Genomic DNA, 65,773 nt, shown 5'->3' with positions numbered 1-65,773 from the left:
CCCCGCTCCAGCCTCACGCCGGTAGCGGGGCAGGGGGCGGAGGGAGGGAGGGAGGGAGGGGGAGCGGGCTCGTTCGGTTTGAATTTGCGGTAATTCAATCCGCTCGCACGCCGCGGGAGCAGCTGCCATGCAGACCCGGCAGCCTGAGGGTTTGTCCCCTCCCCGGCGTCCCAGCGCATCCCTCTCCCGGGAATTAACCCGGCGCTCCCGGGCACGGCAGCCCCTCGCTCTGCGAGTGGCTCTGCCTCGCCGCTGCTCGGGAGCAGCTTTTGTGTTGCTTTTCCCCACCTCCCTCCTCGCCGCCGTGCTCGGAAAGGCGCGGTGGCCGCCGCCGCTCCGGCGGCTCCGTTGCGCTCCCTCCCCGCTCCTTTCACCGCCGCTTCTCCATCTGATCCCTCCCGGAGCTCGGGGTGCCCCCATCCCGCTGCCTGCGTCCCGCGGCACGGCCCGAGCGTCCTTCCCCGGGGACGGAGGAGGAACGGGCGAGCACACCGCCACGCTGCCATTGTCCCCGCGCAGCCCCCTGCCAGCCGGCTGGGAAACGGGAGCGGAGGAGAGCAGGCACGGCAGAGGGGACAGAGCCGCCCAAGCCACGCCGCTCTGAGTTTCCCATGGCCAGCGATGCTCTGCCCTCCTCTTTGTCTCTGCCGGTCTGTGATGTGCTGGCCGCCTTCTGCTCGCGCTGAGGAATTCCTCATAAATTAAACGCCTCATAAGGATTTTGACCTCCAACCCCTCTTCAGTTGTATCAGCCAGAAAGTCGTGAAGGGCTCCAATTTGTCTTTAAGCATAATTTGCATTTTTAAGTTTTGCCTGCGTGCTTGTGTTAGGGAATACTTTCAAATCTGAAAGGAACCACGTACGCCCTAACGGATGTGAGTTGTGTCAGCAGAACCTCCCTCTGAGGGGCAGCTGTGCCTGGCACCATCCCATCCCATCCCGTCCCGTCCCGTCCCGTCCCGTCCCATCTTGCCACATGCAGAGCTCCTGCTCCCACCAGAGGGTTAGTGAACACACCTCTGCCTGCTTTTTAAGCTCTTCTTTGACTCCTTAAAAATGTAAATCTGATTTTGCATCACACTGCTGTCCATTTAACCTGGTTGTTTGGTTTTTTTTTTGTTTTTTTGTTTTGTTTTGTTTTTTTTTTTTTGGTTTTTTTTTTTGGTTCTTTTTTTGCCTGACTCCCCTTCCACCGCTTGCCTGGGTGCACCATCCCTCTCCAGCCGCTGCTGCTGGAGGAGCCTCCCTGCACGGCTCGCAGGATTTTGGCTGGCACGGGTGCTGATGAGCCACGTGCTCCTTCCACACCACCTTTCCCTGCCATCGCTGCTTTGCTCGCCCTCCCCAGAGCTGAGCAGCGCCCTGCTTCCCCCACGATCTCCTCGCAGGGGGAAGAAAGGTCCTGCTGGGAAGAGGAGGAGACGGTTTAGGGTTAGGGTTAGGGGCAGGGTTAGGGGCAGGTGGGGCAGATATCTGCAGGGCAGCTCACCAGCAAGGAGAGCTGTGCAGAACCACCCTGCAGCTTCCCGGAGCTCAGCTGGCCACCTTCCACCATCCGAATCGCTCACTGACCTCTCCGAACTGTTCCCAGTGCCTAAATACACTCTCAGGGCTGGGAACCCTGGAGCTGGCTCCGCACCACCGTGCTCCACTGAAATACATGTTTTCAGATGAAATTTCAAACAAAACACAAATCCGGCACTGTCCCAGTAGGCAGAAACTGGAGAAGGGAAAGCTTCAAAGCCCATAAATTATAGCTTGGGCTGGAAATCTGCACTCACTGCGTGTCCTGGGTACATTTACAAGCGCTACAGCACACGGCCGCCTAAAGCAAGAGTGTGCACGTCCTCTGACCTAACGCTGTCCTGGGAGTGGTTTGGTGCCTTGTGGGAAGGTGTAGGGATAGGTGATGGCTCCCTGGCCAGCCTGGGTCTGTGTCACGCTTCCTCTGGCCAGCATGACAAATGCGAGGGTTTGCAAGGGAAAAAAAGGGGGTAAAAAAGCTGTACTGCAGACAGTTACGTCGGGAGACCGCAAAGTACAGCTTGCTTTCTGGTCGGGAAGAGGCTACATCCCGTCTTATTTCAGTATGTGGCTGTGCTGAGAGGGTTTGGAGCCAGGCTCTTTCCCTGCCTAGAGGAATATCCCTTCAGAGAGGCAGGCAGGCAGAGCTGGGTGCCTTTGTTTGGGCTCCGCTAACATGGTTTGGCCACTTGGAGGATTAAGCAGACATTAATGGGTGTGTTTTCCAGGCAAACACCTGAAAACCAGCCTCTTTTGAAAAATAAAACTGGCGAGAAATGTCCATTGCAGCAAACGCGGGGAGAGTTCTGAAAGAACCCAGTGAATGTATATATTTTTTTTAATTGCCTCAACTCGAGGACTTAATGAGTTGATAGTACCCTTTTACCAGGCGAGAGACTGCTGCCTTCTCACGATTCCCATTCTGTCCAGCTGTGCCCATCAGGGTGCAGTCTGGATGAAAAGGGGATCAAAGGCTGCATTCATTTCGGTCCGTGCTTTAATTTAAATCTGACTCCAGTGTGCTCTATTTTGAGCTTCAGATTTTCTAGGTAACGACATTTTCTGATTAACTGTTGAAATTACTAATGAATTAAAGGCAGCAGTCTGTCTTCGGGTTGCAAAAGCTGTAATAACAAGCTACTAGAAACAATATAGAGCTTGATTTATACCCACAGAAGCAAAGAAATTCCGAGTTACCCTGACAGTACTGTCCTTTGCCATCTCCAGCCTTTTAAAATACTGCAGTAAAGTGGATTATTGGCTCGTGGGCTGGGAGTTATCCAGCCACGAGGGAGGAGGCTGCGACCCCTGGGCCAAATCCCCAGGGTGGAGGTCTACCTGGGCTGAATCCTTAGTGGGAACTCTAACTGTGCTGCAGGAGGGCACCGAGTACATCCTGTCCTGGTCACATTAAAGGTGGTAATTCAACATTTCCCTGCCACATCAGCAGGGCTTTTTCAGCCAGTGGTTAACTGCTGACTTCAGTCAGGTCACAGGAGATAGCCTGACTTAGTGCTGATAGGCTAAAAAAAAAGAGAAAGTCAGGCCATTATTGCTTATGCTGTATCTCATCCTGCTTTAAAATAATCGGGGATTTTTTGCAGCTTTTGGTTTGAGGGTTTTTTTTTTGGGGGGGGGAGGGAGGCTTGTTTTGACAGCTGTTTAATTTTGTGATATTTGGGGTTCAGATATTACAGATTAAAAGAGTTTAAATTAATTGAACGGACATTTTTGGAAGTGAGAATATATTTGTTCCTAGATCATTTTTAAGGGGTTTGCGGTGTCTGAATCCCTGAGTTCAGGCAGAGAAGGTCCTGTGTTTGCTGGCACTGCCACAATAACAGGAACGAGCCAAAACAGGGACAGCAGTGGAGGAGAGAACCCTCTCCATATGCCAGGGATGTCCAGCTGAGGACGTTGTGACTTCTGTGCCTGGGTTTTGTAGGTGACAGGGACCTTCCTAAACCCAGGATGGAGAATGAATGTATTTCACTTTTCCATGGCTGCAGGATCCTGCACCTGAGCATTCATCAGCTTAAAACTTGTATTTGGGCACAGGTTGTCCTCATAGATATTCAGAATATAGTTATATACACTATATATATGCAAATTTATCTGAGTAAGCATTGAGGGTGATCTGGCACTGCCCCTCCAAAACCTCTGCTGGACCTGCGCTCCCAGAAAAATCTCCAGTTTGCTCTCTGCAGCTTCTGTCCTGCAGCTCTCCACAGCCAACACATAAACCGAGCACTTGGAGGTATCATAAAGGAAATGGAATTTAATATCGAAGTGACTGGCGGGGAGCGGGGCGGAGGGGGGGGGTTTGCTGTATCGGTGCTGTTATTCTTTTTCACCTTCCATCAATCAAGAAGCTCAGTTTCTGAATTTCAGCTAAACTGCTGTGCAGCCCTCCTTGCGGCGCGCGCTCTTGTGCGGTTTAGCACCTGGGATTTAAGTTTTATTTGCGCGTGAGAGAGCACCGGAGGGCTGTGTGGGAAACGCTCCGTATTTTCAAAAAAGCTGCTAGGCATCGGTGAGGGATGAGACGTGAAGAACAAGGAGACCAGAGCGTTGTGAATCCCTGGATTTTGTGTACCCTGCAGGAAAATGGGTGAGGTGAGGGGAATGCTGACAGAGCCCCCGCAGCGGCCCCCTTGGGTCAGTCCTGGTGTTCCTGTGCCCCGGGAGCCGCTTCAGTGCATGGTGAGCACAGAGATGGGGTTGGAATGAAGCTCTGCACCCCAGGAGGGGCTGCTGCTGCTGCTCCAAGCCCTCCTGCCTCTGCCATCCCACGGTGACAATTCGGAACCAAGACGCCCCCAAAATGTACGGTTGTATCTCCTTGATCTCCTCCTTTTTCTTGGCAACAGGTCAGAAAATATCCCAGAGCCTCAGAGCACAGTCCAGGACTGGCTGTGTGCTTGCACCTCCACAAAAGGGTGAGTTTTTCTTCAGTCAGATAGTCAAACGCTTCCTTGCAAGCAATACTCCAAACACCTTGTTAAAATGTGACCAGAACAGCGATTCCCTCCTGAACAAAGACCTCCGTGTTGTGTTTAAACATGAGAGAGTTTTTGGATGGCTGGATGAACTGCTGGAAAGCAGCAAAAGAATCAGTTTAAAAAAAAAAAATCTTCAAATGAATGCGATCTCGTCCCAAGCTATGGAAATTCACCTTGGTGCTTTGCAGCTGAAAACATTCATGTTCCAAGCGTTCTCCTTTGTGTCCAGGGCAGACTTGCTGCGTGGAGACTCTTGCAAGGCTCACTTGCAAGTCACAGGTACCTTGCTGCAGTCGGGTCTCTGGATGCACCTTCCCGAGCTATGGAAACTGCATCAAAGGCTCAGGGCTGGCAATCCCAGTTGTAGAGTGTGCAATTTTTTACAGGTGAATACCCTGGCCTATGTCCAGTGCCTGAAATGTCTCCGAAGAGACACCGGCTTAAAATAAACAGATTGCATTTAAAATCATGAATCCCTGGGAGGGTGGGGAAGCCCTGGCACAGGGTGCCCCTGGATCCCTGGAAGTGTCCAAGGCCAGGTTGGAGAGGATAGCGGAATGTGTCCCTGCCCTCGGCATTGTTCTGCACATATTCCAGCCAAGGGGTATTCCAGCTCGAGGCCAGGCTTCCAGGTTTTTCCTTGGCATGCTTAGAAGGAGGACTAACTGGGCTGAACCACCCCCCCCACCCCCCACCCCCCCAAAAAAAAGTGTTTCTTTGCTGCACTGAGATCCTTTCTGCCACCCGCGCCCGCCGGTTCCATGTAAAAATCGAGTCTGGGTTTGTTCCCGAGAGTGGGACACGTGCCATTCTGCTGTCCCGGGGGCGCTTGGGATGCACTTCCCTCGCAGGACCAAGAAGGGGTGTCCTGGCAGAGGTCTCTTGCTCACTCAGGCATGAAGAGCCACCAGAATCTGAGGGGTTTATTTATTTCGGTGGCTTTATTTGCTGTAAAACGCCCGGAGAGGGCGGAATGGCTCTGTTCCGTTTGCTTAACAGCCTGGACCGACGGCCGCGGTTTAAAAACCAGCTCCGTCCCAGGCCAGCGCTCATCCCACACGGACTCCCATGGGATGAGCTATCCATGAGTTATCCCTGTGCCCCGGGGTCAGTGCATGTGGCTGCAGGAGGCCACTGGGAGGAGAGGATTCCTGAGCTGAGGATGTTTCGCAGGGAAAGCAGAGCTTACGCTCTCCAGATGTTCCAGTTCAGGGCGTGTCAGCAAAAGCTCTCTGGCTGCTCTGGGCTGTCAAGGCAGTTCCCAGAGGAGGGGAGCAGCAAATTCCTGGGGCAGCCTCTGCCCGAGCCGTGCTGTCCCACTGCTCCAGAGTGGGGGCCTTGGGCTCACAGCCCCACAGCCACACCTGGGAGCAAACACGGAATGCTGCGTGTTCCGCAAGGTGTTGGTTTTTCCTCCCCAGAACCCGGGGCTGCGCTGCACAGAGCCTCCCTCCTTTGCACCCCACCGTGTTCCAGCCCAGGAAAGATTCCCTTTCCACACACCTACGCTGTCCCCCCCTCTGGTCCCTGCTCCTGCCTTGGGTGAAGCTCCAGAGTCCCCTCCCCATGCTCCCCTGGGATCCCTGGCCCAAGCCAGCCTGTCTCAACTCAACAATGCTTGATGTGCTGAGCTCCCACTTAGTTCCCATTTCCCCCCAGGTTATTTTTCCTTTCCTGCTTATTTTTCAGTCTCAAGCCCCCTGTCATGTTGGTTCAAGGAACACAAACCAGGGACCATTTGTCCGTGACTCCAACCTCACCCTTCAACAGAAAAAAAAAAAAAAACCAAAACAAAAAAAACCCCAACACTTGGTGAAATAATATTTCCCATGAGATTTTATTGCTCTTTCTCCTACTGGTGCCCTGGGTACAGAGATGGGTTTCTTGCCCCCGGCTTCCACCGTGGCTGCTGCTGCTGCTGCTGCAGACACTTGGGCTGTGATCCCAGGGGCTCCAGGGGGGGAATTGCTTCAAACGCTCGGGGGGAGAATGGTTCCAGTCAACACATCCTTGTAAATCCTTCAGTGGAAAATGGGAAGACAGTTCCTGAACGATCCAAATAAAACTCCTGAATATTTTACTGACAGACTTCCTAGAAAAAGAAAAAAAAGGAAGGAAAAAACCCCCAAACATAGATAAAAACACAGTTCTGGTTTTGCGTATTTGCACGAGTACAGAATCACTCGCAGACGTGTTTGGATATCAGGTTGATCATTACAAAACCCAGTGGGTTATTCATTCCTGCACCTGTTTCTGCAGCAAGCACATTCTCTCTCGAATCAGCACCGATCCACCTGGCTGATGAACACTAAGTACCGTGAAATGTTTGGCAGGGAAGAGGAATTACTCGTGAAGACTCTGGCTTTGACAGCACTTTCAGATCCTGCTATTCCCTGTCTGCTCTGAAGTGGCCAAAAGAGATAGCATGACTCAGGCACTGGGCTGGCTTTCCTGCCTGTCAAAAAATAACATCTTAGTCCATGAAAAAGGATTTTTCTTCTCGTTTTCCCTTAAGGAAAGGGAAAGAAGGAAAAAGGAAGGAAAAAAAAGGCTGCTAAATGATCCTGCACTCCCGCAACCCCAGCTGGAAAACTGCACCTCCACAAGTGAAGGAGCTGGTAAGCCGAAGAAAATTCAGAAAAGTGCTCTGAGAGTGAAAAAAAAAAATCGATAAATAAATAAATAATACACTTTCCAGCGGAGGAACTTGGTCCTTTTAAAGCCTAGCAAAGGGGGGGGGCTCCTGCTCCCAGTCTGAGTGCCTGAGTACGAACACAGGCTCGCAGACAAGGCTGTAATGAGATCCAGGGCTTGGGAGCTGAATCCAGACAAATTCAGGCTATAAAACAAGACACATATTTTTAACAGTGAGGGTAATTAACCAGCACAGCGACCCAGCAAGGCATTATGGCAAAGTCTCCTTCTCTGGGAACGTTTAAATCAAACTCAGATGTGTTTTGTGCTGTACTCCAGGCAGGAAGGAGCCTGGTGCTGGGTGTCAGGCAGGAAGGTGGCCCAGGGGATCACAGTGGCCCATCTGGCAGGACAAACCAGCAGCTCCAGTTATTCTGCTGGAGCCAACCAGATCCTGCAGGGAGAACCAAGTCAAAGTTTTGCCGTAGGAACTGGGAGTTGTTGGAACAGAGAGAGCGGGAAGCTCCAGCAAAGCACATGGGGAGAGGCACTGAGCTTTGTTCCATCGCCTGATAGAGTCTGGTCAGCTCTCACGAGCCCCTCTGGAGCTTTTTCCATTTCTACCTGTTCATCTAACAGAGCGTTTCAGCTCCTGCCAAAGCTGGCTTCACTTGTCGTGGAAAGGTGATGGAAGGAACAATGCAAGCTTGGCACCAGGAAATGCAAAGGGACAGAGGGGCAGACTCACAACGGAGAGGAAGCTGAAACACGTGGAAGGGTGAGGGACAAAGGGGACCAAGCTGTTTTATGGGATGAATCCAGGGGTGTGTTTAAACACCTAGGGATTAGGCATTTCTGTGGCTGCAGGATTTTCACTCGTGGCTAGGATGCAAGAACTCCTTTAGTCTGTCCCCTAACACACATTAATGCAGGGTAAGATACGAGACAGGTGAGGAAAGTGGACGTGAACCTCCAAGCAAATAAAGTATGTTTTAAGCAGAGCAAAGCCACACAAAAATAAATTTAGACCATAATATTTATAATCAGTCCATTTTTACAGAAGTTCACTTTGAGAAGTAACCCCGTAATATCACGGGATGACTTTTCCACATGAGCATCGCTAACTGAAATATTTGGACAATCAATAACCAGGGTTTGATCCAATCCAGTCACCAATAACAACACGGATAAATCAGTCATCCCCTTACCAGATTAAGGCCTCGTTTCCCCAAAAGACAAAAAATGTGTACAAAAAGCATAATTACATGAGCTGCATCTTCTGAATATTCTGAATAAAATGCTATCAGACCTCAGGGTCACTCAGAGCAGAACACGCATCTTCCCAGCCCGTGCCAAACATGCCTCATTGCCAGCTGGTTGCTTTCCAAACATATCAAAAATACGGAAAAGCTTTGAGAATCTTCCCAAAATGTTGGCAGTATTTACTTCTGAAGTATGCCCCAATCCCTACATTGAGTAAAAATATCTAAAGAAAATATCTTCCTTACGAGCACGTGTATTCAACAGTAATATATTTCCAGCCGTACTTGTATATTTAGAGCAAGGTATTTTTCCTAGAATCCACTCTAGGCTTACCCATATTTCTCTAATATGACCCTCATTTGTGGATATAGAGGAATTACAGGAAAACAGAACACAGAAATGCATGTATCTGAAAAAAAAACCCAAAAAACCCCCCAAAAAACAAACAAAAAAAAAAGCCCCAAACAAACCATAAAACCCCAACCAAAATCCCGTCAGAGCCGAAGCAGCCGGTTTTGCAAACGGAGCATTTCACGTTTCATGGTGACAGAAGGAACAGGATTAGTCGAGCACCACGAGTGCCAGAAGCTGCCTGTGACCGGTGCAGGAGCAGGGGGCACACGGGGCTCCTGAGCCTGCTGCCCACATGAAAGGGAATTCCATGGAAGCATGCACGCCCACAGCCACAGCCAGCCCTCCCTGGTGCTCCTGGTGTCCTTCCTCCTTTCTCAGCTCCTGGGCTTTTATCTCCTGCCAGCCAGTGGGCAAGTGTTTGATGCTGGCACACAATCAACACCTGGAGGTGTTTTCCGACTGCTTTCCCTTCCCAGACTCCAGGGCTCAGACCTTTGGATTGCTTAGGAACTTGGCATTAGGGACTTTCTTTCCAGGAGCTGAGGGGAGCCTTCAAGAGAGATGGAGAGGGACTGGGGACCAGGGATGGAGGGACAGGACACAGGGAATGGCTCCCAGTGCCAGAGGGCAGGGATGGACGGGATATCCGGGACGAATCCATCCCTGTGCACAGGGTGGAATTCCCAAAGCAGCTGTGGCTGCCCCTGGATCCCTGGCAGTGCCCAAGGCCAGGCTGGACACTGGGGCTGGGAGCAGCCTGGGACAGTGGGAAGGTGTCCCTGCCCGTGGCAGGAGGTGGCACTGGATGGGATTTAAAGGTCCCTTCCCACCCAGGCCATTCCACGATTTGGATGGAGTTTTGTATGGTTTAATTCAGTCCTGAATCACAAAAATGATCATCCTCTGCAAGGATCCTTCTGCACACAAAGTGGAAAACAATCTGCCTAGCGGCCATGGCACAGTCTGCATGTGTGGGGGTGTGTTTATATATATATATATGTGTGTGTGTGTGTGTGTATACATATATATAAAATGATGTTTTTATTAAGAAACTGAAGCAGGTTTTTGTGTTCTCACACTTGGTATTCTGACTGAAAAGAACGCCGGCTGGGGAATTTTGGATGCCAGCAGGGCTGGCTGCTTTTGTTGAGAGCAAAGCAAGAGGTCTGAAAGTGAATCCTGAAAACAACTCGGTGATAAAAACTGGCACAGGAAAGAAGGCTGCGGGCAGGGGCAGGTGAAGGGGACAGGAGGTGACAAGGAGCAGTGGCCTTGGGGAGTTCAGAGCTCCTTCCCTTCCAGATCCGACTACAGGGATCTTGCTGGGACAGGACCGGCTTGGGATAATGGCTGGCCCTGATGTTTGGACAAAGTTTTACCAGGATAAAAAGGTTCTCGTTGGGGTGGCTTGTCCCCAGTGGGTTGTGCTGGAGAACAGAACAACGCAGGCTCCGTGAAGGATATAGACCCCGTAACTTGGGGAGGAAGGGAAGGTAGAAATACAAAACAAAACAAAACAAAACCAAAAAACACAAACAAACAAACAAAAAAAAAAGAAAAAGAAAACAGAAGAGATAAAGCCTTTCTCAGGGGAAAATAATCTTTAGACCTGACCTCAACACCTCAGAGCAAAGCGCTGGAAGAAGCTGCCTTTAGATTATTCTTGCTTTAAAAACAAACAACCCCCCAGCAACACCCGGGAATTCTGTTTGATGGCCGCCCCCTGAATTCAGGGACACCTCAGATCCTCCGTGCTGAGCGAGGAAACAGAGCTCTTTTGTGAAGGAACAAGTTCCTGGACTTTGTTCTTGAATCTGCGTCCCTCATGTGCTACGAGATCAAAGTGATCTTTTATCCTGCGAATTCGCACTGGCCCAAGGTATCTGCTGACGTTCCTCAGACACAGTTTCAGGGAGAGCTACTCGTGTTTTCCTGGGTTTTCCTTGGTTTTCCTGGGTTTTCCTTGGTTTTCCTGGGTTTTCCTTGGTTTTCCGCTCTTAGTGCGGACATCAGGGCCATCTCCTGGCCGCTGCAGGCACTGGCGGAGCAGCACTAAACCGCAAAAAATAAAATAAAAAATGAAATAAAATAAAAAAAAAAATGAACTCGGAAGGAGTGAAACCCTTCAGGAATGATTTGCTCCCCGACACCCGGAAAGTTTAATAGAAGCCACAAGTTAGGATTTGACCACCGCTTCTCCAGAGTACCAAGGAAAACTATGATCAACTTTGACCTAAGAATTGTCTCTTGCATAGGAATCCTTTCTCCTCCCTCAAATATAATACAGCTAGAAATTTAAGTTATTATTATTATGATTATTATTATTTTTAACCAGTGTATTGCAAATCCAAAAATGCTTCCAAGTTAATTAGTCACACATTCCTTCTCGGGCTTAAATACTCCGTGTTTACGGCCCATAGAAAAGCGCAAGTACGGCACAAAATTTTATTGGACCAATTTTATTGGAGCCACTGCGCCGCCCCAAACCCCTTCTTCCGAACCGAGCCGAGCCCAGCCGAACCAAACCGAGATGGGCCGAACTCACGAGCTAAGCCGAAACCGGCCGAGTTCAGCCGAGCCGAGCCGAGCCGAGCCGAGCCGAGCCGAGCCGAGCCGAGCCGAGCCGAGCTCAGCCGGACCCTGCGGAGCCCGGCCGCAGCACGGCAGCTGCGGCGCGCTCTGAGGGGCCGAGCCGCGGCGCCTGCGGGGCGTATCGGGACGGCAGTGCGGTGCCAGGGGCTGGGGCAGTGTCGGTGACAGTGACAGCGGCTGAGGGCACCGGCGCTGCCGCCGCCATTCCTCGCCCCCTCCACCCCGCGCCCCAGGCAGCGGGGCTGACTACGCTGACATGGCGCTGGCGCGCGCGCGGAGCGGGTCGGTCACGTGGTCCCGCCATCGCTGCCACCCAACCTCTCGCGTGGGCCGGGAGGAGGCCCGGCCGATCCCGGCGTGCACCGCGCCTCCCCCCAGATTCCCCCCCCCCCCCCCCCCTCCCCCCCCGCCCGTCGCGCGGTCGGCCCGGGCCGCGCGCTGCCCGCGAGCCCCGCCATGGCCGCCGCCATCATGGCCGCGCCCTGAGGGCACCGACCGGCCCTGCCGCGCCGCCCGCCCGCCCCGCCCGCCGCCTTCCCGCCGCCTCCCGCCGCCAGCGCCGACATGGAGGCCGTGAACGCCTTCAACCAAGAGGTGGGAGCCGGGGGGTGGGAGGCGAAGCGCGGGCCGCGGCGCGGGGGGGGGGGAACATACGGAGGCCGCCATCGCGTCCCCCAGCTCCCGGCGCTTCCGGCCGGGCCCGGCCCCGCGGCCTGCGCGGGGAGCACCGGCCCGGGCCTGCCGCCGGGCGGAGAGCGGTGCTCCGGGGGAAAATGGAGGCGAGCACGGCCGGGCCGTTCAGCCGCCGCTCCGCGAGGCCCTGCGCGGGCCGGGCCGGGCCGGGCCGGGCCGGGCCTGAAGGGGGGGAGGCGTTGAAGGGACCTTTGGGCCTCCCCGGCCGCCTCGGTCCTCTCGCTGCTCCCCTCGGTTTCCTCCTGGTAGCGCCGAAGAGCGGGGTCCCGGGATCCTGGGCCGGATCGCTGTTCGCAGGGGCTCCAGGAGGCCTCGACACCCGGCCGTGTGTGTTGTTCGGGGGCTGGGGAAGCCGCGTTTCGGGACTTGTCTTTCCCGGTAGTGGCTTGGCCAGAGAGCCGCGGTGCGAGGCGGCGGCACGGGCAGAGGCTGCAGAGGGAGGGAGAGCTGGAAGGGGGCTCGTCCCTCTGTGGGAACGGCGCCTGGGATGGGACTCGGGGATCGATCCCAGTTCCGGGGACAGGACAGGTCGGAAAGCGGTTTTGCTCGCCATTCCTACCGCAAAGAAGGTCCCTCTCTGTTTTCTTCTGGTTTTGTATTTTTTTTTATTTTTTTTTTAATTATTTCTTAGCCGAGAGGAGTTGGAAGCAAAGCGGACCGTGGTTGTTTTTTGCATAATACATAGCAAGTCAATGCGGTCTCTGCTGTATAAAGTTTTTGACACGTGACTTTAAGATGATTGTTAATTACTATTAGTTATACTTCTGCCTCAGTTGGACGGTGTGGCTTTGCAGACCCTCCGTGGACAGAAAGTCGCTTAAAACTGAGCCAGAGTGGTGCTGGAGGCCGGGTAGGCTGTTGAACAGAGACAGGAGAAATGGCAGCTGCTCCCCTGTGATGCACTCAGGCCGTGTAAGGCTCACTCTCTGCAAGGGTTTGTCACACACGCACCTGCGAGTGCCCTCATCATTACCAGAGCTGTGCAAGTGCAAAGGGAAAAGCTCCTGTCAGTGGTCTGTTTATTTGCCAGTGTCTTGCGGGTTTTGTGCAGCCCTGAACCAGGGGAATGGCGGGGTGCAAAGCCACCTTCCTGAATAAGTTAAAACAGCACACGTGTGCCATTTTCAGTGTTGATGGGAAGAGGGAGCAGCAATGTTCTTAATTAGCTGCCTCGATGTGAGCGGTGGTCCTGGCAGGGCACTGCTGCCTGACAAACCTGAGTGGTGCCTGTCAAACAATAACCCCGCTGCTTGTGCTGAATGGTGACTGCAGAGCAAAAGCGGTGTTTCTGGGGATCCCGTGACTAATCCGTGTCTTGGAAACGGGCATGTTTGGATCTGTACCTCTTCGTCTCCCGTTCAGGAATGGTGGGATGCTTTGCCTCCGTGCAGTTGGAAATGCCGATTGAAATCCTGATGTGTTTGTTGGCTTTCAGTCGGATCTCGGTTCCGGGGGAGAGAACTGTACTTGCTAAACTCCACGTTCTGCCGTCCTTTGTACGCCCGAGTGCTTCTGCAGAGCTGCTGGTGTGTAAAGCAGCACATGAACAACTTGAGGGGCTGTGTGGTTCCTGCCCTGCTCCCTCTCGGGAGCTGTGTTTGTGCTGGTGCGCAGGGCATAAGGTCCAGTTGTCAGACTGATCCCTTCCCTTTTCTGGCTGTGTTGCCTGGAGCTGGTCACACAGAGCAAGGAAGGCAGACGTGAAATGTGAGGAGGGTCAGATTTACGGGCAGGTATTGTTCATTTCTGGCCTCTCTCGGGGGGACAGTGCTCGTACCAAAGGTCTGGATAGCGTTCTTGGGGTGGTGGGGATAGCAGGGGCTGCTCAGCCTGGGAGGGCTCGGTTGTGAGGCCTTCAGGGGCGCCACTCCCAGGTCGCTGAAGATTTTAATTCTTTGGCTGGGAGGGGGAGCAGCTTCAGCAATGAAGATGGGGCAGCTACAGAGTACCCCACAGGCCCGGAATTGCTGCTCTTGCTGGCTGTGCAGTGCCACTCGCCGTTCGTGCTAGAGGTGATTCCCTGCTGGCTTTGCTTCCCTGGAGGTGGCACCTGCCAGCTCTTTGCCCCTCTGCCTGAGAGAGGAGATCGTGCTTATTCCTTCAGGTGGTCCCATCATTTTTTGGGTTTTTGGGTGGGTTTGGCATTTGTGGTGATTTTTTTGGGTGGTGGGAGGCCCGAGTTCAAAGCGTGGCTGTAAACCTGGTGTCCTCTGAGCTGTGGGGTTGGTGTCCCCTCTCGGCAGAAGAGCTCGGGGAGGGAGGGGAGTGAGTTTGGCTCTGGCAAGGGGTGGGAACTCCTGGGTTGCGTAATTCCATCGCGATGGGTTGTGTGCCATTCCCAATCCTGTTCTTTGGACCTGCGTTTTGTGTGCAACTTTACCACTAAATGTCCCCTTCCAGCTGCTTGGGTTTCTGCAGGAGCAAGCAGGGTTTTTTTTTTACTGGCTGCTTTTTTTTTTTTTTTTTTTTTTAACCCAGCTGTAGTCTGAGCAGGTGCTGCCAGCTGAATAGGTGGGATTTGACAGGTCTGTAGTGGAATGTGTTTTCTCTGAGGAGTTGACTTTCACGAGGTGGAATTCATGTGCTGCTAGGTGTATGTGTTATGTTACAGTAATGGTGCTGTATAAATAAATCAGAAAAGGTAACTGGATAATGGGACAGAACTTCTTATAGTTTCAAGGAAACAAGAAAACATTTTTCTTAAAAAATGAAAAAAAAAATTAAAAATCACACTCCCAAAACACAAGCGAACAAAAATCCCCCACCAAACCCACAGATCTGCCATATTATTAGTCCTTGGCATGTTTTAGTTTAGGGGATGTCTCTCCTTTCATCTGGAAAACTTGAAGCATAGTTTACTGGTTATAAAAGTTAGGAATAAAGTTTTTTTATATTATTTTTTTTTTCACAATCTTGCTGCTGGAAGTAGAATAAAGTCAGCTTTCCTGTTTTGTAATCCCTTATTTGTGTTGAGTAATGCATATCACTCACTTAGCGCTGTGTCTCAGTAGTTAATATGTATCCCTGAAACAATTGATACCCCACCTAAATGTGCCCAGAGACAAACAGATGAGAGGTCCTGGGGCTGTTTATTTATGGCTGGAACTGCACATTCCTTCTTTGCTGTTTGCCCATCCTCAGGGCACTGGGCAGCTGAAGTTTGGATCTAGTGTGGCTGTTTTCTGCCAAAGGCAAGACTTCATTTTGGCCATTCTGTGACAACCTTCCCCTCCATCCTGAGGAGCTATAAATAGAGGTTGGCAGGATATCCTTCCCAGTGGTTCTCCAGCAGTTCCTGGAGCTCAGGATCCCCAGTGAGTCTCTATGTGCACAGAAGAGGAGAAGGACACGACCACCAGCATCTGGCTGGAGTCTCTTGTCTCTGCCCTGAACTTGTTTCCGGGAATATTGGAAGCTGTGGGGTTCTGGTAGAGGTTCCTGGTAAGAGAAGTAGTGAGACAAGCAGCTTTCCAGGAGATGTGTTGGACAAAGAGCCCTGCCCTGACCCCGAAAGCTGCATTTCCAAAGCACATGAGTGGAAAACAAAACTCTGTTCTGTGCGCTCGCGTGACGTCATTTTCGTACGAGTGTCTTTTGTGAAGATGTTTCTCCCCAGCGATTCGGGATTTGTGAATGGTCTTTCTAGGCCACAGAAGTAGCTTAGATGATGAAGTGCTGCTGAGCTTCATTGCCTTGGGGTCATATCTGGACAAATTCAAATCTCACTTTATTTTCCAAAGAATGCAGCCTGACAGCTCTGGGTGTTACTGTGATCTCTTACCTTCAGCAGCACCTAATTCTCACTGTGCTTCCCAGCTGGTGGTCAAGCGTTTAAAACTTGCATTGGTCCTCTGAGGTATACATCTTAGCAACAGATCCTTCTCCTTCCCTTCAGGAAGAACGGGGGACCTGGGGAGGAAAGGAAGCAGTGACTTTTGTAGGGGAAGGCGAATGAATAGAGCTGACAGAATTCCTTTTAGAGATGTGGTCGTGCATTAACGATCAAGGTGTTTTGTTAACAAAACAGTGCAGTATCTGTGCCCCTTGGTTGTGTCCTCCACCATCCCTTTGTTTCTGTATGGGAACAAGTAACCGCAGTTATGTCTGGGTCGGGTGGTTTCTAAATTCGTGAATAAAATACATTCCAGAGGACAGAGAATGTATGTACAGAGTGCTGACTGTGCGTGGACCCTGCTTGGGGAAGGGTTGCTGGACACCTGAGGTATGTTGGAATGGTTGGGGGCGTGTTGGGCTGCTCTGCAAACTGGAGAAGGGGAGGTTGAACGAGGTGTCCTGACAACGACCTGGGTGCCTGATACCCACACTAATCACCAACCACGGTCTGGTTCAGTAGCTCCTGCTCCTCTGTGTGCAGCTGCTGTGCTCTGGGGTTTGTCTAGCGAGTGTGTAAAATAGGCTCGTAGCTCTTCATTTGTAAATAAAGACACCTTTTTATGGCACAGACACGTGAGCAAGAGGGCAAAGCCAAGGAAGTCACTTGGAGTCCTAAGAGGTACTTTTACTGTGTTTCCTCACACTGAAAACAGACAGACTTAGATACTTCACCATGTAGTTCTGTCCTGCTGGAAAAAGCACCCGGAAATACTCTCAAATATTTTGAATTGTGGCTTGAGTTTAATACCCTTGAGCACTTCTACTTCTTTTGTATCGACATCCTGTAAATGTGCAATTAGGGGCAGTAAAAGCAGAAAGCCATTTCTAGCAGGTCATGGGCTCCTGTTGGGAGGCAGGACTTTGGAAACCTCTCAAGCCTTAAATTTGCTTTGCATTTGTTTACATCCATCACTTTTTTTTCCCTTGCAAATACAAGTGTGAGTTTTTGTGTGCAAGTTGTTCCTTGAGCTAATCGTGGTGTCCTTTGAGAAACTGGATGCATTATTGTGAAACAGCCCTCTAAAAATAGTGGTCGGGTGACTTTTTTGTGTATCGGTTTGGGAAATGTGTGTGAAAGATGATCCAGGTCTAATTGAACAAATGCAAGTGGAGGTACTTGGGTGTCTTCTGAGCAGCTCCCCTTCCTGAAAGGGAGAAGCTACGAGGAACTAGGAAGGGAGCTGAATTTTAGCTGCACCCGTGTCTAAACCATGGTGTTGACACATGTAACTGATACCAAGGATTGCATAAAAATTGGCTATCGATAGTTATTTGGTGTTCTAAGATCTTAAAAAAAAGAAGAGGAGCAAAATTCTGAGGTAAAATTCCAAGGGATGGTTTGGAGGGGGATAGATAGAGCAGGATGGATAGGTAGGTGGATATGCACACTCATGTGTATGTGCCTTCGTTCTCCCTGGCAGTTTACTTGTCTTTGGGTTTTTATTTTTTTTCTGTGTTTCCCCCAGTTGCTATGTCCTGCTTGGGATACTTTAAAGACACTTGTTTTTATTTTTTTGCTGCGCTCATTTCTTGTCACCTTGGGCCCTGCTCTGAGCTCTCCCAGTTTCTTGGAGGTGTTGCCTTGTGTTCCTGAAATACAAATGCCAAAACAGTGCTTCCACACCAGCTCCTTTGTTCTTCTTCTGTGGAACTGGATCCTTTCCTGGAGGACCAGTTGCTTCTTCCTGGGCGATAGGAGAGGATATGGAGTGCCTGTTGTAATGCTGGCTCTTTTTCTTCCTCCCCCATCTCAGTTTTTGAGCCTTCTGGTGGTTTGTCTATGGGTGTTGGGGGTTTGGATTCCCCCCCCCCTTTTGTTACCTCTTAAAACAGATTTTCCTGAGTTTTGATAATAGCACTGACTTTGTTCATCAAGAGGTTCTGCACGTATTCTAAAGCACTTAAGTCTAAATTGAAAACAAGGTTTTTACAAAAAACCCACATCAGCTCACAGACCCCTCTCTGCTTCTCTGTTTTGTCTGGCAGTTTTTATTTGTCCTTACTGTGATTTCTCAGCGAGCAGTCATGGTAGCTGAAGTATCTCTTACAGCTGAAATGGCTTTTAAACCCCAAAGTTCTGGCACAAGAACTTGCATTTTGTGGGGATGAATAATGACAAGTCATGGTCTTGTGTTGGTGTTGGAAAAGTCATGTGGCTACCACTGTCTGGAAGGACAGATTTTCTTCTTTCCTATGTCCTGGAACAGGAATCAAATTAAGAAAGTAAATACCTTGCTGTCCCACACTTGGTGTTTTCTAGGTGTAAGGCTTCCTTTTGTACGGCTGAAAGCCCTGTTAGCACTTCCCTTGTCTTTGAGTATGTGGCCATTTTTTTTTTATCTCCTTCACTGATTTTTTTGGGGTATTTTTTGTCCTTAACTGAGACTGTAGATAAATCTGTGTAAGCTGGTCACTTCACCAGTATCTCGGAACTTCAATTAATAAAATAAGAGACAGATTTTGAAATGACATCTTGCTTTCCATTACACTGACAAATGAAGACACTTAGATTCTCTTACTTTGCTTCGTGGCAAGTAATTGATGACGTTTCTTACTCACATTCAAGGGCTCAGTTTTTCCTCTATGATAAAGATGAAAACAAAATTACGTAAGGTCAACCAGCTTTTTTCTCTGATTTGTGAGGAGTACTTCAAGGTAAAAACAATTATGTGTGTATGCTCAGCTTTCTGTGTCTAGCTCCGTGTGCCGTTCTGGTTTCCCTCAGTTTCTGAAACATGGAGCTAATGCTTGTTTTCAGTTATGGCCAGTGTCACCTATAAAGATGACACACAACTTGTGTACACTTCATATAAACCTCTGTAAACTTCATGTAATGCCTATAACTTGTGCAGAGGTTCTCCTTGAGGAGTGAGCTTTTCCCCTGGGAGCCATTTGGAGGGTAAGGCAGCCAAGCCCGCAGAGCAGTTGAAGCAGTTCTTAGCAGTAACCTGGTGAATGCTGGTTTCTGCTGGGTTTGTAAAACACCCAGTTCTCCCAGGGCCATGCACGGTGTGGGATGGCAGTAATCAAGTCACCCACCTGAAATGTTGGTTCTTTTGTTTAATTGCTGAGCTTCAGAATACATTTTTAATGTTTGTTTTCTCCGTTTAGCTCTTCTCACTGATGGAGATGAAGCCTCCTATTTCCCGAGCTAAGATGATTCTCATCACAAAAGCTGCCATTAAAGCTATTAAGGTAAAGTACAACAAAACAGAGATGAAACGGTAACAGCAGCAATGTTTTATTATTTCACTTGTAAATAAATACTCATAATTTCCCAATCTCAGATTTGGGGATGGTTTATTCTAGTTGCTCTAAAGGCTGTTGTCTAGAAACAAGTGGGTGGTGAATATCATCCCTTGGTTTTGGACTAGGAGCAAAATGCCAGCTTGGATTTTTTTTTTTTTTTTTTTTGAGTCATTGCTTTTTCATGCTACACCCACTAGAGTGTTGTGATTTTTGTGTAATAAAACTAAATATTGCAGGATGCAACTGCACCTTAACATGTGAAACCAGTGTGGATTGCTGAGAAAGTAAATGCAGAAATGCAGAAAGCTTTCACTAACACTTGGTAAGCTCTGTGCCTTGTGTGCACGCTGACACGCTTCTGGCTTGGGTCTGGGTTTCCCCCACGGAATATTTTTCTCAGTTTGGGAACATCCTGCTTTTTAGAAAGTGACTACAGCGTTCCTTAGCCTTTCCAAAATGGTAGTGAGCACAAAGAGTTAAAATGCTTCTGATATGATGTGCCACTGCTGAGGAGATGAGAAATTAATGGATGTATTTATTTTCCAGCTCTACAAGCATGTTGTCCAGATTGTGGAGAAGTTTATCAAAAAGGTAAAAAGGAAAAAAAGTAGTTTATTGATAAAGTTACCTGCATGCTTTGCCAGATATTGCTAATAATGCCAGTAAATAACCCGAAAGGCTTCTGTTGCTTAGGGGTTGAGGGAGGAAATTCTGGTTTGTTAGGATTTCACACATTTTGCTGTCACTTTGTCCATATAAGCTCCATATTGTAGTTTTCCATAATACATTAAGGAGGGGAGGGAAGAAGTAAACTGTAGAGGTTTCCCACCTGCCCTAAGCAGCGGCTGGGGAAGGAGCCTGGAGGTGCTGAGCTTCAGATGAATTGTCACTAAGGCAGTAGGTAATTGCAGAGGGTGCAGCGTTCATGCTTGCCGGGGCACGAGGAGCAGCAGGTTGGAATGCAGAGCTGTGCTCCAGCCCCAGAGCAGGTTTGCTGTGAGTGAGGCTCTGAGGGGGTCGTTGCCTCGTGGAGCCCCTGCAGAACGTCAGAATGACAGAATCTCTGTGTGCTGTTGGCAGTGCAAGCCGGAGTACAAAGTGCCGGGCTTGTACGTCATCGACTCCATCGTTCGGCAGTCCCGGCACCAGTTCGGAACGGACAAGGACGTTTTCGGGCCCAGGTTCTCCAAGAACATTACTGCCACATTCCAGTATCTGTATCTCTGCCCGTCTGAAGACAAGGTAGGACAGGCACTTTGGGGTCTGCTGTCCATTGGCTTGGTGTGGCTTACCTGCTGTGGCAGCGATCTGGGGGGGGGGGGTGGGGGGCTGTTGCTGAGGAGGGTTATCAAAGGTGGCGGTTTGATGAAATTCAGGTTAAAAGATGTATTTTGCTTGACCTCATCAGTTTTGTTTTGCCTATGCAGACACTTGAGCAGTGTGTGGTAGTGTGCCAAAAGTCCTTCTTGTGGCTCCTTCAGAACTTCCTTTGGAAGGCAGTGTCTGCCACAGAAAGACAGAAAGTGTCGCAGGAGAAGCTTTGGGTTTGTAGGCAGAGACTGTTCTGCTCAGAAATGTTTTCTAAGAAAATCATCATGTTGATTTCTTCAGTCTTTTCCAATCCCTTACTTGGATTTTCTTGGTACTCTCCACTGTCAGGGGCTCGTTTTTCTTAGTTCTGCCGTACCTTTTAGTAGAACTAGAGGCTCAGAAAGTGGTGTCAATTCCTGATGGTCCAGAGGAGGTGGTTTTTGTGACCTCTGTCAGAACGGTTTTGACACTCCCGAGGTCAGTGTGTTTTGGAAGTTGCCAGTGGGTTTCCAGAAAATGACCTACTCCCTTTCTCTCTGTAAGAGTGAAAGAGTCATTTTCTACCTGACTCCCTCCCTGACTCTCTAAATAAGGCTTGGATGCTCTGTACTTTTCTAGTGTGGAACTTTTAGACCTTCAGGCATTGAGTCTGATATTTGGGAGCTCCTGGCTTTGATAGCCTGTGGAACAGAGCAATCCCTTCTCCTTTCTGTTTCTGAGTTACCACTTTGTTCATCTGAGTGAATGAGACTGTCCATCTCCTTCATGGAGCCACTTGATATAGGGAATATTATTATTATTATTATTTAAAACACACTTGATTTAACGAATTTCTAGTTCCTAAACAAAAAGAAAAAAACCAACCCTGATCTGCAGATACAACTGTGGGTGATATCTGGAGAGGGTAATACTACCTTTTTTTTTTTTTTCATACAGCCTTTCTGTAAAATTAATATGTGACTGAAAATTAGGGTATTACATTTGCCCATTTTTTTTTGGCCTTTGTATAATTTTCAAGTTTTCTGGAGGGATAGAATACCCAAAGCAAATTGAAGTTGACTGTTTTTTCAGACCAAAATATAACTTAAAAATAGACATTTCACGTTTCTCTGTAATTGACACTATTTTAGCAAACATTTTGTAGAATTCTTTAATCACTTATTTAGAGGTGGATTTACATGGGTGTATATGACTGAGTCACAGTGAAAGGGCAGAATCAGTTCATTTGAGCTTAAAGGTACTTAAAGCTTGTATGTGTGCAGGTGAATGACTGAGCCTGGAGAAAGGACAGCAACGCAAGGTGTGTTCTACCTTCTACCTGCTTGCATGTTCCAGCTCAAGCAGCACAACTACAGAGACATTTCTGTTTGAATGCTGGGCTAAAGAAGGAAGGGCCAGTTTCCAGCTTGTTCCTGGAAGCTGCATTGTTCTTCATGCCAAAAAAAAAAAAAAAAAGAAAAAAAGAAAAGAAATGTGCTTAAAATAACAGCTGACAGTCAGAGATTCTAAATTAATCCTTCTGCAGTGATCAGTGAGGATGTTTCCCACTCGGTTTCCTCATCTTTTAGATAATGATGGAGATGCAGCTTCTGCTCTCAACCTAGGATTGGTTGGGTTAGGAATAATACCAAGCAAGGAAGCCTCCATCTGGCTTCCAAGTGTTATGGTCTAACAAAGCGTTATGGTCATTTTCTGGTCTAACTCCCCTTCTCCGTCACGAAGGCTTTCCAGCTCATCTTCCTTTTCTCCTTTTGGTCACATGGGTTGGTTATTTCATCCCTTTGTGACCACCCGTGTTGACGTGGGGCTGAAGTGATGTCCTGGACTGCACGTGCCACCTGGATTTCTGACTGGCCAGAAGAGTTTTAGGGAAATGTCACGGATTGCTTTGACAGTAAAACACAGGGTTTGTTAAGTTGGTGTGATTATGTCACGTGCTGTTCAAACCTTCTCTGCGTACAGAAGATAAAACGGTGACTTAAGAAGGCTGGATTCAGCATTGGTGCTTCCTTTTGTTTCAACAGAGTAAAATAGTTCGTGTCCTGAACCTCTGGCAGAAAAATGGAGTATTTAAAATTGAAATCATTCAGCCTCTCTTGGATATGGCAGCAGGAACCAGTGCCGCTGCACCCATGGCGGAGAATGCTACTAACAATGAAGGTAGGAATGACATTTTGACTTCTGCTCTCAAAGGGCAAATGGCCACAGCTTGTTTGCGTTCAGCACAAAGTGCCTGCAATTTGTTCCAGCAGTGACACAAAGCAATAAAGTCAGCTTTGTCACAAGGAGCAGCCAAACTCATTTTAAGTGCTGATACTGTACTTCAGAAATTATCGCCATGTGAATATTGGCTTGGGAAATAGATTAAAATGTTTATCATGTATACATGCCCATTCCATATATACGTGCATGCTTACAGGTGACTTCAGTGTGCCCTCTTAAGCTTGTGCTTGGAAATATTTCTCTGTGATTTCTCACTTTTGCAATTCCCGATGTCATTTTTTAATGCCAGAATCCAGGAAAGTAAGTGGGCTCTCAGATGTTAAAGAGCTTCATCTTCCTTTGAGCTGGCTTAGTAGCTGAAAGCAGCAGCTGTCAGTGTCTCAGGGTGCAGCCCTGAAAGTCTTGGACTGGTGTTTCACATCCAGGTTCTCGAAGGCAACGTTTGTGCCTGGGATTTTGCACGGGCTGCTGGCTGAGAAGCACCGACCTGCAGAGCACAGCAGTGCCAGGCTGCCCACAGTGCCTGCGCTGACCTATTTAGTGCCACAGCAAAGCTGGGAGTGAGGTTGCAGGGAATATGCATTCCACAATTCCTTCTTTCTCCGGAGAGCCGCTTTTCGGCTCTGCGCTCCGTGTTTCACACCGAGCTTTGGTAACCTCCTTATTTACTGTGCTCGTGGAGTACGACTGGGAAAATGGAACGGAGGGAGAGAGCTGTGGTGTGAGGGACAGCAAAACAGTGAAATCATCTCCAGCTGTGTGCAGGGAAGCGCATCCCATTAAAGCTTTTGTAAGCCTGGCAGGGCCTGGGAATGCCTTGGCACCCGAGCCCGGGGGCACAGTGGTAGCTGTACAATTGAATTTTGGGACAGGTGAGTGGCATTCCCCCCTCAGTAGTGGGGGAGCAGATTGTCTGCCTTCTGCAAGAGATTTTCAGTGAGGTTATTCAGATGCACCAGGGTGGGTAATTTGGCCCTACAATAAATGCGCTAATGAATAATAATAATAATAAATATATTAATGCATTATGTGAAGTAGAGCCTGTTTCGCCCATAAAGACAGAGAGAAATGCAAATTTTCTCCCTTGAGCAAGTAGATATCTGTCTGAATATATACAGGAAATAATTTGGGAATTACTTTATATTTAAAAACAGCACATAGCTTTTTGCTTTATTTTTATGTTGCATTTCACTTCTGGGAGAGTATTATTCAACACATTTGCCTGTGCTTGCTGCCTGTCGACACTGGAGTTATTTGAAGTGCAAACAGGACTGGCTTTAAAGGAGTTGCTATTGCAAGGCAAACATGTTTGCTTAGAGTTTCAAACTAAATATTTCTATCTGTGGAATTTTTTTTTAACTCACTCCTTGTACAGCTTTGTTATGTCTGTTAAAACAGATCTGCTGAAGAACAGTTACTCACAGTATGTAGGAATTGATGGGATTATTGCTAATTTACTTGGTACGGGTGAGATGTTTATTAGTAAAGGTGTTGTCATGTAAGGCAGAGAAGATGGGAACTCTAATAGCGTGTCTTAAATTGTGATCTCAGTTTCAGCAAAGCTTATTGGGAACGGGAGTCTTTTCCTGGAAAAATGAGTAAATATCATTTTCCTGGCAGGAGGATTTATCCATCAGCTGCAGGTGTGGCTTGTGCGAAAGGGACATGTGAACAAACTTTATCAAAGAAAACTGCGTGCGAAGTAATCCTTAAAAACCTTTAATTATTGCCAGACTTCTCTGCAAAAGTTCATTTACTGGTGGAAGATACCGAGGGCAACTCAGCTGCTCTTCCAGCGAGCCGTGAGATGGTTGATTTGGGTCATTCATCCAAAAGGATGAGCCCAGGTCCGTGGGAGCAGAACCACCACGTTCAGGGTATCGAAGCTCATTGCCTAATGCTGTTTGAGCGAGAGCTTTTCTAAACCTGCACAGCTGCAAACCTGGAGCTGGGAGCTAAAATTCCGTGTGGGACCAGCTTTTCTGTCTTAGTGCATCCCAGGCGCAGGTGTGAGCGGCGACCGGAGCCGTTTGTGGCAGAATGAGCAGAATATGCAGCTGGGGCGGTGTAGCTAGGCCCTTTTGGGTTCAGCAGGGGGCTGTAGGCAGCAGACACTCGTTGTGGGGAGCAGGGGGAGCGCTGTGGAGTCACAGAGCCCTTCCTCTGTTCCTGCAAACCCTCAGGTTCGCCGCCCCCTCCGGCCAAGGTTCCCTCGGAGCCCCCGCAAGTGACGGCGAACTCCGTGCCCAGCGTGCCGCAGCTGCCCAGCTCCGATGCCTTCGCAGCCGTGGCCCAGCTGTTCCAGACAACACAGGGACAGCAGGTAAGCTGCCCTCCGATTCCCTTCAGCTTCCATGGGAAGTGGTGGGATTCACAGCCCGGATTCGAAACAAAAGAGCTTCCCGAAGGTCTTCGGTGGAAAACCTGCGGGTATCGGAGTATTTATATTCTTCCATCCAGTCATTTTGATGTTTGATGGTGCTCAGTTTTATGTTCCTAAATAATTAGTTACGAATTGATGCAGTAGCGGGGTTTCCAGAGCAGGTGGGATATCTCAAAGAAAATGAAGAATTTTACTCTTCAGTCCACTTGAACGTTTGCTGTGTTGAAGGGCCTGAGCACTGCAGTGTCGGGATCTACTGAATTTTGCCACCAGAGTATTTGAAAAGGGACTCCTGGCTGTAAATGCTCCACAGTTCAGTCGGGGTGTTGGTGTGCTCATCCCCTGCCGCAGTCTGTGTTGACACAAAGTTTATATCCTGCAACTCTTGCAATACTTGGTGTTTATATGAGAACATATGCTCAGTACAGTCTTGACGTTTCTGTAGCTCCAGCAAATCCTGCAGACCTTCCAGCAGCCTCAGAAGCCCCAGTCACCGGTCATAGACAACACTGTGATGGCTCAGGTTCAAGCTATTACTGCTCAGCTGAAAACCACAGCAGCACAGCCCCCAGAGCAGAAAGCTGCTTTCACAGCACCTGAGCAGAAAACATCATTTGACAAAGTAAGTTTTGGTCTGCATTTTCTGAAGCTGAAGAAAACTGTCTTTGGCCGGCTTTTATTTTGTATTGGAATATAGATTTCTATTTATTCCCCAACACTAACCTTGTCCTTAGTCTCAGAGCTTACGTATGTTTTAAGACCGTGATAATAAAGATATTTTGGCTGCCAGTTGGGGTAAGATGCAGAAAAAATAGTTGTCCCACTGTGATTTCTTTCAGAAGCTGCTAGATCGGTTTGACTATGATGATGAACCAGAAGCAGTGGAAGATTCAAAGAAAGAAGATTCAGCTCCTTCCCCTTCGGTGTCTCAGCCGCCTTTGTAAGTTCTGTGTCATAATAAAACTAAGAAATCTTGGTCCTAGAACATTCTTAGGTTGGAAAGTAGATGAAAGTTCCAAGTTAGTTCAGTGCTTAACTGCTACAGTCCAAATTTACAGCCCTGTTAAAAGAGTTTTCAGTGGGGTGATGTTTGTGTCTTGTTACTTTGGTGATCTGGTGCAGATCTACGTTGCCTCATTTGATGGAGAGCTGTGTTCTGTAGAGGAAAGCTCACTTTTGGTTGCAAGATGAGTTCCCTGTTTTTACAGTACAACTGAGGGTGTCAGGGCATCGCTGGATCAGCTGGATTGCTTTACTGGCTGGGGAAAAGCTGCTATTCCAAACATAGAGATTGTTTTAAGTGTTCAAGAAATGAAAGTTGGCTTGACAGTTTTACGTTGGCAAACGTTCTGTCCCCATGCAAGCGAGCTCAGGCTCCTGTTGCCCTTTTGCTATGCGTTATGATAAAGTCTGGAATGACATGACCACATCCCAGTTTTTTCCACAGGACCTCTCTCTCATTCAGTGCACAGGCTGGATGGTGCTCAATGCCGGGGTTAGTCCATATTTCTTTTTTCCCTGCTTCAGTACGTGGCCCCATGTCTTACTCTCTGTATCTGCAACTAAACCCTGCTCTGAAAACCAGAACCACTAACTCTGTCATCAGCTTTCTGACTGTGTCTCTCACCTCGAGCACTTTATGTCCACAAGTAGTAGTTCATTTAAGTGCCTTTGGAGGAAATGGCTAGGATTTGCCTTAGAATGCAGGTGGGGTTCTGGAGTACAGAAAGGTGAGGCTGCTCAAGCGCAGGCACCGCGTGTGTCTGCCCAGCTGGAGGCTTGTGGGTGTGTTTATGTTCTGTTGGTGGTGCTCCAGGGCCTCTGTCCTTAGTGCCTCGCAGCTGTGCAAGGTGTCCCTGAGGGTGGCATTGCAGTGCTCCCAGTCTGGGCACGTGGGCTCACTGATTCTCTCTATAAAATACTGATCTGTCCAGAATCTTCTCAGAATTGTCTTCAGACACTGCGAAGTTCCACTTCCCATCACCATCAAATTCCTTTATTCCCCTGAAATCCTGCTGAGTTTGTTGCACAGGCTGCATCCTGCAAGCAGGTGCTATTACCTGCACAGATCTCCAGAACTCCCTGAGCACTGTCCATTCTGTGTGTTGAATCAGGAAGTGTTGGACATCTCTGTAATCCTCCTGTGATACACACCCCCTTCTCGTCTGCCCCATTTCCTCTCGAACCCAAGTGTTTTCTTACAGCAGAAATACAGCCAGTTTCTTTTCCTTGAGGAGGAAAGCACTGCTTCTTTTGTTCCCAAAAGAGGAACCTCGAAGGAAGAGAATTAGCCTAAGGCGGAAAACCTTCCTGAAATGTTTCTGTAGGCTGAGGTCTTTAGCAAGCTTATATAAGTACAGGGGCGAGAGAGGCTCTGACCTTTTTGTAGCTTCTCTTTAGATGTGAAAGGACTATTCTTAGAGTGGAGGAAAGATCAGGAAGCCACTCTTTCTTCCTTTTCAATTTTTTTTTTTTTTTTTTTGGAAACGGGATCATAGTAAAGATAACTGTTCTGTCTAAAATAACAGCAAGAGTGTGTAAATGTGCCTAGAAGTCTGTGAAATCAAGACAAATGTGTGCACCTGCTGACTCGTCTCACTAAAATATTCTTGGTTTTCCAGTGGGTTTCCAGGAGAAGGCATGCAGCAGCCAGTATTTCCTCAGCTCCCAAATATGGATCCTTTTCAGCAGCGGATGATGGGAATGCAGCAGGATCCCATGAGGCACCAGGTAACCCCAGGCTTTTCCCTTGTCCCCCTGTTGTGTTTTCCATCCTTTGCTGTTTCCTTTCGTGCAGAAGGAAGGAAGTGATTTTCCTGTTGGTGAGGAGTGAACGTGGCCTAGCCCTCCATCTTCCCAAAGAAACATATTTTTGGTGTCTGTCCTGGTCAGGACAAGACTTACTTCTGCACCCAAATGTTTGGCCTGCTTCATCTTTCCCCCATCTTTTGTTGTGGCTTTTGAGCAGACATAAGACTTGACTTGAGCCTGCTGGGAAAGCAAAGGTAATTCCTTCACCTAGCTGAAATTCTGTGGTTTTTTCTTCTCCCAAGGTGCCGCTTCCTCCGAACGGGCAAATGCCAGGCTTTGGTCTCCTGCCTACCCCCCAGTTCCCACCCATGGCTCAGCCAGTGATGCCTCCAGCGGCTCCAGTGCAGCCAACCTTCCAGTCTCCCTTCCCAGTCCAGGCTGAAGCACACCTGCAGAAACCACACCAGCAGGTGAGCAGCCCTTGCAGCGAACAGACCCACTTAAATGCTCTCGTACGTGTCTTTCCCAAATGTGCGTGGGTTGTCCTGGAGCAGAAATGTCAGGGTGAATGACCAGGGCACAGCTGGCTATGAGGCTGGCTCTGCTGGGAGACAGTTGGAGAGCTCCCAAGGATTTATCCCTTTCCTGTCTCCAGCATACTTTAGGCTTAAAGTGGTTTCTTATAACATCTTGGAGAAAAGTTGCAACTTTTCTCTGGAGATCTCACTTTGCCTGGGATCTTGATGGTGGAGCAGGATCCACTGACTGACCTTAAGGAATGCAGTCACGTTCTGTAGAGATGCAAGTGGTGCTGAAATGGGGTAAAATATGGAGAACCAGTAATTTACAAACTGAAAATGGGAATTAGGTAAATTATTTCTGTGGTGTCTTTTCAGTGGCTGCATTAAGTACACGCAGTACTGGACCCTCTCCCTGCTAGCGGCCACAGAGTGAAGCTTCTGGGTCATGTTACTCTTTTAATTTCACACGTTTGAGTATTCAGTGTATTTTCAGTGCTGCTAATTAAGTCTGAGCATAAAAGGAAATAAAATGCTTGTGCTGCTCACCCATAACACCTGTCAACTTCACGTTTTAGGATATGGAAGTGGAACAGCCGCCCGTTCAGGAGGGGAAACGGCATGTTTCTGACAGTAGGAAATCAAGATCTCGATCCGCATCAAGGTAAATGAGTGAAAGTTCTTTTAGTGCAGGGATGAAAAACAGATTAGCAACTCTTAAGACATATGAACCTCTAAAGTCATCTCTCTTCTAGGGAGTATGTGGCATCAGTGCGGTTCTGTCTCGCTGGGTGAGGCCAACTTCCATGCCCGTTGGTCCAGAGTTAAATTTTAGGGAGACAGAATGCGATAATTTAAATTTGCCTGTGCTCTAAAGACACTTGTGAAAGCATTTGTGATTTGTGAGATTGTGTGTCACGTCCCAGCTGACCGAGCGGATCTGGCTCCACTCTCTGTTTAGCTGCAAGTCATCACGTTCACGAGTTCCACGTGGTCTGTCTGAAGGCTCACGAGGTCTTCCGCACATTGCGCGGTTTAGAACTTGAACGTGATGTAAAATACCATTTCAGTGGCAGAATTTACTCGTAACCTTTTTTAGCCATCTCTCTGTAAAAGCAATAAACACGTGCCTCGTGGACGCGGGTGCGACTCGCCCCGCGTTGAAGCGGGCGCGGTTCTCATGGTCGGCTTCAAGGCAGAATTGGTAGATGACGAGGAATGAGGAATGGGAAAGTAGACGGAGCTCGTTGGGTGTTTAACCGTGCGGGGGGGGGGGGGGGGAGGGGGTGCCAGGCACTGAGCAGGCGTGGCTCTGCTTCCAACAGGTCCCCCAAGAGGAGACGCTCCCGCTCGGGCTCCCGCTCCCGGCGCTCGCGGCACCGCCGATCCCGCTCGCGCTCCCGGGACCGGCGCCGGCACTCGCCCAAGTCCCGCTCCCAGGAGCGGCGCGAGCGCGAGCGGGACAGGGAGCGCCGCTCCAAGGGCCTGCCCCAGATCAAGGCAGAGACCGTCAGTGGTGAGTCCGCTCTCCTCCCGCTCCCTCCTGTGACTCCGCGCCTTCTGGCGCCGCCCTTCTCTGCGCGGTGTCTTCCGCCTTCTCGCGTTTGATGCGGCTGCTCGTGGTTTCCGAGGCTCATCCAGGCCGAGCAAAAGTGAACTGCCTCACGATTCCCGGTGGGAATTCCACCGCGCTTCCCTGTACTTCCTGAACTCGTAGTAGACACTTTTAGCATTTCTGGAGAATCTCCAAGTTAGAAATACTTTGGCTGTAAAACGAGGAAAGGAAAAGCTGAAAGCCTGTGTTTTCCTTCCTTCAAGACGTATGAGGTGAAGCAGAGTGAACAAAATGAATTCGAGTTAATAGTAATTTATTACAATTTTTCTGAGTATTCAGCCTTCCGACCTGAAGGGGAGCTTTGACCTGGAAAACACACGGGCCAGTGTTTGGATTTCTGATAGAATCCTGGCTTTGCCTGTGTTTATAGACCAAACGTAGCAGTTGTCTTCTGAATATTCCTTGGAATATTCAGCGTGGAATCTCCTCCGATCCCAGAGTGTCGAGTGAGATAAAGCCATTCTCTCTTACATAAGAGAGACGAAAGCCTGAGGTGTTTTAAGAGCCAAAAGTGACGGTCCCCGGGGTGTCAAGGCCTGCAGAGCCCTGGCAGCTGTTCAGTGGAAGCTCCCCGGCAGTGCTGTGAGACGTGCTGCTGCCAGCACCTTTCCCAGAGTCCATCACGTTGGCTGTCAAAGTTGGCAGTTCCGTATCTCTCGGGTGGAAAGCCTAGATGGGCATTCAGAGTTGCCGCAGTGATGGCTTGAGCTCTTTTCCTGGTTACTGCCCTGGGTTCAGCAGGGGATAAGTGTTGGTTATCTGTCCCGTAAGGAGCTGGTGTGAGCAGTGGCCCCGAGCACCTGTGCTAACTCTTGGTTGTAGTTTGCAGTACCACGCTCTGGGTAGGACAGCTCGACAAAAGGACGACTCAGCAGGATGTGGGAAGTCTCTTGGAGGAGTTTGGCCCCATTGAGTCGATCAATGTGAGTAGAAGGGGTGCAGCGTACGCCGCTTCGACGTGCTTGGGTGCAGAACATCTCTCCGGGCTGCTCTGAGGCAGAGGTCTTTGTGATACCTCCCAAAGAGCTGGCCTCTCCCATCTCCTGTGTGTCACGTTTCCAGTGTGCGCGCTCAGTTCACGTGCCTGACTCGTACACGGTCACGAGGGGAGTTTTATCCTTTTAGACCTAGACCTTTTTATACTGCTTTGGTTTCCTGAGGTGTAAAAGTCCTTGTAAAGTAATACGGAAGATTATCCCATTTTCATAAAAATCCTGCTTTCTCTGCAGGATGGTGGCTGCAGAGTTACGTCCCGTGCTCTTTTGAGTTTCTTGGCTGCTTCATTTTATTTAATTATAGGGGTGTGGAGCTGCTGTTCCTGTTGCTCTTCTGTCATTTTAGCCATAAACATGGAGAACTATTGATTTGTTTTGCCGTATTTAATGATGTTTTATATATAAATTATAGCTGTTCCAGTAACTTCAAAAATTTCATTCATTCATTCAAAAAAACAAAAATAAGGGACTGATTTTCTTCCAAAATTTTGTGAAAGATCATGGGAGTTCTTTCCTCAGATTCTTTCCAAATAAAAATTATTGCAGATGTGCAGCTAGAGCTGAACGTGGAGGTGCAGCTGGCCGAGCGAAGGGGGGTGCTGTTGTGCATTCCAACAAAGTAAATAATTGCTAGGCATTGGAATTTACATAAACACTATTGTTTAGCAATTTGAAAGGATTCAGCATGCCAAGGTCAGCAGTATTTTAGAGGTCTGCAAGTTTTCAGAAGTTGTTGGAAGTTTTAGTTCACTGAAAACGTGGATTTGCAGAAGATGCTGGCTTTCTTAGCCTCCTAAACTAACATTTCCCTCCCTACTTGCATAGCCCCTTTTGAGCACCCCCTGACGTCCCAGCTTGCTGTAACTGAGCACTTGTGTGATGTTCCCTGTTTGTTGCCTGCAAAATGAACTTTTTCCCCTAAACCCCACGCAGATGATACCGCCCAGAGGATGTGCCTACATTGTCATGGTGCACAGACAAGATGCCAACAGAGCCCTCCAGAAACTGAGCCGAGGCAACTTCAAAGTCAACCAGAAATCCATCAAGGTACTTCTTGGAAAATGGCAGGCTTTCCAGAGCTGCTGCAGTTACTGTCATCCTGTCTCATCTGTGCTGGGCTTTGGGATAGTTCAGACTTCTGTGTGTTCTGGAGACAGTATTCTGTACAATTCTGAAAAATACATGAGTGAACTGGTTTTTGAGAATTACTGTTCCGGGTCTGCAGTGGGATTAGTGGAACCTCGTATCGGTGTCCTTGAAAGATTGCCAATGATTATCTGTTTAATCACCAGAAATGGTGTGCTTTTCCCATTACAGGGGACTGGCACTGTCTGTTTCTTGTAGCCAGTTATTTGTCTCTGCTAGCAGAGTTTCATTACATATGATGATCCTACAGAGAGTACTAATAAATAAGGAAATGCACATTAATTAGTGAAGCTCTTCCTTCTGTAGAATGTCAAATTAGTGTGACACTGTCCTCCAGAGGGAAATGGAATTGATCTTCTTAGTGGCTGGGGATCATGAGAAGAAGCTGTCTTTACACATTTTTACACAAATGGTGTGCAAGAGTAGTCAAGCCGAGGATTAGGAACTAAAGTCTGCTTTTAAAAAAAAACTTCCTTCAGAGTTTTATAGCTGTTTCACTTAATGCTTTTTACTTCTTGCCCTCAAATGCTTTTTTGTGAGAATGAAATATCAAATCCATTAAGATGGGAACATTCTGCTGACCACTTGTATTTCCCACCCCCAAGATTGCCTGGGCCCTGAATAAAGGAATAAAGCCAGACTACAAGCAGTATTGGGATGTAGAATTGGGTGTGACTTACATACCATGGGACAAAGTCAAACCTGAAGATCTTGAAAGTTTCTGTGAAGGAGGAATGCTGGACAACGAGACCCTTAGTCCAGGTACAGTGCTACTGCATGTTTTGTTGTCAAACCTTTATTTCAGGGGTTTGCCATTCTGTCCAGTTTGCCCAGTTAACTGGTGATTAATGTGTACGTGCTCTGATTGTAGCAGTCTCTTCATGCTGAACACACGGAAACCAGTTGTGTGTTCTAAACAAAAATGTAATGAATCGTGGACATGATGTCACTGTGTTCCAGTCCTTTTCTCTTTCCCAGAGTGTCCCCTCCCTGATCCCGCTTTGTGCTTAGCTGGCTTTTCCCGGGAAGTTCCGACAGACAACAGGAGCTATTTCTTCCATAAATGAAGTTTAAAGCTGTATTGGACATTTCTCTTATTTTACTGCAATTCTTCATAACTGTCTTCTCCTTTTCCTTGTTTGAGAATTGAAGATGTTGGGTTGTTTAAGAAATGAGTTCTCAAACAGTGACAAAGCTGTTGCCTTTTTGCCCAAGAGCAGTAGAGTGAAGCTGTTGAAAGCTTGTCCCAAAAAACCTTACAGTTTTTGTCACAGAAAATGTAGCAGAATCCTGGGCATGTGTGAACACCGTCAGTGCAAAGGATTGTTAAATGGCTACTGAAAGGAACAAGTTTATTTGCTGTTTCAGTATTGGCTGTGTTTAAATGAATTTGGAATTTTTACTGTCAGGAATAGTGTAAATGCTTCTTGGCTCTGTGCTGCTTATTACCTGAGTATTCTCAATGAGGTCAGTTTTGTACGTATGGCTAAGCAAGTTTCAGGTGGCACTGCTTGTCTGATCCGTGTCTGCTGGGATTGTGTTTTGGACAGAGTGGAAGGGAATTCCCAAGAAGTCTGAGAACGAAGTGGCTCAGAACGGAGGTGCAGAAGCTGCGCACAATGAACCAGTGTCACCTATTCCCAAAGCTTTACCTGTCCCAATTCCCGTTCCCATGCCTGCACCGATAACAGTACCTCCTCCACAGGTGAGAGTTGTTCCACAGAACTAAACAAAAACTCACTTGGAAGAACAATTCAGGGAGGGAGGGAATGCCATCAATGTCCCAGAGAAATTAGTGCACTGGAGTCTTTGGAATAGAAGGGCTGAATTGCATCTTCAGGTTTTGTGATTGTTGTTCCTCCAAAAGCTTTCCTTATTGGCAGGTACTCCGCTACTTTTATATCAGTAGTTCCTTGTCAGTGTTAAAATAGCAGAATCCCTTAAATCAGAGCTAATTTAAATGCGGAGCTTGACAGAAATCAGAAACAAAGGAAAAAGGAAACGCCAGTCACTCTAGTGTGCAAACTTGGGTAGTGAGAAAGAGACGAGCAGAGGTTTTTAATTGCTCTGAAGCTGTGAGCATTCCAGTGGGCCCAGTCTGGAAATCCATCATGCTGGGTGGAAATGAACCCCAGGCTCTGTGTGAGGGGTATGTGGAGGCCAGTTCCCGACACGCACTAGTACCAGTTTAGCACAGAGGAAAGCTTTTCTCTGACTACAGAGGCAGACAGGACTGGTGTTGGCCTGTCCAGTGATGGGAGTTCCTGAAGTGCTCGTGGATCTTTTGTGCAGGTCCCCTCCTCGCTGCAGAGGAATTTGAGGAGCATTTGCTGAGATGTCCTGGTGGAGCTGGACAAAGACAGAGGTCCCCAACGGGACAGAGAATCATTGGGGCGCTCTTGGGCTAACCCATCCTTCCCTCTCCTTTTTCCTAGGTCCCCCCCCATCCATCAGGGCCTCCCGTGGTTGGTGCACTCCAGCCCCCTGCTTTCACAGCACCTTTAGGGATCCCCCCTCCTGGATTTGCCCCCGGGGTGCCGCCACCACCACCGCCTCCATTCCTCCGGCCCGGCTTCAACCCTCTGCATTTGCCTCCAGGTTGGTGGGGTGTGCCAGCCCGGGGCTGCTGCTGGGCCCAGAACAGCACGGGGGGTTGTGCCAGGGGGACACTCAGGACTCTCCTGTGCTTCTTGTAGGATTCCTTCCTCCTGGGCCACCGCCTCCCATAACTCCTCCGGTCTCTGTCCCGCACACTCCGGCGGTGAACATCCCAAACTGTAAGTGTTGGGCACTGGGGAAGGCAGGGATCCTGCAGGGATTGCTGGCTGGTGTTCAATGTATCCTTGCCTTGTTCCTCAGCTACAGCAACTGGTGGGAGCGAGGACACTACCAAGGAGTCGTCTGTAGGAAATCCCATCCCAACAGTAGTTTCTGGAGGCAGAGGGACTGCTGAAAGTACTGACACTTCCAAAATCTACGGCACTGTTCCACCTCCTGTAGCCCCTACCAATGTCCCTGCTCCCGTCACCCAGGCTGTTCCACTCCTTGGTAAGTTCCCTCTTGGGTAAGTTCTACATTTCAGGGTTCCCTGCATGTGAAATAGCATTTTGATTTGGCTGCTGACTTATAGTCCAGGGGAAAGGGAAGCACATTGTTCTCAACTTGTTGAAGTTTCTGTCCTGCTGTTGCCTTTGAAATCAATTTTAGAGGCTTAATTTTGCACAGAAGAAACAGTCAATATTTTTTACTATTGAAGATCTTTTTTTCTGAAGAAACAAAGCCACGATGTGTAAGTTGCAAATTCCAATGCTGTCCAGTTTTAACAAGTGAAGGTTCATGCGGTGTAGAAAATGAACCTACAGCAATGCATCTGTATGACACAGGAACCAGGTTTTACACCAGATATTACATGTATAAAATTAACATGCAGAAAAACTATTTTTACCGTATTTTTGATATCTCTGAGGATGGGGTGCATTCTAGTTACGTAAGGAATAAATGGTTTTAATAGAACAGAAAACCAAAAGCTTTTATGCAAGCCCTGCAGTAGGACAGGTGTTGAAACCTTTGTAAGAAGATATTATTTAATTAATATTAGCAAATGGTCTTTGACTAGCAAACCCAAGGGCATTGGGAGTATGTTGCATAAATTACTTTTCCTAATGCGATACAAACTTGGTCTGATTTTGAAGGGGGGTGTGAACTGTTGCAGGGCTCTGCTAAGTGCTTATTTTATGATGGCCGTGGATGGGCCGGTGTCAGGAAATTTACTCAAGAGACTTGTTACCTACAGATTTTAGTGAGATGACTGCATTTATGGGATTTTAGTCTCTACCTGTCACCTGATGAGAGCCTAAGAAATGAATGAAAAAGCTAATTTTGTGTTAGTGGGTTTCTGCCCAGAATTGTCCGTGATCACTGAGGAAAGTCAGAGGTTTATCTCCCTGAGAGCTCACTGCTCTAGTGGATGTGAGGGCTGAGTTTTCCGTCCATGACTAACGATTCATGGATCCTTCACGTTGAAAACTTTGACAGAAGACCCTTTCAAATCAGAGACAAGCTTAAGAAACTCTGTGGTGATGCCATGGAGTCAGGGGATTCTGTTAGGAATTTCAGAAATTCACACCTTCCTGCTGAATGACACTTTCTGTAAAGGGAGCACAGAGTGTTGGAGTTTTGCTGTCTTGGACAGCATAACCTGCACTTCGTATTTACAAATGGTCAAATTTACAAAAGGAAGACTGAACGAAATTGGACACCCAGATCAGTTCCTTGGAGAGCAGCTGCTTTTTATGCTTAAAAATCCAAGGAAGCTGAATCTGAGAAACCTGGAAACGAAGAACTTGCTTTTGCTGCTGTTAACTCGTTCGCTGAGTGGTTGAGGCAGATCAAGTTCTCCGTGTGGTCAGAGCGACTTCTGTCAGTGAGGAGATGGTTTAGAGCTCACAGAGCAGTCCTGGTGTGGTGGCTGAGATCTGTGTGTTCGCCTAAAAGCAGTAGCATTTGGTTTTGGGAAGTGTCTAATTTGAGGAAGTTGTTTATAATTAAAGAGTTACATGAAACCCATCCTGAACATTCTGGAGTTGCAGGGCACTGTTCAGTCTGATAAAAGAGACAGGAAAACCAGAGGAAACAGATGATAATAATTTATGTGGTTAAAGAGAAAAGGTTACTGTCAGTTGTCCTGGCTTTTTAAAACCTTCCAGTAAGTTAGCACTAGTTCTACTCTTCTTAAAAGCCCTTGGAGTCACTCTTGCATGGAGCGCAGCTCTGCCTGTGGGAGGCCAGAGTGTCCTGGGAAGGACGAGGAGATGTTCTCTGGGTAGTGGGGTAGGATGGAAGAGCTCCTGCAGCGAGCAGGGGATGAGGATTGCTGGGAAGAGGCTGTGGGAGGGAGAGATCACACTTCTGGCTTGGGAGCACTTCCGTAGTCCCTACAAGACACAGGAGCTCTTTAATAACTTTTGTAACTTCAAAAGATTCTGCCTCTCTCTCTCTTTAGGTTCAGTTTTTCTGTGGAAGACACCTTACAAAGTAATTCTGAAGGGATTATTGTAACATTTTGTACCCTTTCCTAAATTCTGTCTGCCTCCACTATAATTCCTTCATCACTTCCAACCAGGACGTGGTTGAGCTTCAGAGGAGTGATGCCTCTTGGACTTTGGGTCTGGATTTTTTGTGCTTTTTCTTCTAAAGTCCACCGTCAGGTTGTTGTGATTTAGTTTTGCCCTTGACCTCATTCTCTGCTGTTGCACCTTGTTACTGGGAACAGGACAGTCCAGGCTGTGATGGCTCAGGGAGCGTGTGCTCAGGGAATTGGGAATGATCTGCAGAGCGGGTATTTGTAGGCTCCTTTGACGTGTGCCTGCTGCAGGAAATGACAGCCTTTAAATCTCTTGAGGTTGGCCCACATGTTCCCAGCACTGAGCAAATGCTGTTCATCGGGCCAGTAATAAACTGCAGATGCTGTCTTTGGAATACTCAGGTTCTGTGGTCTGTTACCCTGATGGAATGCACCCTCTTGCAGTTGTAGCTCCTGATCTAGCACTCTTTTTACCCTAATTCTTTCAAGGATCGTAACATGTAATCAAAGCTAAGTTATTCCGGAGTTCCCATCAAATTTGGCATTCACTTCCTGGTAGTGAGAGCTCAGTTACTACTGCTCTTTGCTCCCCTGGTGGTTTGTTCTGAAGCGATTTTTTTGTAATCTGCATTAAATCATAAAACACAAATACAGCATTCTCTGAGCTTCTCGGAGTGTGACTGTCCCAAAATGTTGGGGGTTTTTTTGGCAAGATTTTTCAGCTGTGACTCCCTGTTTAGGCCCTTCAGTTCAGGCTTTTTTCCTTTACAGTCTTGCTCTAAAAGATTCTGTATCAAACTCCAGCAAAAATGTACCTGACTTACGAAATGGTCCCTCTCTCAAGGATTCCCTGGCAGTATTTCATGTTCTAACTGTAAGATGCCACATTCCCCACTGGAGAGCATGCAGAATGTTGGAGAACAGCAGCTTCGAAGGGAAGTGAAAACATGCTGCTGTTGTGGTGGATCCGTGAGCTTGTGGCTTGTTCCACGTGTTTCCTTGATGTTTGTGTGCTGGGGCACACAGAAACCACAGAGCTCCACATGCTGAGAAGTGATTTAAGGGGTTGTGAGTTACTGGAACCCGTTAGTGAGCAGAGTTTTGTATAAGAGTAAATCAGGTGTGTCAGTGCTGGTGACATGGGAGTTATCCCAAGGGAACGTAGGCTCTGTCCAGCTGTGGGGGGACGATCAGATCTGGATCACAGTGACATGGAGATCTGGCTTCATACCTAATTTATCAAAGCAGTGAGGATGGCCCCTGTGCCCTGTCTGGACAGAAGATCCTTCAGGCCAGCCTGAGCACTTGGGTTGTGTTGTAGGAGTCGAGTGATGAAACTTGGGACGCTTTGGTGTGTGATGGTTGCTCCTCCAAAACCAATAAAATCTTGCGAAGGCAAGGTGTGGTTTTGCACATTGGGACAGAGGAGCAGGTGTACAGGTGTGAGGGAGCTGACTCCAGTAGGACAAGCTGGGTCAGGAAATCAGCTCAGGGTTTCTCTCAGAGCTCAGGGAGTTCATGCCCAGTTCAAGAAACTACTTCAGTGTCAGGTACTTCCTAAACCAAAAGAGGACTTGAACTTGCCCCAGACATGGTGGGTGTGTCTGTACCATGAATGTCCCTGAGCATTTTCAGCAAACTGGGATGTGTTTCTGGACAGCTCTTCAGGGTTTTAGTTGGTGCCTGATTGCTCAGCAGAGTGAGGAAACTCCAGTCGTTCTACAGTTGCTTCAGCCTTAGCTACAGGGGGTTGATGTTTACTGAAGGGGGTTGATATTTAAAATGAATTTAAAAGTGCACAGCTCTCCCGCTGATGCAGTTGAGAATGAAGGAGTTCCAGGTACCATTATGTTGCTTCAGTGCTGCAGTTCGTGTAGAAATAAGGTTGAGAAATAAAATTACTTGTGCTTATTAAATGTGAAACTTCCCTCCCTCACCTCATATTCATGCTCTTGTGACCCACATCTGCTCTGCTGCTTCTAAGCAGAAGCGTAGGCTTAGCTTCAGCTCTTTAGCTCTCAGTTGTTCTATTCTGCCGTGTTTTAACATTCTGAGGAAGATGAAAAGATGTTTTTACCAACAAGAATATTGCCAAACCTCAGAATTCCTGGGAGACATCATTATCTGTGAGTCTGTCTTGTGAGATCTGTAGTTCTGTCACAGGAGGAGTTTAAACTGGGTGATTCCAGAGCTGGTTATTGACCAGGAGAGGGGAAGGCTCTGCGTTATAAAGAAAGGGGAGAATGCAGGGAAAAAAAATGCTGTTGGTAGTGGAGCATTTCTGTCCAAGAGTGTGACCTGTAAAGCTGTGTCTGACTGCTTGTAGGGGAAAGGGAGAGGATATCACAGACTGGAAGGAAGATGTCACACAAGTCTTCTCACTGGCAAAACACATCTTCCTTCCAGTATGGATTTAAAGAGCACTCGGGTGAAGAGGTTTCTGTCAGAGACGTCCCTAAATGTCAGTGGTGTGGTGAGGGCAGCACAGAAGGCTCAGGTCTGTCTGGGGACAGATGCCCCAGCCAGAGAAGGGAGAGGAAGGGAGGGAGGGATGGAGGGATGAACACCACGGCAGCTCAGGGGGTGCTGCTCGTGAAGCTTTTGCTGGAAAGTGCAGTTTTCTCTGCTGGCACGAATTCCAAGAGGAATTCCCACAGTATTTCGTTCTGGTTTTACCCAGGCAGGGGCTGTGTTTCTAGGGCAGGAGGTGCTGGTGAACAGGAGCAGGTAGGAGCAATGTGAGCACTAGACAGCGTTCCTGGCTTAGTGTTCCTGGGGTGGGAAGGCCTCAGCTGGAGCTCAGAATTCCTCCTTCCTTCTGGCTCGTTGTGTTGGTGTCTGGGAGCTTTGGGCTGAGCTTTATCTGACAGTATGTTTGGAGAGGGAGTTCTTTTCCTCCTATGAGGAGTGTAGGAGTAAAACTGGAGAATAGTTGGTGCTGGGTAGGTGCTAGAAAGGGTGAAACACTATTATAAGAAAAAGAAGTCGGGAATGACCTGTCGTATTCCCTTTCTGTTTACGTTGCAAGGTTTGTTCTACCGAAATGAGCCTTTGTTGCGTCCCTTTTCTCTGGAACGGCAAACAGAGCTGTGCTCCAGCTGTAGTCCAGCCTCATCTCTGCTGCCTGTGTGCACGATGAGCCTCTTGCTGATGCTGTGCAGCTCTGGGGTGTCGATGGGCTGTTGGCGGCAGAGGGAAATGTTTGTGTCCGGCTGGAGGGGGTGAGGTTTATCTATCTGAAGCACCGCGCCAGCGAGGAGCTTTGGCTGCGGGAAAGAAGGTTGAGAGGGCGGGAGGCTGAGCTGCACAAGGGCAAAGGCTCTCCCCGAAGGAAGCCTGTGGGATCAGGGATCAGTTGCTGCCCTGCTGACTGGGCGCAGTCCTTGCTGGCAGCAGTGGAGAGCCCGGGAAGCTCCGCTGCAGGTTCTGGGGTGCTCTTTTCCCGGGATAAAAGTTAGGGAAACGTTCTCGTTCCCTCCTGGCCGGCTCTGACTGTCCCTTGTGTGTTGTTGCAGGCACCCAGGGCGTGGCCCCGCCGCCTCCCGCGCCCGTGGTGGGGCTGCAGACTCCGTCCACGGGGCTGCTGGGCGCCCGGCCCGGGCTGATCCCGCTGCAGCGCCCGCCGGGAATGCCGCCGCCGCCGCCGCTGCCGCGCTTCCCCATGATGCCGCCGCGCCACATGCCGCCGCACATGATGCACAGGGGGCCCCCGCCGGGCCCCGGCGGCTTCGGGATGCCTCCCCCGCACGGAATGAAAACCCCCTTTCCTCCGCCCGGCCACTTCGTGCGGCCCGGCGGCGGCGGCCAGGGCGGCGGGCCCGAGGAGAACAGGGACGGGCGGCAGTTCAGGAACGACAGGCAGTTCACGCCCGGCAGGGAGCAGGAGCGGTTCGGGAGGAGATCCTTCGGGAGCCGGGCGGAGAACGACCGGGAGCGCTACGGCGGCCGCGACGAGCGGGAGCACGAGCGGCCCGGCGGGCGCGACAGGCGAGACTGGGGACGGCGGAGCCCCGAGCGCGACCGGCACCGGGACTCGGAGGACAGGAACAGGCGCTCCGGCGGCCACCGAGACAGGGAGAGGGATTCCAGGGATCGGGAGTCTCGCAGAGACAAAGAAGAAACGCGCGGCAAGGAGAAGCCGGAGGCGACAGACAGGGCGGAGGGCGACAAAAACCACGAGCCCCACGGCGGCGGCGGCGGCAAAACGGAGGGCGCGGAACTCGTTTGCGAACTGGCCGCGGGAGAAGCGGAGCCCGTGGGTGCGAAAGCCGCGCCGGAGTCGGTGCCGGAGGCTACCTCATCCCTGGAACAGGCGGACAAGGACACGGGCTCGGCGGGCTAGGGCCGCAGCCCGGCTCGGAGCGCGGAGCTCGACTTGTACAGTGCTGTAAATCCGCTTCCTTCCGCCCCCCGACGCGGGGCGCCGCGAGCAATTTGATTGCTTCCCTTCTATTTAAAATAGCCACAACGTAACATAAAATACTGAAGAGATGATTAAAATATTACCCGTTTTTGCTGTAACTTTTTTAAAGTTTTGACTTTAAAAAGTTTACGAATCAGAAGTAGAAGTGCTTTCTATTTTTTTTTTAATTTAAGAAAAGGTAACGGTGAAAGCTCCTCAAAACAATAGGGATGTGTTTTTAATAAACTCTATTTTCGTAACAAACTTTTAACGTGTGCTATTCTTCCTACGCTGCACTGAAGTGGAAAAGGAGTGCTCGGCAGCCTAAAGTTGGAACTGTTAATGCTGTGCCGGAGTCTAAATTAGACTGGTTTGGTTCTGTTTGCTAAAGGAAATCCACCTGTTTGCGTAGCGATGCGCAGAAGTGAATTTTTACTTGTAACAGTCCTCCGGAGTTTTTAGATCGCTGCATTTTAACGCGCTACTTGACCGCCCCGGGTAAAAGTTATTTTTTAAGATGTTAATTGCAGAGTTAACTGTTTTAGTGTTTGCGATGCAGTCCGTTCTTTGCTTTACTGTTTTTTTTTTCCCTTTCCCACCCCCAGTCGGTTCTGTGGTTCCTGCTGCCTCCTTAATTTGCCTTGTTTTTAAGCGGTGACACCTTCAGGCACGCACGGACCATCCGCTCTCGCGCGTTCCAAAGCGCCTGCTGGGCTCCGCAGCTTTTGTGCTTGTTGGGAAGTGAGACCTCGCCAGAGGCACCAGCATTCCTGCATTCCTGCCTGGCTCTCTGGGCAGGGCTGGGACGAGGACTTGGCCCTTCCTCCACGGAGATGGGGCTGCTCCTGCAGGGCGCCAGCCCCTCCTCACCCTGCCAGAGGTAGGTTGTGTCCCCCTGGGCTGGGGGCAGGGCAGCTCTTGCTGTTCCTGGGTGCTGTGCAGCCTCCTCTCCAGAGCACTTCCATGTTCTATCAGCTGTGCCCGGGGGGCAGGTGCACCTTTCTCCGTGGCCGATTCCTGGGGCAGGGACACTTTGGGAAGTTCAGCCCCCTCCCCGTGGCTCAGCTGCTCCATGACCCCAGCAGCGCCGGGGCAAACCTGTACCAATCCTGTGCATATTCAAGGGTTTTATTTTCCTCCTTGCTATAGGTCTGTTCTACCTATAAAGTTGGAGATTTTGCCCCAAGGAAAGGGCAGCTGCTTCCTTACATCAGCCCTTTTTCACAGCTGCCCTGCAGCAGAGGGGAGAGGGTGGGAGAGCCACTGTGGAGCTCTGGACTGGGGAGAGGACATCTATTTTTATGTTCTTGCAATAGCAGAATAAAGAGAAAGAACCTGTTTACAGATTGTAGTGACCTCAACTTCCATGTGTTGAAACTCGTGTCCTCACTGGTGCTTTCCTCCTGGGGCCACGGGACATTCTCTTGTCCCGCACATTGAGGCTTGAGCCTTGGAAAAAAGCTTCCCCAGCTCTGGAAGGAGGGAGGGTTTGTTTCACTGAGAACACCTCCATAAAGAGCTGGAGACAAGAAAAGGCTGCTCTGTTCACACAGATCCCACCCCTGTTCCCTGCCTCAGTAGGGGTTTGAAAGCAGTGCCTGGAAAACTGTGGAACAACTCTTCACCACCGTCTGCAGCAGTGCCTGTGCATCACCCTTGCAGCAGCAGCAACCCTCTGGAAGAGCCACAGGGACGTGAAGACTCACACAGTGGCCTGGCAGCAGCGGGGGACGTAAGTTCAAAATATTTTTAGAGTATTCCTGCTCTACTAGCCAGTTCCCCTAGTGACGTGCCTCAGTGGGATGGGGTTACCTAGAACTACAGCCTTCTACTTCCATCAATAGCCTCAAGTACAGAAGTAAGGAACATTGATGCAAGGCCTTGTTAAAACAACTCGATTTCTCTATTGAAATGGAGAGACCCTGAACTGTTTCAGAAGGATGCAGCAGAACAGGATGGAGGCTGGCACTGGCACACTAGTCACTCCTGGGACACTGCCTGGAACCTCCTGCTGGATGGAACTGAACCACCTGCTTGCCGAAGCCCAGGCCTCCCTTTCCCAGCAGGGGCAGGTGCAGGTTTGGGGTGGGTTCCCTGTTCACAGACAGCCAGACCCAGAGGTATCTGCCCAGAACATTTATTACACAAGTTTGAAGCCTGCAAATGCTGCCCCTGCCCCAGGAGGAAGCCCTGGCACCGGGGCCTGCTGCTCTGAGCCAGAGGGGCTCAGCCCGGCGCTGGGACAGGAGCACTACTCACACCTTCCCTCAGAGCAGGGATGTGACACAGAACGGTGACAGCAGGAGCATCAGCAGAGACCACAGAGCCATTCCATTCAGGGACACTTTAATTGAACGTACACCATACAAAACTCGGTCAGTCTCCAACGTGTGAGCGCCGCTCGGGATGCAGAGGAGCAGGAGATTAATGACAGATCTTGAGCTTGCACGAGGGAGGAGGGCGAGAGCAGCAACGGAAGGGCGCCCCAGGTACCCGGCTTAGCTCTTGGCAATCCCGATGACCCCGCAGGCCAGGCGGGGCCCCGCGTTCCCAGTCAGCTTGCTCTCGTTGTCTCCCCCTCTGCCCAGGTCATCCCGCTTCTCGTGCACCTGCAAGAGATTTGAAGGGATCTTACCTGCTCCAAGTGTGGATCCAGTTGGCACCGCCACCAGACTAGTGCCACAGTGCCAAAGGGACAGCCCTGCTAAAAACTTCCCAACTGGACCTGCCTAAGAGAGGAGCTGCCTGCAGCAGCTGCAGGGCGATACAGGCACCCGCAGCGGGAAGGGGCAGAGTTAGAGACGGACCTCTCCAGCAGGGGAACTGGCAGGGAACCAGGGCTCAGGCTAAGACACAGAGGGATGGCTGCAAATCCCCCTCTCCCTGCTCTCGAGGTCCCCAAGCCCCCTGGGCACTCACCACCATGGTACGGCCGATGATGCAGTGTGGTCCCGAGAGCGAAATGACGGAATCCTGGATCTCCACGTCGGCCACGCCCCCTTTGGCTGTCACATTGCCCAGGTCTCCCACGTGCCTGCACAGAAAACACGGGGAAACTCAGAAAGCACCCTGGACTGAAAGCTCTTGCACGGGGAAGGCCGGGAGTTTATGTTACAACACAACAAAAGGCTCCCAAATCCCGTGGGACGACCTTTCCCACAGAACACTGCCACTGTTCTCAGAGCTACTGCTGTCTGTGACAGCTCAGCTACTGCACAGGCAGCTGCAGGCTTTTGGTTTAAGGAGGATTAGGAAAAGCAGGCTGTCAGGCAGCAGGTCAGAGGCAATGCAGGAACTGCTCAGTTCCAGCCAGTACCAGGGATGGTTACCCCAGTGTGGCATTGCCCCATCACTCGGCATACTGCTCTCCCACGCAGCTTCTATCAGAGCTACATCTCTGCTAAGGCTTCCCCGGAGAACTGGGCCTCGAGCAGTGGAATTTTCACAGGACCTTCTGGACATTCTGGCGTGCTGTGTCCTGCGCACCCGCCCCAAGCACAGCATTCACTCGACGTGTGGCTGGATCCTGTTCTGTCAGGCTCCTCTGTCCAGATTCAGGACCTGGAGTACTGACACATCCCTGCTGGGTGACCAGCTCAGCCAGCCCAGGGCTGACCACCAGCTTTTTGCGCAGATTCCTTATTTTTAGCCAAGTCCTACAAAACTGGGTCAGTGGTAGCTCTCCCCCGAGGAACTGGTTTAATTTAAGCTTCCAGGAAGCTTCAGTCCAGTTGTTTCTGTGCCCTGGTAAAAGCACGATCCACTTCTCGCGCCCCTCCTAAGGAAGTCCCCAGCCACAGCAGGAGCAGGATCTGCCGAGGCTCCAGGAGCCACAGCGCCCGTGCAATCCCAACCTTTAGCCTCGAGCAGCGGCTGCCAGGGCCCCGACACACATTTCATGCTGTGTCATGCAGGAGCTGGCCCACGTCCAGCATCCAGCTCTGCCCGGCCTGTGGCTCAGGTGGGATTTACCAGCCACACGAGGAGCGCTCACGGACACCGACGCGCTGATCCCTGCGCAAAGCCAGGCTGCCCGAGCCCTGCTCCCAGCTCTGCTTCCCAAAACCGGCACACACAGCCACACCGCTTCCTCTGGCACCCACCCAAGGGAGCCGGGCTGCGAGAGCTGCTGCCAGCGAAGAGCCAGGTCTCGCATCCCACTGAAGCACAGATACCCAACATCGGCATCAAGGCCCTCGCTGTCCCCTCCTCCCAAGCCACGGCAAAAGCAGAAAATGCCCCCAGGGGAGTATTTCGCACCACACTCGGGGAGGAGCTCGCCTCCGGAGTTACCGATGTGTGGCTAGGCGACCCCGGGATCCCTGCAGGAATTAGCGAGGCTTTCGTGGCACATCCCGAGCCCCCCAGCGGTGTCCGTGCCCCGGACTCACCTCTCGGCATCGCCGGGACCCCCGTGCTGCTTCCGCTCGGGGTTGAAGTGGGGACCAGCGCTGGTGCAGCCTGGAACACAGCACAGCGTCAGGGCAGGAAGGACCCCAGGACAGACCTGCTGCTCCCACACCGCTCCCAGCCACGGCGAACAGCTCCCGGCTAACCCCCGCAGACAAGTCACCTGCTACACACTTACGAGTCCCAGGCTCAGCCAGCTTTCTTATTTCATAACTCGGGTTATCCAAGCGTTCGGGTGACTGCTTGGTACGGCAGGTCTCGACCAGCAGCCTCGACACGCTCAGAGTATTATCATCCAAGCATCAATTCCCCGGCAAAGGTCACGACTTCTCACGCAGCTTGGCAGCCGTGGGACCCGAGCTGCTGCTGCACCACCGCGAGCGGCTCCCCGGAGCCGGGCGGGCGCTTTCCAGAGAGGCCCGCGGGGATCTCTTACCATTGGTGTTGTCACCGAATTCATGGACGTGGAAGCCGTGCTCTCCATCGGCCAACCCAGTGATCTTCCCCGTGACTTTCACCGGCCCCGTACCCTTCAAGGAGAGGATTTGCCAGCGTTAAGGGCTTGGGCGCTGCGCGGCTCCGTGTCAAACGAAGGTGACGCAGAGCACCGCAGGCCCCGCCGGGAGCCCTGCACGGAGCGTTCGCGTCCGCTCAACGCCCTCGAACACGCCCCTTCCCCGGCCTTATCGCCGAGCGCAAGGGGCACCCCTTATCGGATGGGGCCCTCCATAGACATCCCGTACTTCCCCAGCGGAGCGCGGGTGACCCCGCGGCCGCGGATCCTCGCAAGGGCCGGCGCAGCTCCCGAGGGCCGCGGCCATTTGGAACCGCAGCGCCCTCGGGCTCAGCCCGCCCGGCTGACCACGGGGAGGAAGGAGGCTGAAGAGGGAGATCCGGGGGGCTCCGCACCCGCCGGGGCAGGGGGGGCGGCTCTCAGCGGCCCGGCCGCGCCCTCACCTGCTGCTCGAAGTGGATGACGCCCTCCACAGCCCCCTCGCCCCGCATCACGCACACGGCCCGCACCGCCGCCATCTTATCCCCGCCCCGCCCGCAGCGCCCGCGGACTGCACGCAGGCCCCGCCCTCTCTCCTCTTATATATGGCGGGCGGGCGGCGCCGCGGCCAATCGCGCTGCGCACCGCGCGCCGCTCGGCCAATGGCGGCGCGGGGAGGTGGGAGCGGCGGGGCCGAGCTGCGCCGGCGGGAGGCGCCCTCTGGCGGCGGCGGCGCGTAACGGCGACCGGGACCGGGACCGGGACCGGGACCGGGACCGGGACCGGGACCGGGACCGAGACCGAGACCGAGATGCCGACGGCTCGCAGCTTTGTTGCCGGCCGTGCGGCGGGAAGGAACGGCAGCGCTGTTTCCCTGCCGCGCTGCCGCCGGATGCTCGGCTCTCATCCCAGCCTGCGGCTCCGCGCTTCGGTGGGGCTGCTCTGCCCGGAGGGTGCTTGGAACTTAGATCACAGCCACGCAGAGGTTTTAGAGTGCCCGGGGATTTTGCGGAAAGGTTCGGGTCGGGAGGGACCTTAAACTCATTTGGATTCGCCATTTCATGGGCAGGGACACCTCCCGCTGTCCCAGGCTGCTCCAGCCTGGCCTCGGGCTCTTCCAGGGATCCAGGGGCAGCCACAGCCGCTCTGGGCACCCTGTGCCAGGGCTTTTCCATCCTCCCGGGGAACGGCTCCTGCCCGATATCCCATCTAAACCCAGTCCGTGCCAGTTTGAAGCCGTTCCCCCTCTGGGCTCTCTCCAGCAGCTCCGCGTCCTCCCGCTGCTGTGACCCAGGGGTCTCACCTGGGCTCAGGGGCAGAGGGACAGAAACCCCCTCCCCTGCTGCCCACGGGGTTTTTTTTTTTATTAGTCCCTGTGAATGAGGTATAAATCACTTAAAGCCCGGGCAGTTTTAGGTTCATACGAAAGACCCGGGTCACGGCCGAGGTGACATTACCGAAGCACAGATTTGTTTGCTTGACAACACCAGATCGGGCGGAAAAAACAAACAAACAAACAAAGAAGCCCCAAAAAACAAACAAAAAAAACCCCTTGATCCGCGTAAATACATGGAGAGTGTTTGTCTGCGAGACGCATTGGGGTTTGCAGTTTAGCCCTGGAAGGATGCTGGGAAGAGAGCCAGGCAGAGCTTGTTATCTGGGAGGAACCTTGGCAGCGTGAGATAAACTCCTCGGAGTGTCAGGCTGCTGTGCCTGGAGAGGAGGCTCAGTGACTTGGGAGCAGCACCCGGAGCCTCGCTCCATCACCCGGAGAGGGTCCAGTGCCCTCCAGGTGGCCCTTCGCTCATTTGGAGAGGTCCCTAACCTTTTCTTTTTAAATGGTAATGTCTCCTTCCACTTCCCTTGCCGCTCTTCCCACCCCTCAGGGCCTTCTTGCGCAGGGCTTTCTCTTGCTTTCAGTCTGATCTCCAAACCCGCTCCGATGCTTTTGTCAGGTTTGCTGTTTCCTCCCTGGAAGAGAGTTCCAAGACCTGCCCTTTTCCGTGCCCCTACGCCAATGTGGTACGGATGGACGGATGGACGGATGGATGGATGGATGGATGGATGGATGGATGGGAGAGCCAGACGTGTCAGGCTTCTCCCTAGGTGAAATGAAATAACCCGAAATAATTTCAGAGACTGGTGGCATTAGTTACGGGTGCCAGGACTCCCCGGAGAGGTGGGGATTTCAAGGACTAGCTCGAGAATTCCTGCAGAAAGAGGTCAGTGATCTTACACAAGTCTTGGCAGCGTTCTCTACGGTCCTTTTCTTTCACAAGTACAATAGAAATACCAAAGTATCAGTTACTTCTTTTTAACTCCTTTATTTTCTTAAATCTCGCCAGCAGGCGAGAAAAATCCAGCCCCACAGTGCAGCTGAAGGAGATGTTTGACAGCACAAAACCATCGTTCGACCCTGCCACGATGGTCGCGATTATTTTGCTATTTGGAGTATCCGAGCAGAGAGGACTGAAGAGAAGGAGCTTCTCGATTCTCTCCTGATCCTCCAGTTTAGAGGGCGATGAAGTAACCGCTGCGCGGTGCAGGTTAAGGGCAAGGAGAAAATTAATTAACTTCCCAGCAAAAGGTGACGAAGTAACCAAAAAATCCCAACCCCTGTAAAAAAAAGGTGCTCCAGAACGAGGATAAAGCCCTAGAGGGGGCAATTCCTCAGCGAGATTTGATACGATTTAAAATAAGAGGGAATTTGGAGACTTGTGTTTTCCCCCCGGCGACCATGCGTCTGGTGCAAATACATGGCATTTTCGTGCTGGTGGTGATGGTCTGGAAAAAGCGGGGAGCTGAGCTGAGACCGGAATGAATGTCCGTGTCGCTCACGCCAGTCCCTCCGCTGCTCCCCGAGCTGGGCAAACTTGAAACTCGAGCCTCGGAGAGGAGAGCTTGTGTCAATGTTAACTTGAGAACTTTGTACCCGCTGCGAGCTGCCGGGGCACCGGGGCTGCCCCGAGGTCTGCGCACCGGGAGGGCGAAATATTTGTCATAATAATTGCTTGTGATATCACTGCTGCTTCTGCCACTTCACATTCACCGGGTGCTTTGAATATTCTGCCCAGCACCGAAGCCTTTCCTCGTGGAAACAGCCCGAGAGGCTGAAACTGGGAGCACGAAGGCAGGAAAGGCTGGATGGGTGAAAACAGAAGGTTTATGCGCTCAGGAATGTTATTTTGGCCACGGAAAGGCACCTAAAGGAATGCAAACGAAACACTGCGAGTCGCCTGTGTATAAACGTAGAGATATATTTATGGGATATATATTTTCAATTATCAATTTGGATCAAAGTCGACAAAGTCCAAAGAAACTCTGTACCTTGTCATGCTTTATATAAAATGACTGGATAAGGATTTCTTCAGCAGCCAGGAGAAAGAAAAGTTTGGCCTTAGATTTTATTGCCAAGTTTTTATCTGTGAAAGATTAACTTGCAGCGGTAAGTAAACTAAACAAAAAACTTTACAAATCCGAGCCCGTGTTGAGCGAGTGCCAGAGGAAAGATCCAGGGGGCTTCGTTTGGGTTTATTTCAGACATGAAGTGCCCTGTAAGATCCAGGATGCTTCGTTTGGGTTTATTTCAGACCCCAAGTGCCCTGTAAGATCCAGGACGCTTCGTTTGGGTTTATTTCAGACCCCAAGTGCCCTGTAAGATCCAGGACGCTTCGTTTGGGTTTATTTCAGACATGAAGTGCCCTGTAAGATCCAGGGGGCTTCGTTTGGTTTTATTTCAGACATGAAGTGCCCTGTAAGATCCAGGACGCTTCGTTTGGGTTTATTTCAGACCCCAAGTGCCCTGTAAGATCCAGGGGGCTTCGTTTGGGTTTATTTCAGACATGAAGTGCCCTGTAAGATCCAGGACGCTTCGTTTGGGTTTATTTCAGACATGAAGTGCCCTGTAAGATCCAGGGGGCTTCGTTTGGGTTTATTTCAGACCCCAAGTTCCCTGCGCTCTCATTTCTGCCCCATGCACAGTTCAGTGGCACCGGAGATGTCAGGACACCCAGGAGTGAGGTGGCTTGGATCTAACTCAGCTGTGCCAGGCACCTCTGCAGAGCCAAATCCTCCTCACTGCAGCCTCCTGGCACTTTTCCTCCTGTCCTGTCCCTGAGCCCCACGTCCCCTGGCGGCACCCCCCTGTCCGGGAGTCGTGGGGAACCACAGGGTCCCCCCCACTCCGGGCCGGCGCATTTTTGGGAATCACTTCAGAGACTGAGCTGCGAAGAGCAGAGTTTCTACAGAAAACAGAGGTAGGAGAGGGAAAACGTACTTGACACAAGCTGGAAACCAAAGTGTTGCTTCTTACATTTTTCCAGGTTCAGTGGGGGGACAAAACCCCTCAGTGTGAATGACTGCAAACTGCGTGGTGGGGGTGGTGGGGTGGGGGGGGTGGGGGGGGGAAGAGTTTGTAGTGGGAATTTTTCTGTGGTTTGTCGTTTTTTTAGCTCTGGCGAGTGCCACTGGATGGCAGCATTGCTCCACGCTTGGGGATCGGCTCTCCCTTCCACACCGCTTTCCTTCGGTAAGATACTTGGGTGAAATTGGAAATAGCTCAACGACAAAAAAAAAAAAAAAAAAAAAAAAAAACAAACAAAAAAAAAACAAAAAAAAAAACCAAGGTGCCTTCAGGAGTGAGGGGTCTGAGGAAGCAAAGGGAAGGAATGATGTAGGCTGATCAGCTCCACAAAAATTAATGTCCCTTTCCACTGGGGCTTGTAAACTGGGTACCTTGGTGAATCTTGGATCGTGTGACAGCATGAACCGAGGAAAGAAGAAAAACGACCTCCTTGCATGTGCCACGGGAACTGCGGAGGATAGCTCATAGTTCTGTGGAAGACAGACTCTGCCTTGCAGGGGTTGAGAACGACTGGTCTGGAAAAAGATCCAAAAGCTTTCACATGGGTAGGGATGATTGCTCTAATTCCTCTGGGGACACAGAGCAGATCTTTACATGGCATCTTGCATAGACTGTGATAAAAACAGGGGACGTAAGGACTTGTGTTTGTGGGGGGAGAAGCCCCATCCATGAGCACGAAACCAATCTGTCTGGGGAGAAAGGATTTTAAAGTGAGTGGCACCAGAGGTGGCAGGAGGACAAAGAGCCCAGTTGGCTTAACTTGTTTATTTGGAGAAAAGGCAGTGGTCCCACGGTGGCTCACAGGCCCTGCAGAAGCAATGCTGCTGAGTGTGGCTCAAAAATACAGATAAATTGAAGGGCAGCCCACTGACCTGCGTCCCACCCCTGCCTCCTGCCCCTCTCTGCAATTCCTGCCTTCCTTCTCCACTCCACGCTGACCCACACGTGGGAGAAGATGCTCTCTAACAACTCTGGTGCTGGTTTTGCTCTCCAGGCTGCTAGCTCCAAAGCACCAGGGTGCTGGGAATGCTTCCCTCACTGGGCAGGGATGGTACTGGGCAGACCATGGTGCCGTTGAGTAAAAGGTGGCTTCTGTATGGCTTTAATATTTTAAATGAATTACTCAGAGGAGTACACAGGCAGAGCCACCTTCCCTTAAGCAGCAGGTAATCAGGAAAACATTGATATTTGAGGAAGAAAAGCTCTGGGTCATGATTTAACCAGGAGGGGTGTGGGTATTCTCTCCCATGCCTTTCACAAGCAGCTGGGTGCCTCTGTACATCTCATGGGCATAGAATCATGGAATAGTTTAGGTTGGAAAAGTCCGTCAAGATCATTATGCCCACCTGCTTCGCTCTCTGTGAAGAGCTATTTAGTGTCTTGGCTGGTGGCAAGGGCAGTGGGAATGATGACACGGAGCTCTGTGGTGGAGTCACACACCAGGGGAAGGGATGGGACATCCAGAGGGACCTGGATGGGCTGCAGAGGTGGCACTGCGGCGTCCAGAGGGGATGCAGAGGTGGTACTGGGACATCCAGAAGGGATGCAGAGGTGGCATTGGCACATCCAGAGGGGATGCAGAGGTGGTACTGGGACAACCTCGTGATGTTCAATAAAGCCAAGGGCAAGTGCTGCACCTGGGTCAGGGCAATGCCAAGGACAAACACAGGCTGGGAGAGAAGGCACTTCCCACTGCCGGGGGGCAGGGCTGGGTGGGATATTGGGCAGGAATTGTTCCCTGTGAGGGTGGGCAGGCCCTGGCACAGGGTGCCCAGAGCAGCTGTGGCTTCCCCTGGATCCCTGGCAGTGTCCAAGGCCAGGCTGGACACTGGGGCTGGGAGCAGCCTGGGACACTGGGAGGTGTCCCTGCCCATGGCAGGGGCGGAGTGGGATCAGCAGTAAGCTCCCTCCCAACCAGACCCATTGTGGAATTCTCTGAAATTAGCACTGACATTGAAAGCAAGACTTTAATCGAATAAGCTGACAACAAACAGGATTGGAAGCCGGGGCTCGTGCCTGCCTCGTGTGTGTCCCCTGGGATGAGCAGCAATAGCCCTGGGAAAGCTGCAGCTCTGCCATTATCCAGAGGAGTCTGATTTCACAGCCCACTTCACCCGCAGCGCCAGGGAACACAGAGAACAGGGTTCCTCAAAAGAGAGGCTGAGCTGGACAATAATTCATGAAATGCATTTCCCTCTTTTACATAATCCTACAGGCACAGCACGGGGACGTGATCCCACTCTGAGCCTCGCTGCAGCCCGACAGAAATACCGTCTGAAGAACACCTGGGAAGGCATTTTATATGATTTTTGAAGCATGCAGAAACCTGGAAGAGCTTCACCAAGGGGCTATGAGGGCTAATGGATATTTTGCACTTAGGGGAGCAGACTGCCCCACTGAAATTCATACTAAGCAGGAATACTTATTTTCTGTGTGTGGAGTTGGCAACCAACCTGAGCCACTTATGTGAAATCCAGAAACCTTCGCTATTACGTTGTCGTTCCTGTTTTCAAAGACAAAAACAAGGCAACAAGTTTCTGGGCTGCAGTGAGCATCCTCTGTAATCTACAGGCAAATCTGGCAGGAAAAAAAAGAAGTGTCTCACCAGTACAGAACAAGACCTAATTCCAACCAGTTTGGACAGCCTGGTTTGTACTGGTCACAGTCTACCGCTGCTTTTTAAAGAACAGTTTCCTGATTTATTTTTTTTTTTAACCCATTTTTCACCTTCCCACTTGACGCGTCCCCTTGTGGATCTCTCTCTCAGGTACAGGTGTGTGGCTGCTCCGGAGAAAGAGCATTCTTTTTTGTGGAGGAGAACCACCACAGCATGCATGGCAAAGAGAAAAAAAGGCTTTATTTACAAATTTTAACACGCGGAATGTCCGCAGTACGGGCTGAACTTGGCTTCTGAGCTTTCCTCCTCCCTACAGATTCTTCCATGAGGAATGCTGTGCCCAGTGAATTGGCGCCCTTGGGAATCGGGAGGGTGGTGAGGCCCTGGCAACACCTGAAATCGGTCAGGAAAGGACCCGTGTTTAATCTCGCTGATTAAATGCTGAGGTGTGGTAATGCCATTCAAAACCAGCCATCAATTAGTCAGTGGGTTGATGAAGAAAACTGGCATGTAATACGCGGAGTTGATTTGCAGGTAACACGTGATTAATGGTATCTGAGATTTTGTATTTGATTTTTAAAGGCGGAGCAAATACGCAGCATTAGAAAAGAATTATTCCTTATTAGATACGCGTCAGGGTTGATTTGGATTTCCCCACTCCGACTTTCAAAGGTGTCGGGGAGGTGCTGCCAGCCTTTTTTTTTTTTTTTTTTTTTATTATTATTTTTTTTTTTTTTGTGTGTGTGTGTGTTGAGAAACATCGTCAGCTCAGACACGGCTCATGTTTATTTATTAGTGCTTCTCCAGGCTGGAGCTGGGGCTTAACAAAACCCAAGTTCTGGCAGCGCCCGGGTGCTCCCTTTGGGCCGAGCCGTGTCCCGCTGAAGGGAGCTGTGAGTGCTGCAAACCAAGGCACAGGCGATCGCCGGCTACGAGTCGCACACAGCTCTCTCTGGTTACCTAACCCGTGCTCTGCCATCGCCTGGGTCGTGGTTCCCTCGCTCCTTTTCTTCTGGGTCCGCGGGGTTTTGGAGCTGCTGGTCTCCCGGAATTCCCACCCCCCCCCGGTCCTTTTTTTTTTTTTTTTTTTTCCCCACAGCGGGAGCTCTTTTCTGCGCTGTTGCTTTTAGGAGCTTCCTCCTTATCCTGGGGGTTCTGCCAGGTGTCCCCGCGGCCCCTAAATCCCGCATTCCTCGCGTCCGCTGTCAACGGCACATCCTCCTTCCCGAGCTTTGCTCACCTCCCCCTAGGTCTGACATCACGGGAACGCGTCCAGCCCACACATTTCAGCAAGCGATTTGTTCTTCTAACACCTGGGTATCGCCTAGAGCCTGCTGGCTTGCTCCCTGTTCCTGGGATTTAATTTCCTTCCCAGCTGGTCAGGCTTGAAAGCGCGCAAGGATCAGACGGATCGCAGAGCGCCCCGTCTAAAGGAATTTTGGCGCATTTTTTGGGACAGAGCTTAGACGGGGAAAGCTCAGCATCGTCGACCCTGGGGGCTTTGGCAGGGAGGAGAGGGCGCCTCAGGGAGCTCCCCCCGCACCCTCAGAAGGGACAGAGCTTCTCCATTTCGGCCAGTGGCTCCAATTAGCTTCCAAACTAATTGTTTTAATCTGCCTTAACCAGCGCCCACGTCCATCGCCGTGCGCTGCTGTTGGATTAACCTCAGCCAGCACTTGGCAAAACTGCGGTAAATCTACTTCTGCACAGCTGGGCAGGATGGCTGGAGGTGTAAATTCTTTATTGAGCTAACTCCGGTGTGCTCCGGTGAGCAGGGCCTGGGAGAGGAGGGAGGGAAGGAAGGAGGGCTGAGGTCGGACATCTGGAAATTCCAGCAGAATTTACGGAGCAGAGAAGGCAAAGGAGAGGCTGGGAAAGGGTCGAGGAAAGAAAGGCCCTGCTGCAGGAGGAAACAGGGGCTAAAGAAGACTGAAAACCCCGGCTGATTAGCATGAAGCGGGCAATCGACCACCGGGCAGGAGAGAGCGCTCACTGGTGGGAGCGAGCTGCGAAACGCCGTTATTTGATCAAACGCATGAGTAACTCCAGGAGGTCCGTGTCCGTGTCCGCACCCGCGGGGGAATTTCGCCGTACACCTCCCGGCCAGCAGCGGAGTGACTCCGAGGACGGCGGGAGGGGGTTCCATCCATCCATCCATCCATCCATCCATCCATCCATCAATCTTAATTAATTAATTACTTCATTCATTCACGAGGAGGATGTGGTGGCGGCCGCGAGGGGCGGCGCGCGCACCGCAGCCCCGCGCGCGCTCCGCAGCCCCGCGCGCGCACCGCGCCGCCATTGGCCGAGCCCCCGGCGCGCGCCGCGCTCGCGGACCCCCGCCCCGCCCCTCCCTCCCCCGCCATTGTCACGCGCGGGGCTCCCCGACTCCAAAGGCCCCGCCGCCGCCGCCCATTGGCCCGCCCGGCCCTGATTGACGCGCGGCTCGGCCAATGGGCGGCGGCCCCCGCGGCGGGCGGAGGGATCAATATGGCAGCGGCGCCTATCGGCCGCGGCGGCGCGCGCTGAGCCGCGGGCGCCCGGCGGGCACCGGGAGCGGCTCCCGGGGCGGGCGGCGACCCCCGGCCCGCGGCCACCGCCGCACGCACGGACGGACGGACGGACGGACGGACGAGCGACCGACCGACCGACCGAACAAACAGACGAACGACCGCCATCCGCGGCGTGCACCCACCCCGGCGCCGTGCAGGTGAGTGCGCGTCCGGTCGCGTCCGCGCATCGCCGTCCCCGCTCCGCCGGGCTCGGCGGGTCCCGAGCCGGCCCTGCCGCAGCCTCCGGGAATTGCGGGGCCCGGTGCCTGCCCCGCCGGGCGAGCGGCACAGGCGAGCGGTGCGGGGCCGGCCAGGTGCCCGCCCCGGCCGTGGATCCCGAGGGATGCTCCCGGCCCGGGGATCCGCGGGGAGCGCCGGCACAAGCGCGGTCCTCATGCGGTGGCAGAACCAGTGCGTACTTCTGGGGCTGCCGCGTTGGGCTGGGGAGCGCTGGGGGAAACTGACGTGTTGTTCCTTATGAGTGGCCCTTTGGGGTAATTGACATGGTGTTCTTTATGAGCGGTCCTTTGGGATAATTGATATGGTGTTCTCTATGAGTGGCCCTTTGGGGTAACTGACATGGTGTTCCTTATGAGCGGTCCTTTGGGATAATTGACGTGTTATTCTTTGTCAGTGGTCCTTTGGGGCAATTAAGGTGTTGTTCTTTATGAATTGTTCTGCGTTTGGGGTAACTGGCATGTTATTCTTAGTAGTCCTCTTGGTCGGGGCATCTGGAAGAGTGGGCTAGCAGAAACGGAGTGGGGCTAGGGAGTAGGTAGCACCTGGGAGTTGTTAATAATCTTGAAATGCTGATTAGAAGGGTGTTGGTGTAAATCAGGGGAGGCTGAGATCCATGGAGAGGTTAGTTGGGTGCCTGTGATTAGAGCATCTTTTCTCCCTTCCTGTATTATTGAAATGCTCCTGTCGTTTTCAATGACACTTCAGTGCTGTGATGTAAATTATCGAGCAAGGGCAGAGAGACCTCCATCACCTGCGCTGTAAGGGCCCAATCCCACAAGAGAGCGACTTCCTGCCACCCTTCCCGGCTTGGCAGCTCCTGGAGCTTGTCTGCCGCGTCCCCACTCCTGTCCCTGGCTGTCCTTCCCCTGGAAAACCCTGCCTGGGGCTGGCAGAGCGTTGCTGTCGGATCGCGTGGAGCTGCTGTCCTTGCTGCTTCCCAGGGAGTCCCGGGGATGGGACAGTCCCGTGGGATTCTGGAGTTGTGAGTGACCTTGCAGGTGTGGTTCTCTCTCAGCTTTTGCCTTCGTTGCTCTTCTGCGCCGATTTGGGGACCGATAGGTGCCAGGTCCTGGGAGGTGCCTTTGGAAGGGATGGTCACTACCCTGTGACTACCCTTTCACCTTCATCCTGCTCGGGGGGTGGAAAACGGGACTGGGGAGTGAGTGGGGCTGCTGGTTCCCCTCCAGGCCCTGGAGTGGTGGAGGTGGGAAAGGAATGTAACACACTTGGCTCACCTCAGCACTTGCTGCGGGCCGGTCACTCCCGTTCCTGCTCCGCTCGTGCTGCCCCAGAACCAGGATCCCCGTGGAGGAAAAAAAGCCGTGTCCTTGTCCAACAGCAGAGCGGCTTGAAAATGCGTGTTGTTAACAGGGCTTCTCCCCAGAGCGGTTTACCCCGCAGCCTTTCTGCTGCTGCTGCTGTTGTTGTTCTTGCGTTAATGACCCAGTTACGCTTTCTGCGGTGTTCAAGGCAAATGTTCTGGAGCCCTCGCACAGACGCTCCTCATCTCTAATGGTACCTGACTTCGGGCTCTGGCCTGCATGATCTCGGGTGACGCTGACTGCAGTTTGCCTTGAGGGAGACAAGATAAGCTGCTGTGTGAAACAGCCTTTTTGGTGTCTCTGGGTGCTCCTGACCGGAGCAGAATGCGACGACTCCCGCCCCGTGTCCGTCCAGGGATTCACCTGGTCTCGCTTGGGAGCGCAAAGGCGACGCTGGGGGACTTTTTTTTGCCCATCAGAGGCGGTCGTGCTGTGTAGTCCTTCAGTGTCTGGGAGCTTTGGGAGAGCCTCGCGCTGGCTGGTTTGAGGGGGTCGGTGTTTGTGATCCCGGGGGGGAAGGGAGCCGTGTCTGTGAGTAGCAGAGCTCTGCTTTCGAGCCGAAGTTCTCGTGCTGGAGTGAGGAGCACGGTATAAATAGCAGCGCCGGGTTTTAGCCACCGAATTCAAAGTTAGGGTTTCCATGGCAACGAGCGCTCGGGCCGTCGTTTGTGTATGGAATATTTCCCCCCGTTTTTAAGAAGCCCATGTGTGCGGCATCTGGCGTGGGGCTGTGTCCAGTCCTCCTCTGCGTGAGCACCGCCCCTCCTGCTCGGCGTTTGAGCATCCCCCTCCCGGTGCCTGTTCCCGCTCTGCTCCCGAATTCCCCCTGCCTTCTCCTGGGCCGGGAGCGTGTGCGCCCAATCCCGGCCCAGCCACCGTGTGTGTCCCTTTGTCTTCCGAGCCCTCCGTTTGGTGCTGATGTTGGCTTCCAGCCGTGCCTGGGGTGCGAAAGGCACAGCCCTGCTCGGAATCCTCCAGACGCCCACCTGCGTTTTCCCTTTGTCCCTTACCTGGGGCTTGTTGTTTCAGCGGGAGATGCACATCCAGCCCCCCCCTCCCCCCGGCTCTCCAGCCGTGTCCCTTACAGCTCCAAGGAAATCAGGGCTGTGCACTGCCCTGGAGGACCACGGCACGCACCCGCCCGCGCTGCAGGAGGATTGGGATGCAACGCTCGCTTTAATAAATGTTTGTCGTACCAATGTGCGGTGCTGCTCAAGTGCTTTCGTTATAGCCGGGGGCTGATGTATCTGCGTGGTTGTGTCCAAGTTACAGTTTCCAGAGCAACTGGAGCAGCTTTGTGTCTTGGAAGGCTGTTAACTAAAGCATGCAACGTTATATCAAATTTTCCTTTCTTAAATTCTGTAATCTCAGCTGCCCTTAAAAGCGCAGCTCTGCTTATCTGAGAACGTGTTTAACAGCCTTGAATGACCAAGCAGATCTTCTTCAGGTGTGTGTGCGTACCTGTGCCACGAAAACAGGAACGGCAAATGTCAGGCCCCCAAGGTAATTGTGCTTAGAGCAAAAAGCACTTCAGTTAAAAAAAAAAACAACCAAATAACCCACCAAAAAAAGGCAAATAGGAATGAGTTGAGTGGGGGCAGTTTTGGGCACCACAACATAAAAAAAGGTCTCAAGCTGTTGGAGAGTGTCACGAGGACGGTGAAGGGTCGGGAGGGGCAATCCAAGGAGCAGCTGAGGGCACTCAGGATGTTCAGCTGGAGGAGAGGAGACTGAGGGGAGTCTCACTGGGGTCTGCAGCTTCCCCCCGACCTCCCCTCTCTGGGACAGGGAAGGGCTGGAGCTGTGCCAGGGCAGGTTCCTGTTGGATACTGGAGGGCGCTGGGTGCTGCCCAGGCAGTGGGCACAGCCCTGCAAGGGTGGGATTTGTCGGGGTGTCTGTGCAGGGCAGGGTTGGACTGGAGGGTCCTTGTGGCTCAGGAGATTCTGTGGCTCCGCGATCTTGTCTCTGCCCAGAACTAATGACAAAAATACAGTCTGGGAAAACAGTGTAAAAAGGCTGATGTCAGCTGAGAGCCGTCATCAAATGAAGGCTGGAAATAAGGAGTGGGACTCAGGATCCCCCGTACCTGGGGCAGTGGGGTGGGCCATGGTGCCAAAAGCCAATCTCTTGTGGTTTTTTTTTCCCCCTTCTCTTTCCCCTGTCCTTTGGCCGCTGCTGCTGGTGGAACCGTGTCCCTCTTGCAGCATCTCCCGGACCCTTATCTGAGCAGTAATTTCAAGGACCTTGGCTGTAAGGAGCAGTCACTTTCCCACTGCAGCTCGGTTAGAGCCCGTGTTACTTTCCAGGCAGTGGGCGTCACCTCCTTGTTGGTTTTGCCCTGTTCAGTGGAGTGTTGTGTCAGAAACAAACATAACATCCCTCTGGGAATGGACCTGCTGGGTGCTGGTGTTGGTTTGAGCAGTGATGCTGTCAAGTGCTCTGTAGGTTTCTTTGGGAGCCTCAGCCAGGAGACTTTTAAGTGTTGGCTCGTGTAAAAAGGAATTACAAAGTGAGTGTCTCAGGGGTCTTCCTCTCTGTTCTTATTAGCAGCCCTGCAGATCAGTGTTTTCCCCCTCACATATTTACCAGGTATGCAGTGTCCCATTGCCCTGTCAGCAGCCCTTGGGCTTTGCTTTCCAAAACGGGGGAACGATTCTTCTCCTACGAGATGTTTTTGAAATGCAACTTAAACCCAAACCCTGTGATCTTTGGTGTGCTGCCCAGATGAGAGAAACAAAATGATTGAAGCAGCAGCTGGAACTGAGCTGAAATACCTTTAACTTCTCCCCGAGTCGCTTTAAGGAAAGGTGGAGGTTTTTTCCTTCTCGGGGCTCAGCCCAGGCTTTGTGACAGGGCACAGAGCAGGAAGGGATTTTAGTTTGGAGCTCATTCCCATAGGAGCAAGGCTGCAGTGGGATGTGCAGGGAGAAGGAGAAGGCAAGGCCGTTTTCTGCATGTTGGTGATGAGGAGAGGCGTGCTGGTCCTGGACACTGGATGTGGCACTCTGCTGGGGCAAAGAGATTCCTGAGGTGCCGTGCTTTGCCCCAGACACTGGGTCTGAGTTTGGAAAAAGTCCCGGTTTTAAAGTTCTGCCCTTTTCAGCTAGGGAAAGTACCGGCTTTGGACTTTGTGCTGGCTGAAAACATAACTTCACCTCCCAGTCAGGAAACCTTTTTTTCTGGTAGCAGCAGGTATGTCTCTGAGCTGTGAGTTTTGCTGCAGCGACAAACGCTCGGGACACCTCTGGGCACAGTTACTTGGTGCGTGAGACCATTCCCTGCTGCATCGCAGCGTTTGGCATCTCTTTGTGTCTGCCTTTCCCCTTCGTGTGCGCTGTGCCTAAGATTAGTGCAGTTTTCCTCCTCGTGGATAAATAATTTAAACGTCTGGACTGATTAAGTATGTGCATCTCAGAGCAGTCGTGATTTCTTTTTATTTGTTTTTTATTTTTTAATTTTTTTTTTTTAAATTCCAAGACTTGCCTTTCCTGAAGATTCAAAGCCACTGAAAATAACTTCATCACAGAAACGTCAAGCATAACTTGGGGATTGTTGCTCTCGTGGCAGGGATTCTGGCAGTGTACATTTGCCTCCCCATTAGCCACATCCCATTGAATGCTCAAGGGTTTATTGACAACCCGTTTGCTTTGCCTAATCGTGTGCCTTGCTGCAGGGCAGCACTGCCTTCCCTTGGCGCTGCTGGTGTGAGGGGCTGGGGAGTCAGGAGCTGAATCCCTGCTCTGCCAGTCCTGCTGCTGCAAGCACGTAGAGAAAGAAATCTTTCCCTGCCTCAGTCAGTGCTCAGGCTGGCTGACAAGAGCAATATCAGGTGACTGGAGTTTCCCCTCCTTTTGTTGTCAAAAAGTGCTCTTGGAACTACCTTTCTAGAGCAGCTGAATGTCCCTGGGCTCCAGTTAAACCACAGCTGGAAAACACCTTTCATCTCTCACTCAGAACATCTTATATCTAGAGATGTAAAACCTCTTGCCGGAAAGCTGCCGCAGCGTTCTTTGCCCACGACTTTTCCTGCTGCACTAGCACTCCTGTGCAAGAACGTGAACGTCCTGGCTGCTTGTGTCTCCTCTGTCCGATTTGCAGGAGGAGCTGTGCAGAAAGCCGGCAGCATTAGGAAAGTTTTGCTTGGCTTTTGGGTTTTCTTTGGATTCTCTACCTCTCTCTCTCTTTTTTTTTTTTAATATATATTTTTGTTTAATTTCTGTGTTTTACAGTAAGCTGGTAGATTTGTCAAGGCTTCAGCCCTCCCTCTGGCTTTCCAGGCTCCCTTAGAAGCAGTGCTCAGCCAGACAGACACACAGCTCTTAGCAAGCCAGGGCAATTCCTGCTGGGAATTCCAGTCCCTGCTTGTCTGTGGGACCCGTGCATTGCTGTTCTGTTCTGTCATTTCAAATTATCCCACACCTCAGCCCCTCACGCTCTGCCTCTTCTAAGGCAAATCTTAGCCTGCCTTTGCCCCTTGGCACGGCTTGGGGAGGAATTGCTTCTCCAGCCCTTTCACTGTGTCCCTCTGCTGGGATGGGATTTTCCCTGGGAATTGCTGCCCGCAGTCACCAGCAAAAAGGACTCTTGGTGTTGTCACTTGGACCAAAAGCTCCAGTTTGCTTATGGAATGTGTGGCTGAAACCTTGGGAGTCCTGCTTCCTGACCGCCCAGCGCATTCCCGGGGAGTTTCTGTGCTGTGTGCAGCTGCCGCAAAAACCTAAATTCGCGCCCTTCTACCTGCACTTCTGCATTCCTCCCTGCAGGAATTGCTGGAGGCCTCCATCTGGGGGAGCGTGTGGAGTCTCCATCTCTGGGGACATCCCAAAGGTCCCAAATTCCTGTGTCAGCTGCTCCAGGGGACCCTGCCCTGGGAGGGAGGCTGGACTGGGTGATCTCCGGAGATCCCGACCACCCCAGGATTCTGTGATCGTAAATCCTGGCTTGTTCCTGCTAAAACCCATTTCCTGGCTTGGCCGTCCCTGTGTCCTGGGAAAGCCACGCTGACACCTTGGCAGAGAGCTGGCGACGAAGCCAGTGGCTCTGGGATTTCTTGTTTTGTTTGTTCTGTGAGCTCTGGCAGTGGGGATGGCCTGGTGGTGCCCCTTTGCCCAGGGCTGGTTGCAAGGAGGGGTGCTGGAGCTGACAGAATCACCTGCCAGCATTAATGAGATGCATAGCTAAGTGAACACACAAACACCAGACAGAGCGAGTCGCTTTTGTACAAATCGCCTTTTGTCTTTGCTTTTTTATTGAGGCTCTCTGGAGTGCCAAGATCCCTCTGTGAAAATAAGGTGAGCACTTAGTATTAATTGATTTGGGTTTTAATACGGGTTGGGATGAGCTTGCTGAGGCTCAGTGTGGCAATGTGTGCATTTCCAGGAGAAATTGATTGCGTTTTGTCTCTTCCATGTGTCGCTTTCCCTTAAACTGCTAATGGAATTCCGTCACTAATGAACAGGATGTTCCATTAAACTCTCATTCAACTCCTAATCATTAACAAGTGTCTTTTTAGGAGGCTTTTTTTCCTTGCTAGCCCCCTCATTTGCTGGATGTACAGTATTGGATTTTTCTCCGGGTTTTTGAAGGCTGTGGGCAGAGACGGCCAGAATTCTGTGTCCATTCCCGCATTCCTCTTTGGAGAGTTACTTTGCATGGCCTGGCTGGGATTTTTTGTGTGTTTTGCCTTTGGTAGCAATTACTGCTGCTTGCATTTGTGGCTTCCAGTGCAGAACAAAGCTGGTTTGTGTGCCTGGCCAGTAGTAATTGTTGACAACTGATAATGCTGGAGACCTCTCATTGTGGCTGGGATCTGAATTGTACCAACTTCTGCTGAACCCAAATTGCAGGGGTTTGATTTCAGCTCCAGGGCTCCCACGCTGGAATATTTTCTTTCCTCTGGTAGTAAAGCAGAGAACAAGTCGGTGTTTGAGGTCTTTGCTAAACCTGCCGTGCGAGACACAGAACGGAAGTGTCACAAAAACTGCCGGGATTTCTGTTCTTGCCCTTGTCTGCTCTCAGACTGCGTGGGTAACACAGAGTTAGTTATTGTTGTCCCACGGGGTGCTTCAGCTCGTTCCCTGCCTGTTTCGATCTGTTCTCTGTGTGTTAGGTGGAATTATAATGAGTAAGAGAGACTTCTGCGTGTCCAGTTACTGGAGCAGCTCATGGACCATTTAAACCACAGCCCAGGGAGCTGGACAGCAGGGTGGGATCCCCCCCAGTGTGGGGAGCTTCTGGGCTTTGGCTATACATCTGCTTTTACTGGAGCTCTGAGAGAAACAGCTGGTGTTACCTGCGCATTTTCCAATTTGTTCTCTCGGTGGAATTTTCGTGAGTAGGGTGGTTTGAAAAGGAACGTGTCATTTGGGCATCAGCAGGAATTCTGTCACAGAAAGACCTGTGACGTTGTGATGGACTGTCCCTGAAGGTGTAGAAAGACTGGACGTGGAGCTCGGTGCTGTCACGAGGTGGGGATCGGACACGGGTTAGATTCCGTGGGCTGGGAGGGCTTTTTCAACCTGGATGGTTCTCTGGTTTACAAATGTCTGAGAGTGGTGTTTGCCCAGGAGCGACTAGGAGGTTAAGGAATGGATTAATTGCAATTATGGCACTGGAGCCCTGCTGATGTGCCTCTGCCCCCTCTGAAAGGGCTGTGTGAGAGAAGCTGAGTGCCTTGTTTTACTTGGGGCACTTGTTTGTTTGCAATGCACGTTTTGGTCCTTGTGTCCCAAATGAAAGCTGTTCAGCTTTCAGCTTGGAATCGGTGTGAAATTCCTACTTCTCTTCTGCACGTGGAAATTGTTTGTTGGCAGCGTGTGATTTCAGGGGAATGTTCTCATTGGCATCACGGGAAGGCTTCAGCAGACTGGGAGAATGAAAGGGGAATTTTCCTTCAGCCACTTGTAGGTGTTTGGAGGTTCCTGCTGGGGCAGGATTTGGGGTGAACTCACCTTGGATGAACAAGGAGCTCTGTGCAGCTGCCTCTTCCCATGGAGGCATTCTCACACCACACGGAATTTTCTTCTGCTCTGAAATATATCTGTATTTCTGTATTCATTGGATCAAGGTACTAAATAATGAAGTTTTGGGCTTAAATAAGAATCACTGAAAGATTTTGAGAGTAGCTGCAATTTTAGGTAATCATAGAAAGGTTTGGGTTGGGAGGGACCTTAAACTCATCCAGATTCACCCATTCCAAGGGTATAGACACCTCCCAGTGTCCCAGGCTGCTCCCAGCCCCAGTGTCCAGCCTGGCCTTGGATGCTGCCAGGGATCCAGGGGCAGCCACAGCTGCTCTGGGCACCCTGTGCCAGGGCCTGCCCACCCTCACAGGGAACAATTCCTGCCCAGTATCCCACCCAGCCCTGCCCCCCGGCAGTGGGAAGTGCCTTCTCTCCCAGCCTGTGTTTGTCCTTGGCATTGCCCTGACCCAGGTGCAGCACTTGCCCTTGGCTTTATTGAACATCACGAGGTTGCCCCAGTGCCACCTCTGCATCCCCTCTGGATGTGCCAGTGCCACCTCTGCATCCCCTCTGGACGTCCCAGTGCCACCTCTGCAGCCCATCCAGGTCCCTCTGGATGTCCCATCCCTTCCCTCTGGTGTGTGACTCCACCACAGAGCTCAGTGTCTTCATTCCCACTGCCCTTGCCACCAGCCAAGACACTAAATAGCTCTTGACAGATAGGGAGTGCTCTCAGAAGCAGAGGTGGGCTCTGTTTTTAAGACAGCAGACCTTGTAAAACAAAACCTGTGAGTATGGGCACCCCTGAGTCAAACAGGGGTGCAAAATGTACCCGTGCCGTGCTTGGTGGCAGCTGTGAGTTCAAATGCTTGGCTGAAGTGACAGGTCCTACATGCCATCCCTTTTCCTTGTCTTTCCTCCCCACTGGGGTTGGAATCTTCTCTGATGTCCTCACTCTCTGGCCTTGTCCAGGGGTGGAGGAGGCACCTGGAGAGGGGCTGGAAGGAGTGCTCCTAGGTGTGGCCAACAGAGTGTAGCTCTGCTCTGTGCCAGAAGACACTCCCCCCTCCTTTCTCTTCCTGGAAAAGAAGGGAAAGCATCCCTCAGAAGGCCCCCGCCGGGGTCTGATAGATAAGCTGTCTGCATTTTTGTGGCAGGGAGTCACCTCCTCGCATTAGCCC

General features: G+C 51.0%; 2 protein-coding genes across 4 annotated transcripts; one reads left to right on the top strand and one right to left on the bottom strand.

Annotated features, from left to right (window-relative positions):
• Window positions 1–11,912: 11,912 nt before the first annotated feature.
• SCAF4 (SR-related CTD associated factor 4) lies at window positions 11,913–41,896 on the top strand. Of its 3 annotated transcripts, none has more exons than XM_062515278.1 (21): window positions 11,913–11,963; window positions 19,068–19,151; window positions 19,752–19,796; window positions 20,286–20,447; window positions 22,541–22,676; window positions 24,923–25,062; window positions 25,568–25,744; window positions 25,962–26,062; window positions 26,570–26,617; window positions 27,744–27,852; window positions 28,176–28,343; window positions 28,970–29,055; window positions 29,717–29,907; window positions 30,829–30,929; window positions 31,935–32,048; window positions 32,753–32,909; window positions 33,698–33,852; window positions 34,583–34,745; window positions 34,844–34,924; window positions 35,007–35,195; window positions 40,746–41,896. In XM_062515278.1, the coding sequence occupies exons 1-21, from the start codon at window positions 11,934–11,936 to the stop codon at window positions 41,570–41,572; spliced, it is 3,264 nt and encodes a 1,087-aa protein (XP_062371262.1). In that variant the 5' UTR covers window positions 11,913–11,933; the 3' UTR covers window positions 41,573–41,896. The 3 variants fall into 3 exon arrangements, with proteins under 3 accessions (XP_062371262.1, XP_062371265.1, XP_062371263.1); XM_062515279.1 differs by lacking the exon at window positions 11,913–11,963 and adding an exon at window positions 14,876–16,575; XM_062515281.1 differs by lacking the exon at window positions 26,570–26,617.
• A 2,065-nt stretch (window positions 41,897–43,961) lies between these two features.
• On the bottom strand, window positions 43,962–47,097 carry SOD1 (superoxide dismutase 1). The gene is made up of 5 exons (XM_062515277.1): window positions 47,000–47,097; window positions 46,479–46,572; window positions 46,024–46,093; window positions 44,552–44,666; window positions 43,962–44,241 (listed from the first exon to the last, which is right to left on the bottom strand). Exons 1-5 carry the CDS (start codon window positions 47,072–47,074, stop codon window positions 44,131–44,133), a joined length of 465 nt encoding a protein of 154 aa, XP_062371261.1. The 5' UTR covers window positions 47,075–47,097; the 3' UTR covers window positions 43,962–44,130.
• Window positions 47,098–65,773: the final 18,676 nt, after the last annotated feature.

The sequence above is a fragment of the Cinclus cinclus genome, chromosome 2 (genome assembly GCF_963662255.1).
Source record: "Cinclus cinclus chromosome 2, bCinCin1.1, whole genome shotgun sequence".
NCBI lineage: Eukaryota > Metazoa > Chordata > Aves > Passeriformes > Cinclidae > Cinclus > Cinclus cinclus.
The sequence above is the reverse complement of the archived record's forward strand: the minus strand, read 5'-3'. Positions and strand labels throughout refer to the sequence as shown.

Coding starts and splice junctions, on each gene's coding strand:
- SCAF4 (XM_062515278.1), top strand. CDS start 11,934: ATGGAGGCCGTGAACGCCTTCAACCAAGAG. Junction 26,063..26,569: donor TCGGTGTCTCAGCCGCCTTT/GTAAGTTCTGTG, acceptor TTTTTTCCACAG/GACCTCTCTCTCATTCAGTG. Junction 34,746..34,843: donor CCCTCTGCATTTGCCTCCAG/GTTGGTGGGGTG, acceptor TGCTTCTTGTAG/GATTCCTTCCTCCTGGGCCA.
- SOD1 (XM_062515277.1), bottom strand. CDS start 47,074: ATGGCGGCGGTGCGGGCCGTGTGCGTGATGCGGGGCGAGGGGGCTGTG. Junction 46,573..46,999: donor TCATCCACTTCGAGCAGCAG/GTGAGGGCGCGG, acceptor CTCTCCTTGAAG/GGTACGGGGCCGGTGAAAGT. Junction 44,667..46,023: donor GGTCCCGGCGATGCCGAGAG/GTGAGTCCGGGG, acceptor TTTTCTGTGCAG/GCACGTGGGAGACCTGGGCA.